We start from the raw sequence: 72089 nt of genomic DNA, 5'->3' as shown, positions 1-72089 counted from the left end.
CCAATCATTGTTACCTTCCTAAGTTACATTTCACTTTTATCCTAACTTTTCATTTACTTAGTCCTTGCCTTACAGGTTCCCTGATGGGTTATGCCATTTAATTTAAGACCAGGAAACCAGAAGATCCAGGTGGAGAAGGCCCCATATCCTGGAGCACTTTCCAATGGCTTGGTAAAGCCACAGAGCTTCCCATCCCAGTGGGAGCCAGGCATGCCAGATCTCAGGTCTTTTCTTCCACCAGGGAGACCTGGGGACTAGTGAGACCAGGTAGAACTGGCCCTACATCCGGGCCTGCATTCCAGTGCCTGGGGATTGCCTGGGAACTGCACAGAGCTTCCCATCCCGGCAGGAGCCAAGCACCCCATATTCCAGGTATTCTCTTCCACCAACAAGGCCAGGAAACCAGCAAATACAGGTAAAGAAGAGCCTGCATCCCAATGTGCCTTCCAGTGACTGGGGAAGGCTGCAGAGTTTCCCATCCTGGTGGTAGCACCCCAGATCCCATGTCTTCTCTTGTAGCAAAGGGACCAGGGGACCATGTGGGAGGCTAAGCACCCCAGATTCCTGGTCTTATTCTCCACACACAGTACCAGAACTAGGATGAGGAATAGAAGAACTACCAGATTATTGGACTTGCTAGCACCCACCGAAAGGGAACTTTGTTCCCCTAGCAACCAGACCAGTAAGGGGCTCTTTCTGTACCCACTAGAAGAAGAGATGGGAAAGAGACCATACAAAAACAGACTCAGCAACAGAAAAACAAATATGACACCACCACATTCTAGATACTCCACACCAGCAAGACTCCAACATTCCAATGCAAATGAAGCAGAAGAGAATGACCTTAGAAACAACTTCATGAAAATGATAAAGGCCCTAAAAGAGGATATAGGAAAATCCCTCAAAGAAATGTATGAAAAAACAAACCAAAAAAATGCAAGAAATGGAAGAAAAAAACAAACCTTCTTCTCACCACCACATGGAACCTTCTCAAAAATCAACCACATATTTTGCAACATATCAAACCTCAGCAGCTACAAATAATTGGAATAACTCCATGCATCTTATCAGACCACCATGTGTTAAAATTAGAATTCAACAACCACACAAATTGCAGAAACCCTACTAACTCATGGAAATTGAATAATGCACAACTGCACCATTCCTGGGTCAAAGAAGAAAAAAAATAAAAACTTTCTAGAATTCAATGAGAATGAAGATACAACATACCCAAACCTATTGGACACTATGAAAGCAGTGCTAGGGGGAAGTTCATAACACTAAGTGCCCACATGAAGAAACTGGAGAATAGTTATACTAGAGAACTAAAAGCACAGCTTAATGCTCTAGAACACAAATAAGCAAACTCCCCCAGGAGGAGTAGATGCCAGGAAATAATCAAATTGAGGGCTGAAATCAATAAAGTAGAAACTAGGAAAAGAATACAAAGAACCAATGCAACGAAGAGTTGGTTCTTTGAGAAAATCAACAAGATAGACAATCCTTTGTCAAAACTTACCAAACAACAGAGCATGAACATGCAAATTAACAAAATCAGAAATCAAAAGGGCATCATAACAACAGACTGTGAGGAAATTCAGAGAATCATCAGTTCATACTTTGAAAACCTGTTCTCCACAAAATTCAAAAATTTAAAGGAAATGGACGACTTTCTGGGTAGCTATCACTTGCCAAAATTAAATCAAGAAGAGATAAGCAATTTAAATAGACCTATAACCCCTATGGAAATAGAAGCAGTCATCAAAAGTCTCTGAACCAAAAAAAGCCAAGGTCCAGATGGCCTCAGTGCAGAATTCTACCAGAAATTCAAAGAACAGCTTACACCAATTCTTCTCAAAGTATTCCATGTAATAGAAGCAGAGGGGTCTTTGCCAAACTCTTTCTACGAGGCTTCAATAACCTTAATCCCCACGCCACACAAGGAAATAACTAAGAAAGAGAACTTCAGACCAATATCCCTCATGAACATTGATGCAAAAATACTCAATAAAATATTGGCAAATTGGATCCAAGAACACATCAAAACAATCATTCACCACAATCAAGTAGGTTTCATCCCAGGGATGCAGGGATGGTTCAACATACGAAAATCCATCAATGTAATCCACCACATAAACAAGCTGAAAAACAAAACCACATGATCATCTCACTAGATGATGAAAAAGCCTTTGACAAAATCCAACACTCCTTCATGATAAAAGTCTTGGAGAGATCTGGGATAACAGGAACATACCTAAACATAATAAAACCTATACACAGCAAACCAACAGCCAACATCAAACTAAATGGACAGAAACTCAACACAATTCCTCTAAAATCAGGAACAAGACAAGGCTGTCCACTCTCTCCATACCTTTTCAATATTGTACTTGAAGTTCTAGACATAGCCATACTACAAGAAAAGGAGATCAAGGTGATACAAATTGGAAAGAAAGAGGTCAATCTTTCACTATTTGCAGATGATATGATAGTTTACATAATTGACTTAAAGAACTCTACCAGGGAACTCTTAGAGCTGATTGACACCTTTCAGCAAAGTGGCAGGCTACAAGATCAACTCAAGAAAATCAGTAGGCTATATTGGGTGGTTGGTGGGAGGGCATGGGAGGAGGTGAGGGAAATGGAGATGGTCCTGGAATTGACATGTGAAGCCATCTTGTTTCTAATTTAAATTTAAATTAAAAAATATATAGACCAATATGGATGGTGAAGTCATAGAGTATTATTATTAGTTTTTTTTTTTTTTGGTTTTTCGAGACGGGGTTTCTCTGTATTGTTTTGGAGGCTGTCTGGGAACTCGCTCTATAGACAAATGTGGTCTCGAAAGTCACAGAGATCTGCTGCCTGCCTCTGCCACGAGAGTCTTGGGATTAAAGGCATGCACCACCAACCAATGCCCAGCTAGATTAATCCTTTCCACAGGTGCAGACAAAGAAGAGGTTTAAAATTCTATGAATAAGTAGACAATTTCGTTTGCTAATATTGTTATTCTGATACTTTTGATAGAAAGTACTCCAGTCAGAATACATTCACATTATTTATTCTAAGAAATGCATTAAAATAGAATGAATAATTATGGATCCTTAAGCTGGAAATATGAACTAATTTGGTTTGTGCATAAGGAAATATTGTATACATTCTCAATGTCACCTTCATATAAACTTCAAATTTATTACACTGACAACAAGATTCCTACATGGAAGATGAAGTTACACGCACACACACACACACACTCACACACTCTTGTGGTCATATCTTGCTTGTAAAAATAACTCCTGTCTGTGGGTCAGAGAAGGGCGATTGCTGCTAGTTAACCATAAATGTCTGGAGGTCTGTACACACAGACAGGAAGTGAGGTAGCAAGGCAGAAACAGGATATATGCAGGTAGAAATAGGAAATCGCCCTTTTGTCTGCTGAAGAGCTAAGTAGCTAAGGGGTGATGTGGCTTGCTCCTTCTCTCTGATCTCTCATTATTTCCCTCTACATCTGACTCCCACTTTTTCTTGTCTAGACCAATTAAGCACTCCATTTACACACACTCACACCCACAGATGTGTGTGAATTTACATTCACATGCACGGGGACAAATACACACACTCACACATATGCACAAATTTAACACACAAATAAACCAGTCAAATTCAAAATACTTAGTCATATTGTTCATGACAAATATAACACAACCCAAATGAATGATATTCATTCCATGAAAATGACAGTTGAAAACTAATTCCTTATATCTGTGAATGAATGTTTGTATCAGGTGGAGGTAAGAAGGACAAAGATTTTTGAAAATGGCCACAGCAAGTTTACCAATATGGATTTGTGAATCACTTTATGAAGCTAATTCACTTTACTGAGTGATGGTCATATTAAACTTTAAAACAAGTTCAAACTTCCTTATCATCACTGAGTGAGGGATTTGAAGTGACAATTCAATATATGGTGTTATACTTTATTTATAATTCGCAAGTGGCTTTGAAATTTTGATTTTACCCTTTCTACAGGTTGCTGTCAGTTTCTATTACAGCTGATGTTTAAAGGACGGTTTGAGTACAAGAGTAAAAAGTAATTGCTACAGTGAGCTTTGATGATGTCACCAACTTATCAGATGACTGGAACATGTCTTTTATTTTCACTTCTGAAGGTCAAATAAAACAGTGCAGCCTTGTTCTTTTGTATTAGAGTGTGAAATTCACATGTTATGAGCTTCTCGTTCATGTTTCCTCTTTAGATTTTTACTGTGTTTCTTTTCCCACATAGCTTTAAATCTTACACACATCATCTCTAGGAAAATTTCACACACATTCTGTGTCAGGGAAGATGGGAACTGGAGTTTACCCCTGGAAAGATCCTGGAAAGAAACTGAAGGAATATTTAGGACAAATAACCAAAATCATGGGATAGTTGAGTTTATGTCATATATACATATGTGTGTTTATGTATAAAGTATGTTTGCATATAAATACCCACCCCAAGCAGGCAGGAGATAATTTAGAAGAAAAGATTAACAATTCTTACGAGGTTAAAGCTCATGAGAAATTCAAAGAAGCTATCTCCAATCAGTATCACCTTTTTAACTCACACTGTAAAAGAGGAAAGTGCCCAAGAAGGAACTGTTGGGACAGAAGTAGTGGAATTAAGTGTTCTGTAAAGAATGTAACATCTGACTTTTGTGATCTTCCTAGTATACTTTCCTTGCTTCTTATTTGGAAATTTTTCACAGATATTATACCACACTGATATTGTCTCTCATTGTCTCAGATGACGTGGTTTGATTTATGGCAACATTTCTCTTCATGGATGGCTATGAATTCACTCTTCCTTCTGGTTCCAAAGGGAAATGCACATGATATAATCACCATCTTTGTTATTAAATTGACACAAACCCATTTAGGAGCTCAGTAGTTGGAGCAGTTGATAACATGTCCACTGTTCATGAGGACATGAGTTCAGTTCCCATGAATCCACAAAAAAATCAAGTGACAGCATACATCAAAAAACCTGACAATCATACAGACATATCCCCACAACTTACTAAGTAGTCTCCCTTGCTGAACTGATGGGCTTCAGGTTCAGTGTGACTCTGTCAGCAAAATAAGGTGTATTACAAACACTTAATGTTGACCTCTGACCTCCACATGTATATACACAATCATGCACCCTGCACACACACACACACAAGCACACCACACACACACACACACACACACAAACACACCACACACACACAAACACACCACACACACACAAACACACCACACACACACAAACACACCACACACACACACACACACACACACATACTTGAGAAAGTGCTTAGCATGTGTCTGAGGATGCCATTGTGATGTTGTTCCTGGATTTCATTTGAAGTTTTGCTTACACAGTTCTTCCCACAACATATTTAGCATCAAATCTTCAGTGATGCTGAGTGTGATATTTCTCCGTTTCTTTCAGAACATCAGACATAGGGCCTAAGTTCACAGTATTTGCCTTGCTTTCCTCAAAAACACCTAAATGCAGGATTCTTATTACTAGACAAACTTTTGGAAATCTTTCCATAATAATCAATGGGAGCTGACTCCGAACCTAGCAAAAGACTGAATAAAAGTCTGTATAGGAAGGAAAAAATGCAATTTTTAGCCTTTTCTTGTGTGTGCTTCTCTACTTATTTAGATGGCAAAACTTATTATAGGACCATGGGGTGAATAATACATGATAAAAATAAAGTCAATGATAAAGGAAAGAATTTCAGCAAGAATGTAGTATAATAAAAATAAACCAATTATGTAACCATAAGACTATGAATAAATATGTCAATTTAAATAGGAGCCAGTATAACTAATGTCTAATTTCAAAGGCCTAGTATAAATAAAACAAAATCGATACTGAAGAAATCAACATATATTATAAAAATAATTAGATTTTATTGCTAACCCTGATAGCTACGGTATATTTATGTGGAATTTTATTGTGCCATGGTTAATAAAATATTAGTGATTTCTTGAGTTTTACGAAGCATTTCATCATGTTAATATTCTATTCCTTTCATATAACTTGAAATAATTATCAAATATTTTTGATCTATATTTATTTGAATAAATCCATCAGCTTCAAAGAAGTGGAAGCCATGCCATTTTCCCTCCCACCTTTAAAATATTAACGTTATTTAACTTGTTTAATTCATTGCAGAAGCATGTTAGGCATAAAAGGGGATATAGATGGGTGTTGGGCCCCAGGCCCACAGGGTCTCTGTGAGTTGCTGATCAGTCTACAAGTGTAACTTGTTTTCCAGTCAAAGTGCTTCCTATTTTCTTGTCCTGGCTTACTATCCCAGCCTTGACTCTCTGATATCAACATCTAGCAAGAGGAAAACATGTTCTCTTCCACCTGGGGTTTTTCCACTGTGCTGTAAACGGTATATAAAGCTGCTCCCTCCTCCAAGAGAGAGACCTCTTAGCACTCGCAATAAAGATACTTTGGACTTGCTTGTGGCATGGGCGCCGCAGATGGGTGCCTATGTTCTTGATCACTGTTTTCTCATATACTTATAAGACACAGAGTGAACAATCTTCATTTCCATTTCCTTAGCTACTGGTCTTATGTTAGAAGAAACCATTCTTCTAGTCATCAGAAATACTTCAATAATCCAGTATAATTTCCTGTGTTCAGAAACTACTTTCTAAAATCTAGACTTCATCTTGTTATCAAATTTAGGTTTTGCTTTGTCAGTACAGTTTAGACATAAAAAATAAAATCTTTTACTTCTTACGTGCTTGCCTACTATCCCTAAAATTGACTAGATTATTGAGAGCAGGAGTGTAACTCTGTGAAGTAATGCTTGTTTAGTATGTGTAGAGAAGGCACATTCAGTGTTGTGTTAAAATTTTCAGTGTTCTTTAATGAATATGAAACATCAGTACCCTCGTTTCCATCAATAAACTTAAAATAATCACATTTTCATTGCAAAGACTAAGGGTCACATCTACTGTATCTGTTTCATGTTAGTTTGTATGACTGTTCAATCACTAAAATCTATATATTTCTAGTAGTTATACTGTATCCATTTTTCCTTACTTCTAAACTTCCTCATGATGCAATTTTCTATACTGTTATAACTTATCTTCTTCCTGCTTGAAGAAGGCTGCCACAACTTAATGACTACAGATTTATCCTTCAATTAGTTTTTTTTTTAAGTTTTGTTTACGTAGTGGTTCTCGGATGCATTTTTCAGAATCTCAATGATGCTTTGTGCTGCTTCACTTGTCATAGCAAGCATTTCATTGGAAATAAAGATGGGCAAGGTGCACATTAAAGATGAAATATATACATTATTGTTGAGGAAAAGCAACATCTAGCAATTTATATGGGAGTGTCCCTGACCTACTTCTCTGTATGTCCATTTCCTTGCAAAATGCAAGGAGACACTTTGACTCACCATGTGAGAAGATTGGAAGTTAAGACTTTGGTAGATAAAGACATTTGAGAATGGAATTCTTATGCATGGCTTTTGTTCTGAAATAAAAGAGATGTTTGATCTCCTTGGGCTCCTTGCATTACTTGAGGGAACATCAGTAGCTTTATATCTATGAGAAAAGGGCAGTAAGCAAACACTGGACCAAACAGTCATCACCTTAGATCAAGGACAGGTACCAATAGAATTTGGAATACAAAGTATTCATAAGGCAACAACTTTGTGGCATTTTTGTCCAATGGATTAAAACAAACTACAATAACTGTTTAACAAGCACTAGTTTTAATTTTTGGCCTATGTTGATAGTATGGCTATCATTTTTGTTAAATTTCAACATTGATTTGCTTCTCAGATATTCCTTAGATTCACTTCTCTTTCACTGTGCCAAATTTGTCTGAGAGAAATAGAATGTTCCCTTTCTTGATGCCACAGAGACACTTAGCCCCCATTGCTAGCAGGGCTGCCCATTCATTCCAGGAGTAACGAACACATCTTTTTCAATTTTTTATTACCAAATGTCTTCCAAAATGGAGACATTAGAAAATGATGGGTTTTAAAGTTTATGACTCAAGAACATGGGTTATAGCTACACATTCATCATTCACAAGCTATTTGTGCTCAGGTTTCAATGTTCAGATTAAATATAGAGGGTGTGATACTGAATTACTTCTAGTAATAGAAAAAGCAAATTGAAGATGTGGTCTCTGGGTGCAATTAAAAGTAAAAGATTGGATAACCCAATGATAATGTTCCAAAAGTATGACTTGATACAGCAAGCTTTATATATTATGTTGATTTTAGTCTACAGAAGAACCAAAGTACATGCAAAGATGCCATCAAATTCCATCCGTTCTTAGCAAAGAATATCTGAAGTGGTTAGTTATACAAATGCAAGTAATCTGTGTAAACATCTTAAATGGCCAGTAAATTCAGACACTCCTTCCCTACGCAAAAGATTATGAAATAAAGGATTTTGGCCACAGAATGAAGGGTTAGGCCTCCCATAAGGGATCATCAAAGTCATTGACCCTCCCCCTTGTATCTAGGATGGGAGAGTATTCCACCATGGGGATGAGTTCCCAACACCCATTCATGCACTAGAAATAAATACTGGTTCCACTGCCAGAAGCCCCATAGACTTCCCAGGCCACCCAGCTGACACCTACATTCAGGCGGCCTGCTTTGGTCTTATGCTAATTCCCCAGCTGTCAGAATTGGGTCCTTCTGATCCGACTTGCTGTGGTCAGCTGTTTCTGTGGATTTCCCCAGTATGGTTTTGACCCCTTTGTTCATCAGTCCTCCCTTTCTACAAATTGGTTCCAGGAGTTTGGCTCAGTAATTAGCTCTGAATCTTTGCTTCTGCTTCCATCAGCTACTAGATGAAGGCACTAGGATGGCATTTAAGGTAGTCATCAATCTTATTATAGCGGAAGAACATTTAAGGTAGCCTTTCCATTATTGCTTAGATTCTTAGTTGGGGTCATCCTTGTGAATCCCTGGAAATTTCTTAATGCCAGGTTTTTCTGATTTTGTTAATTTGCATGTTCACATTCTGCCGTTTGGTAAGTTTGGACAAAGGTTCAGAATTGCTGGTCCTTGAGGCAGATTGATTTCCCATTTTCATGAGAAATCTCCATACTGATTTCCACAGGGGTTGTATATGTTGGCACTCCCACATGCTCTACAGAACAAGCCATCATTTGTGTTTTTTTTTGTTTTGTTTAACCATTCTGACAAGAATTTCCTTTATTACATAGGGTTGTTTTGACTATCCTGAGTGTTTTGTTTTTCCATATAAAGTTGATTACTGTTCTTTCAAGGTCTGTGAATATTGTGCCTGTATTTTGATGGAGACTGCATTGTATTATAGATTGCTTTAGGCAAGACTGACATTTTTGCTAAGATGATCCTACCTATCAAAGAGCATGGGAGGTCTTTCCACTTTTCTGTATATTCTTTAATGTCTTTCTTTTAAGACACAGCGTTCTTGCTATACAGGTCTTTCACTTGTTTGGTTATAGTGACCTCCAAGATAATTTATGTTTTTGTGGCTATTGTAAAGGGTGATGTTTTCCTCATTTCTTTCTTAGTCCATTTATCATCTGTATATAGTAGGGGTACTGATTTTTTGAGTTAATCTTGTATTCTGCCACTTTACTGAAAGGTGTTCATCAGTTGTAACAGTTCTCTGGTAGTTTTTCAGGTCACTTAGGTAAACAAATCACCTTCAAATAGTGAAATCTTGACTTCTTTCTTTCCAATTTGGATCCCCTTGATCTTCTTTATATATATATATATATATATATATATATATATATATATATATATGTAATTTTAAAATTTCAATTTCAATTAGAAACAAGGTGGATTCACATGTCAATTCCAGGTCCCTCTCCCTTTCCTGTACCCTCCCACCAAACCCCCAGTATCCCCTATTTCCCTAGGGAGGGTGAGGCCCACCATGGGGGTGTCCATAGTCTGTCATTTTATCCAGGGCAAGGCATAGACCCACTCCAAAGAGTTCAGGGTGAGAGTGCATCTGTCATTGTTGGATGGGAGTCCAAAGTCCATTTGTATACCCTGGATAAATACTGATTAACTACCCAAGGCTCAATAGATTACCTAGGCATCCTCACTGACACACACATTCAGGAGGTCTTGATCAGTTCCATGTTGGATTCCCAGGCATCAGTCTGAGATTCAAGAGCTAACCCTTGTCAGGTCAGCTGTTTCTGGGGGTTAAACAAGCCCAGTCTTAATCCCTTTGGTCATCAGTCCTCCCTCTCCGTCACTGGATTTCTTGAGTTCAGCTCAGTGCTTAGCCATGGGAGTTACAGAGGAACTTTGGGTGACTGTCCAGGCAGTAAGATACCTCTGTCAATCCTAGTGTTTATATATTATCCTTCTGTTGTCTTTGATGGAATTGAAGACAGATAGTTATAATTATAGTTGAACTTAGTTATGATAAGAGATAAGCTACATATAGGACTTTGGACTCACAAGGATGAGATAGATGATATTTTCTTTAAATCTTGCTAAATGTTAATAGACAAAATGTTGTAACTGTGTTCTTACTTGATAACTGTTCTGTTATATATAATTTGACTTTGCTAAAATTAAGACCTTTCTTTTTTTTTAAACAGAAAAGAGGAGATGATGGGGGAAGTCCTGTACATTTGTCAATAAAGTATTGTTGAGCCAATAGGAATCTAGATAGGTGGGACTAGGAGTCCAGGAGGATTCTGGGAAGGAGAAACACAAGAGAGTCGACATGTAACCGCCATGGGGTAGGAAGCCCGGAACTATTCTCCGGTAAGAGAAATACTTAGATTAACAATTATGGGGTAATTACTTAAGTCAGAGCTAGCCAGTAAGAAACAAGCAAGGCCAACAGCTTCATAATTAATACAGCGTCTTGTGTGTTTATTTGGGGACTACAATGCAGCAGAGCCCAGGCGCCTGGCGGGGGATAAACCAAAGCGGCTAGCAAAGAAAAAGCTTCTCTTTAACAGCTAAGGATGTTGAGCACTTTCTCAAGTGCGTTTCAGCCATTTTAGACTCCTCTATTGAAAATTATCATTTAAGTTCTGTAGCCCACTTTTTAATTGGATCCTTTGGTGTTTTGGAGATTTGCTTCTTGAGTTCTTTGTAAATTTTGGAGATCAGCCCCCCTCTGTCAAATGTGAGGTTAGTGAATATTTTTTTCCATTCTGTGGGCTGCCTTTTTGTCTTGCTGACTGTGTCCTTTGCCTTACAGAAGATTCTCAGTTTCGAGAGATCATATTTATTAATTGTTGATCTGTCTGTTCTACTGGTGTTATGTTGAGGAAGCTGTTTCCTGTACCAATTTGTCCAAGGGTACCACCCACTTTCTCTTCTAAGAGGTTCAGTGTGGCTGGATTTATGTTGAGGTCTTTGATGCATTTGGACTAAAGTTTTGTGCATGGCAATAGACATGGATCAATCTGCCTTCTTCTACATGCCAGCATCCAGTTATGCCAGCACCATTTGTTGAAGATGCTTTCTTTTTTCCATTTTATATTTTTAGCTTCTTTGTCAAAGATCAGATGTTCAAACGTGTGTGGGTTAATGTCAGGTTTTTCAATTCGATTCCATTGTTCTACCTGTCTATTTTTGTGCCAACACCAAGCTGTTTTCAGAGCTATAACTCTATAATAGAGCTTGATGTCAAGGATGGTGAGGCCTCTGGATATTGCCTTGTTGAACAGGGTTGTTTTGGCTATTCTGGTTCTTTTGTTTTCCCATATAAAATTGATTATTGTTCTTTCAAGGTCTGTGAAGAATTGTGCTGGTATTTTAATGAGAATTGCATTGAATCTGTAGATTTCTTTTGGCAAGATTGCTACTTTTACTACATTGATCCTATCCAAGAGCATGGGAGATATTTCTATTTTCTGAGGAATTTTTTAATTTCTTTCTTTAAAGACTCAAAGTTCTTGTGATACAGGTCTTTCACTTGTTTGGTTAGCATTATCCCATGGTATTTTATGTTGTTTGTGGCAATTGTAAAGGGTGATGTTTCTCTGAATGCTTTTTCAGCCATTTTATCATCTGTATATAGTAGGGCTACTGCCTTTACGTTATTTTGGGCAGATATTTGTCTGTCTTCTTGATTTTCTGGAAGATACAACTCTTTGTTTTATTGATTCTTTGTATTATGTTCTTTGTTTTGACTTTATTGTTTTCTGCCCTCTGTTAGTTTATTTTCTGGTGTCTATTCATCCTGGGTGAGTGTACTTCTTATTGTTCTAGAGCTTTCAGTTGTTCTATCAATTCTCCTATGTGACTATTCTCCAGTTTCTTTATGTTGGCACTTAGTGCTTTGAACGTTCCCCTTAGTAATGCTTTCAAAGTGTCCCATGAATTTGGGTATGTTGTGTCTTCATTTTGACTGAAATCTAGGAAGTCTTCCATTTCTTTCTTTATTCTTTCCTTTACCAAGGAATGGTGCAATTGTGGATTACCAATTTCCATGAATTTGTAGGGTTTCTTCAATTTGTGTTGTTGTTGAATTCTAACCTTAACAGTTGGTGATTTTATAAGACACAGGGAGTTATTCCATTTTTTTCTACCTGTTGAGGTTTACTATTTTGATGAGTATGGGGTCGATTTTCAAGAAGGTTCCAGTTGGCACTGAGAAGAAAGTATATTTTTTTAGTGCTTGGATGGAATGTTGCATTGATGTTTGTTAAAAAATAATTGGGCCATAATTTCTGTTACTTCCTTTGTTTCTTTGTTAAGTTTCTGTCTTGTGTTCCTATCTAGTGGTAAGAGTGGGGTGTTGAAGTCTGTGTGAGTTGTTATGTGTTATTTGAATATTAGTAATATTTCTTTTATGAACATGGGTGTGTTTGTATTTGAGGCATAGATGTTCAGAATTGAGACTTTTTTCTTATGGCTTTTTCCTGTTTTGAATATGAAATGACCTTCTTTATCTCTTTTGATGGCTTTTAGTTTGAAGTCTAATTTGTTAGATATTACAATAGCTACATGAGCTTGTTTCTTGGGCCCATTTGATTGGAAAATCTCATCCCAACCCTTTAATCTGAGTTATCTTCTGTTTTTGAAGTTGAGGTGTGTCTCTTGCTTGCAGCAAAAGGATGTCAGTGATGTCAGTTGACTTGTGGTTGCTTGGTCAGCTGGGGGTGAGTCGACCTACCTACTGTCCCCAAGCCAGGACATCCCAGAGTGTGTAATCAGAAGTGGAGTCTGAGAACAGGGGCCCAAGCTCACCTCTCTCTTGAGGGGAAATGGGAGTAGCCCAGCAATATCAGCAGGCTGGTGTTTGCTTGGTCTGCAGAGAGCGGGGGTTGGGGGTTTGGGATATTGACCTGCCTATAATCCCCAGACAAGGAGATTCCATAGTCAATTTTGATATAACTTATTGGGAAATTTAATACAGAGTAATTTCTGTTATGGTACAGATGTCAGGTTAATATAATTGAGTTTTGTGATGGTTTTATATTATTTTTCTGTTTTCTGTTGTTAGTACTGATGAAACTTTGAATTATAATTGTGGATTTTTTTATAACCTTTTTGGTTCTATTCATTTTGATTCTCTTACTACATTGTTCCGCTAACATTTTTGGTAAGCAAATGATTAGGATTGCTATGTCTTCCGGGTGGATTTGACATTTTTGCCATTGAAGAATGCTACTCTGTAACAAGTAATTTTCTTTATCTAATTTCTTCTGTATAAGATGGTATTAATATAGACAGATGTATTAGGCTATATCTAAAGTGAATATATAAATAAAAATAAGCAAGAAAACAGGTAGCATTGAATTGAATGAGTTTGAAAATACAATATACTAAACTATGTGGATCATAAGGTGTGGTTAAGAGGAAATTTAAACTTAAACATTAGAGAAGGGGGGACATAAGCCAGTTAAGGCAATCCAGATTATACTTAGTAATCAACAAAGAGTGACACAAATAAACATAAAGGAAAGGAGAAGAAAATTATAACTAAGACTAAAATTAATATCTAAAATACATCATTTTGAAAGAATCAATGGAATACAGTAAAGTATTTGGGGAAATTGTCAAACTGATAAACCCTTCCAAGCCTGAAAATTAAAAAAAAAAGTGCACAACACAGAAGGAAGGAAGGACCATTCTGAGGCATCCATATGCATTAATTTGATAACTTATGTGAAATCGACCAAGTACAAAAAATAAAGCTGCTGTAACTCCCACAATATGAAACAGATGATTTGAATAATGTTACACCTATTAAGGACATTGGATATAAATTTAAATACCCGAAAATAGAAGTCTCCATGCCCAGATGGTTTCACTGGAGAATTCTCACACGTGTTAAAGACAAATTTGCAGTGACTGTACACATGATCTTCCTGGAAACAGAAAGAAACAATTCCTAATTTATTGTATAAAACTAGGTGTTACTCCTTGTGCAAATCTAGATAAACATGAAACTAGATTAGAAAGTTGACTTTCCTAATGTCATAAATAGAGATATTTTTATTATGGAGACATGGTGTTATGATTCTGAGACTAGGCACATAATGTACAGTGGACAATGACACTGAACTTCTGTTTCCCTTGTGTCTACTTCTTGTGTGCTGAGATTACATGATGTACTACTCCTGGATTATGTGGTGGTGGAATTGAACCCAGGGTGTTGTGCATGCTAGGGAAGAACTCTATCACTGAGCTTCCTATATCATCATTGGGTCAGTGGGAAGCATGGGAGGATGGGAAGGTGACAGAATGGAGGCATGGATATGTAAATAAGAGTGTTTCTAAAATAAAATAAAACTATTGAAATGTTGAGTGCAGAAATGTGTAAAATTGCACACAATAGTTAAGTGAGATTTAATCCCATGTTGCAAGTCAGTCTCAGTGTGCTACAGGCTAAAAATGAAAAATGCATGATCAGATTATTCCATATAGAGATAATGTTTGATAAAGCTCAACACTAATTACCGTTAAAAATGGGAGAAACAGAAGTAAAGAGTGGCTTTCACAACCTAATAAAGAGGATATATAAAGCACCTTAATTAACATGTCTAGTTGTGTTAAGGAATAATACAAGGACATATTTTTGCTGTCATACAACACAATGCTAGAAATTGTAGCCAATGAAAGTAACAGAAAATAGAAATTAAGGTTATACTGAGTGGAAATGAAGAAACTTGAATGTTTATGGATTTGTTTACTCAAATCTATAAAATGCTAATGAAATTTAAAAGATCTAAATAAATCTGTAAACATACCATACTATTGGTTCCATATACAGTAAAGTTGTTCTTCCCAAATTAAATGCAAGTTAAGAGTAACTTCTTCAAATGTTCCAGTTATGTGATGTATTGTTATTTTTGAGACTGTCTCACATGTAGGCCTGGCTGGTTGAAAATCTACTATGTGAACCAAGCTGGTCCCCACACTTATGGCTGTCTCACTGACTAAACCATTGCTTGAATATTAAGTATGCATCTCTAGACCCAGCTCCAGCAACATTTTTGTAGACAAGCCAATGTTATTTAAAATTTCATAGCAAAAAGACTCCTGGCAATAGAAGAGAGGATGCCAGAACTGGCCTACCTCTGTATTTAGATTGATGACTATCCCAACAATCATAATAGAGTCTTCATCCCAGATGCAGAGATCTATAACCAAGCACCAGGTTGAGCTCTGGGAATCCAGTGGAAGAGAGGAAGAAGGGAATCAAGAGGAGAAGGAAGGTGGAGATCACGATCATGGTGAAGAATTCTACAGAGAAGGCTGAACTAAGCTTGTGGAAACTTATGAACTCTAGATTTACAACTGTGAAGACTACAGGAGACCAGACTAGACCTTCCAGATGTGGGAGACAATTGTGAAGCTTGGACTAGCTGAGAGCCTCCTGGTAGTAGGACCACGATACAAATCTGGTACGTGAGCTACCTAGTTGGAGTCCACTACCAATGGTGGGATGCCATGCTCATTCTTAATGCCAGACTATGTTGACTCCTCATGGGAGCCCTTAGCCATGATGAGTAGACTTGGGGTGGGCTGAAGGGGGGGGGGAAGTAAGGGGGAATGGGAAGAAGCAAGGGGGGTTGGGAGAAGGTGTGGGAGGGAGAACTGTGGTTGGAATACAAATTGAAATAAAAAAATTAAGGAATTCAAAAAATTTTCATAGCAAAACACAAAGAGAATAGAATAAAACAACCAAAAATTAAGAATAGAGGAAAAATGTATTTTTCTGATTTCAGCATTTATTATCTAGCTAATCTCATCAAGACTAGACTGTGTTTGTGGAGAGGGAGACACAGAAGTCTTTGGAATAGGAAAAAGGAGCAAGAAAATAGTCAACACAGATATGAATCACTGGTGTTTGGCAGATATTAAAAAAATACTGTGAAGGAAAACTAGCTCTTCAACAGACCATGAAGGAACAATTGGCTAAACATAGAAAAATTATTTACCTTGATCTAAATCTCAAACTTTTTGAAAAAAATTTGTAGAAACAAGAACTGTGATTGGAATATAAAATGAATTGAAAATTAACATAGAAAAATAATTTTCTAAAAAAGATATTTTTAAGAAGACAAAGTATTACTAGATAGTGCATGCTAGCCTTGAACTTACTATCCTTCTTTCTCAGTCACCTGATTGAGTTTTGTGAAAGTGAGTCAAACACAGACTACAAGTTCCAGCTAGATGGAACTGTCAATATATATCAGAAAGAAAATAAATAATCTAATTAACAATGGACAACATGCATGAAAAGGCATCTAGTCAAAAGTGATCTAACATGTTCACATAACTTTTTGAGAAAATATTCAATATTATATATCATTAAGGAATTGCAAGTTCAAACAATGATATGTCACTGTACAACTCTATTAGCAAGCTATTCTACTCCCAAACATACATATTCCAAAGAATACTGTGTAGCGGGTATCCTCTTTTGCTGGAGGGAATGGAAAAAATTCCCATCCTTTATAAAAAGCTAAATGTATCTCACACAAAATACAATAATAAATCTCACTGGTGTTCATTCAAATGTTGAAAAATATGTATTCACACAGAAACCTGCACATGGGCATTTAATGTTGCATTATTCTTAATAGGAAGAAAATATAAACACACAAGCTGTAACTCAATAGATTAATGCCAAAAAACATGCTGCATCCATTAAATGGAATATTTTACCCAGTAAGAAAGTGAAATTATCTTTAAACCAAGAAGAAACACAGAATATTCTCAACTTGACAATGCAAATGAGAGAAAACAGTTCAAGAAGCCTATGCAATATCTCATGCCAAGTAGATGGAGTTATGTGGGAGGTAAAAATAGAGATGATGATAAGAGATGAACGGTTACCAAGAGTTTGGTTGAGAGGAAAGGTGGGCAAATCGGAATATTTTCTATTATTTTATCTTATTTCTATTACTTGACAGATATATATCCTTAGGTACTAAATTAATGACTAAGATATTTACATTATAATATATTACTGATGCAAATTTTTGTCTTTATGACAGTATCAGCATCATTTATCAATCTTCATGTAAGCCGTGGACCTAAGTAAACAATAAAGAATCAATATTGTTCTTCAAGTTTAATAATTGTACCACACTAATGAACAATAATGGTGATTGGTAAAATGTGACAAAGACAATATAGGCATTCTATACCATTTCTTCATTTTGTGTGAAGTGCTCTGATGATATTCAAATTAATTAAACAAAATGCAAATGGCATTAGCTAGCATTTCATCTCACTGAGGCAAAAAGGCAAATGTAGTAGAGTTACGGGGTAAATCTTCTTATATTATTTGATGTAGTTAGACCTAAAAAGAATCAATATTTTGCAAAGGAAGAGTGGACAGAGCTGGATTTCAAAGTAAAGATATTGAATATTTGTCAGGGGCTCTCTGTTAGTTGGCTAATTTATAGCAAAAGATTAAACAAAGGGAGAAAATCTCATTTCAGATATTAACTAAAAACTAATTAACTTACCTTATTTGCTCATAAACAACGACTTATCCACAAGCAGTAGATTTAAGAACAAAGGGGGAAAATAATATATCTACTGTTTGTAAAATTCATAGGAGAGAAGACTTTGATGTCAAAAGAAAATTTAGACTTGTAGTATATCCATATATGAGGCATCTAATTTCATTTAAGGTTTGAGATTTATAAAGAAAATACAAGGTTGCAAGTAAAATTTATGTCTTACTGTTTTTTGCAATGTCTCACAACTAAAGATATTTTTATTACCTCTTTTATAAACCCATGTTTTATCTTTCTCTAGCAAATGAGCTGTATTTTAAATCAATGTCTATTTTCTCTATTCTTATTTTTTAAAGTCATGTACATATATCACTCTGAACATTTAATTACCATGAAATAGATAGCCAGGGTTCCCACACTAAATTGTTATAATTTCTTCCTTGCAAATATGAAGGTAGTTATTTTATTTAACCTGTGTAACTTTATTAAGGTTCTCCTCTAGGCTTCTAAAAATACTGACAGTTTGTCCTAGGAATTATATTAACCTTATTGGATTTTATGATGATTAATGAATTGTAGTAAATTTTGTGTAAAGTTTAATACAGTCAATGAAAACATTAGGAATTTTAAATTTTGAGACCTTTGTGTATATTATCAACGCTGCCACCAAAAATAAAACTTTTTTCCTTTTCCTCACTGTCACCATTTCTTTCTTTCTTTTAGCTATGTTGCTATTACAGTTGTACACTTTACATGTACCCTATAGCTTTGTACACTGTTCTGTGTCTCTAGAAGCCAGAAGAACTTTCCTTACAGACTTAGTAATGTCTACTTCTTGAGACTGAACTAAATGTTGCTTTCCTTTTATAATGTTTCCCTGAAGCTCCTAAGGTGCTATGAGTGGTCTATGTTTCTATTTCTCATATATTTCCATTGGTCAAATCAACCTATGTGAGGTAGGGTAGAAAGACAGCAAGATAAGGTGGAAGGAAAAGATGCCCTTTGTCCTAGGCTCTGTTTGAAGTGTTTTGCTGCCTAAAACACATGAATTTCATAGCAACTAAGGAGTTCACTATAAAGTTCACTATAAAGGGGGTCTGCAGAAATTTCTCTTTTAAGATAGGGTGTTTTTAAATAATATTCTTATTATAGTAGTAGAGCACAGTAGAGTCTATAAATTTAAAACTATTCATTTATCAGTTTTAATATGCAATATTTTGAGATTCTTATATACAAGATTATGAACTGTCTTGACTTCCTTGCAATTTACAAACAGTAGATTGCTTTTAACCTCTATTGAGGTTTTATCAGCCTTCTATAAAGCAAAATCTTTGAATAATATACTATTAAAAACTTCCAAATTCATTTAGCTGTTGGTAAAAACACCCCAAATTACATTTGCTTGAGAAGTTCACATTCACTTCTAAGGCCATACTACCCTGAATGTGCCCGATCTTGTCTGCTTTTGGAAGCTAAGCTGGGTTGGGTCTGGTTAGTAATTGGATGGGAGAAATTACCATTCACTTTTAAATTTACTGTCATTCTCAGAATAAACCTTCTCTCCCCATGACTGTCCATTAGACTTGTATCAAGTCTTATGTTTAAGTCTATCTTAATTATTTGTTCTTAACAAATTGTGGCTTGCACTCATACTAACTTATCCTGAAGTTATTTGGTATAGTATAGTCAAGAATCCTAGTTTTACCTAAAGAGACCCCTGAAATGTCTGCTTAGATTTCAACAGGGGCCAGCAGCAGGACTGTATCTCCTACTTCCCCTAAAAAAGATTGCCTGTATGTTGGCAGATATTGAAACAACACTGATCAAAGATAACACTGGTTAATGATTTATTTTCAATAGTTCATGCTTCAGTATTACTGTTGGAAATGAATAATCATGGTATCACACTATGAAACAAAGTGAAAGCAAGGAAATTTCTTTTTGGTAAAAAGAATCCAAAACAGACTAGCAAGTCCACTGAAGTAAGTTGCCTTAGCTTTTCATTGTAACATAGTTAAAGATGGTGTCTTTTCCCACTGACCAAGGGTCCCATATCACCATCTTTTGATATTGGCAGATTTAAAAAATAATCAACAAAGAGAAATTGTAGGAGGGGGAAATGCAGAAGGGGTTGGATATGTAAGGTATCAAGTTCCTGGATTGGTGTTCTCGAGCCGACTTGGTGGATGGAAAGTTTCCCAAGCACAAGTTTAGCAAATGGGGGTATTCAAAGATTTCCATAAAAGATTTACAAGGTGGGGGAGATGTGTGAAACACTGGCATTTTACAGGCTAGCCACCAATGAAACAAAATATGTCTTATACTATAACAAGACCCAGAGAACCTGGGATTTTAAACATCCCTGTTCTCACATTAGAATAAATACACAGTTATTGGTTAAAATAAATTTCTATCTGCAGATCTTTCTATGTTTCCTATATGCACCAGTTGGTAAAAAATGCTAGTTTGTAAATAGAGTAAATGAAAGCATCCTACAATCATTTGTTATGTTTTGTTTTGTCTTATTGCTTTAAAGAAACACACTACTCAATTGACTTTTTTCAAAGCAGATCCTTTTGGGGATAACCACATAGATTTTCAGGGTAACTGGGTCCTGCTGTACTTTTAAATAAAGGAGCCAATATATCTAAATCAGCCAAACTCACTTTTTTAGTGACCTAGAATAATTTTGCATATTAACAAACTAAATTCTCCTTCCATGGAATTCCTATTCCCTTTTATTTTTAGTATGTGATATTTGATATTACATATATTAATTAGTCACTTTTATGTGTTTGTTTTTCTATTCTTGTGATAAAGCACCATTAAAAAGAAATTTATAAAAGAAAGCACATAATATGTATTATGACTTCAGAGGTTTAAAATATGTGATGGTAGAGCAAAAGCTTGGCAGCAGGAAAATACTGGAGCTCAAACATGTAGATGATGTCCTTTGACCACAATCTTCTCCAATCATTTCTATTCTTCCCTGCTTCCCCCTTTACTCGTCCTCTATTTTCATCTACTTTTTAACAATATAATTAACGGTGGCTGTGGGTGAAAGTTCATAGTAGGAAATGCTGAAGAAGTAGAGGCAGAAGGATTACAAGACTGGGGCAGCCTGTGCTAGACCTTATACAAAAAAAAAGGAAATAAGGATAGAAGGTTTGTCTGGGAGTAGACTTTTAAATCTCAAAGCATGCCCTATTACAGATCTCTTCCCAAAAGACTGCTTAATCCTCCCTGAAGACTTCTACCAAGTGGGAACCAAGTATTCAAGCATACAAAGTTATAGAGCCACTCTAATGCAAACCTGCACAGATGTTGAATGGAAATGAGGCGCAAAATGGAGGCCCTGTTGTTCTAGCTAGGATTTCCCATATAAAAATGTGCATTTTCCCTATAAAAAATACCTTGCTTCATATATTGGGGAGGACCACTTACTAAGAGCTCCTTCTCTGCTACAGTGATGAACTCCCTTTTCTTTTATCCCAGTTGTACTCATAGGCTGTGCATTCACCAAAGGACCAGAAAGATACCTGTGACCATGTTGTTACCCCATGTAATGTGTACTCTTTCCTGCCATCTGCCTGGGTCCCACCACTGTCTCAGCCCCCAAATAACACATGAGACATTATGCTAATTATGAAGTTGTTGGCTGTTTGCTATGGTTTCTTAATGGCTAGCTCTGACTTAATTGTTAACCCATAATTACTAATATATATTTTTATAATGTCTTATCTTGCTGCGAATGCCAGACTTGTTGTCTCTCCTCCTGGGATCACAAGGCAACTCTCTACTCTGACTGCATTTCCCAGACTCCTTCTCGATGCCTAGTACCACCTATCTTGCTTCCCTATTGATAAACAGTACTTTATTTATCAGCCAATAGAACAAACATGCACACTAAAGGATTTCTCCTGTCAGCCCCCAGAGAGAGGAAGAGAGTCTGTGGTGATATTTTGTTTATGATTTATTTAATGGCAATGCAGACAAACTGGCTAGACATAGAAGCCAAGCTCATAACTTTAATCTCAGTACTCAGGAGACAAAGGCAGATGAATCTCTCTGAGTAGAAGGCCACCACCTAGGGCTACATGAGTTTACATCAATACATGTCATTCCTTTAATCCTAGCACTAAAGATGTATAAAAGGTAAGAACAGGGTCTTCAATAGTCAGTCTCAGCCACGACGAGGAAAGGAAGCAGTCTGAGGAAAGGAAGCAGTCTGAGGCTTGGTGATAGCTCATGGAGATAGGATTAACCTTTTCAGCCTGTGGTAGAGGTAAGAGCTTAATGGCTTGGCTACTTTGACTCTCTGATCTTCAGCTTGAAGCTTGAACCCCAAAATCAGTCTCTGGGTCTGTTACTTATCTTCTTACAAGAGTCCTTTCTCACATATGACTATCAGATCACATGATTTCTCTTCTTTAAAAAACTGCTTGGAAAGCAATCATGCCATTGGTGGGGGATGACTAGAGACCCAGCTCATTATGCCCCTGTAACAGCCTAGAGACCTTTCCTCAGAGATCTCCATGCAAGCGATGACAGGGCTTTTGAAGGTGCCACTTAAAAGAATTTCTGAAAAAAAAAGTAGCAGGAAGTAAAATTCGAGGTTATTAAGAACATACTTCAACATAGGTTTAAGTGGATTTGTTAATAGAAAAAGACACTCAGGGAAAGATTAGTAGACACCCAGGTATAGGTGTGGCTTCTTCAGAGAGAGTTGTATTTAGATTTCTGTGTACTCCAAAGACACAATTCTGGTGACCCCTGAATGTATATTGTTTAAAGGGTTGCTAAGTAATGTATATTTAAAAAAAGTTTCTCTGTATTGTTTTGGAGGCTATCCTGGAACTCACTCTGTAGACCAGACTGCCTCAAACAGAAAGTTTTTATTATTTAGTTTGAGTTGCACATGGTTGCAAGGCACCACGTGAGTGGCTGGAACTCAAAATTAGGTCCTCTACAAGTGTTGTCAGTGTCCTCATTACTGACCCATCTCTCCAGGCCCTTGTGTTAATTTTATGTCAATTTGACTCAAGCTAACCATTTGAGAGAAGAAACTCTCAAATGAGAAAATATGCTCATGATAATAACTTGCAAATAACTCTGTATTAAATTTTCTTCATTAATGATTGATACAGAAAAGTATAGCTCATTTCAACCAGTGCCACCACTGAGCTGCTGGTCATGGATGGTTTAAGAAAGAAGGCTGATATGTGTTTCTCTTTTTTTTTTAAAAAAGAAAATGGTTTATTTTTTTTAGAAAAAAATCTACTTTTACATGTCAATCCCAGTTCCCTCTTCCTCCCTCCTACCCTTCCCCCAACAACAGACAAATGGATGGAACTAGAAGAAACCATCCTGAGTGAGGTAACCCAGTCACAAAAAGCCAAATATACATATAGACACTCATAAACATAGAGCAAAGAATTGCCAGGCTACAATACACACCACTAGAGAAGCTAGAAAACAAGGAGGACCCTGAGAGAGACATATATGGTCCCCTGGAGAAGGGGAAAAAGGACAAGATCTCATGAGCAAATTGGAAGCATGAAGGGAGGGGACATGGCAATAAGAGAAAGAGAAGAGAAGAGGAGGAGAGAGGAGGATATGAGGGAGCAGGAAGGTTGAGTTGGGGAAAAAATAGTGTATAGCAAGATAAGAGATACCATAATAGAGGGAGATATCATAAGTTTAATGAGAAATCTGGCACTAGGGAAATATCCGGAGATCTACAAGGATAACTCCAACTAGCAATCTAAGAAATAATGGAGAAGCTACCTTAAATGCCCCCCCAGATAATGACATTGATGACTACTTTATATGCCATGCTAGAGTCTTCATCCAGTAGCTGATGGAAGCAAAAGCAGTCACTCACAGTTAAACACTTAACTGACCTCCTAGAATCCAGTTGCAGAGAGGGAGGAGTGAGGAACAAAGGGGTCAAGACCAGGCTGATGAAATCCACAGAATCTGTTGACCTTTACAAGGGGAAGCTCATGGACCCCAGACTGTTAGCTGGGAAGCCAGCGCAGGACTGATCCAGTCCCTCTAAATGTGAGTGTCAGTGTGGAGGCCTTAGCAATCTATAGGGCCTTTGGTAGTAGATCAATATTTATCCCCATCATCTGAATGAACTTTGGGAACCCATTCCACATAGAGGGATACTCTTTCAGTCTGGACACACAGGGAGGGCCTAGGCCCTGTCCCAAATGATATGACAGACTTTCAAGACACCCCATGGAAGGCTTCACCCTCCCTGTGGATCAGTAGCCTCTCTACTATAGATACGATTCTTAGTTTCTTAGTTGGGGTCATTGTTGTGGATCCCTGGAGGTTTCCCTAATGCCAGGTTTTGCCTTAAACACATACGTATTTCTTTTCTTGCTCCCCTTCTCTGCTCTTCAACTAGCTCAACATTCCTGATCCCTCATGTTCCCCTCCCCCTCCCCTTCTCCCTTTCTCTTTCTCCTACCTCCTTCCTCCTCCACCCATGCTCCCAAATTGCTCAGGAGATTTTGTTCCTTTCCCCTTCTTGGGGGTCCACGTTTGTCTCACTTAGGGTCCTCCCCTTTCCTAACTTCTGTTTGTTTGTGAATTGAAGGCTGGTTATCCTTTTCTCTGTGTCTAATATCCACTTATGAGTGAGTACATACCATGTTTGTCTTTGTGGGTATGGGTTACCTCACTCAGGGTGGTTGCTCCTAGTTCCATCAACTTGCCTGTAAATTTCAAAATGCACTGGTTTTTCCACTTAGTAGTACTTCACTGTGTAAATGTGCCACATTTTCTTTATCCATTTTTTGGTTGAGGTGAATCTAGTTTGCTTCCAGTTTATGGCTATTACAAATCATGCTGCTATGAGCATAGTTAAACAGATGCCACTGTGGTATGAATGTGCATCGTTTGGTATATGCCTAAGATTGGAATTGCTGGATCTTGAGCCACATTGATTCCAATTTTCCTGAGACTCTTATCTATAGTGGTGAGGCTACCTTTAATGTCCTTCACTTATAATGAGATTGATGGCTACCTTATATGTCATTCTAGAGCCTTCATCCAGTAGCTGATGGAAGCAGAAGCAGACACCCATAGCTAAACACTGAGCCAAATTCCTGATATCCAGTTGCAGAGATGGAGGAGTGATGATCAAAGGGGTCATGGCCAGCCTACAATCCACACTGCCAGAGAAGCTAGTAAGTAAGGAGGACCATAAGAGAGACTATCATGGTTCCCCGGAGAAAGGGAAAGGGACAAGATCTCCTGAGAAAATTGGGAGCATGGGGAGCAGGGAGAGAGAGTTAGGAGAATGAGAAGGAGAGTAAAGAAAGGAACAGGAAGATATGAGGGAGCAGAAAGACTGAGTATGGGAAAAGAATACAGGAGAGAAATAAAAGATATACCATACAATAGGGAGCCATTATAGATTTAAAGAGAAATCTGCCTCTAGGTAAATGTCCAGAGATCTACAAATATGACCCCAACTAAGATCCCCAGCAATAGTGAAGAGGCTACTTTTAATGCTCTTCCTAGATAATGGTATTGATGACTACCTTATATGCCATCCTAGAGCCTTCATCCATTAGCTGATGGAACTCCTGGAATCTACTTGCAGAGATAGAGGTGTGATGATGATCAAAGTGGTCAAGACCAGGCTGGAGAAACCCACAGAAACAGCTGACCTGAACAAGGGGGAGCTCACAGACCCCAGACTAATAGCTGGGAAACCAGCATAGGACCGACCCAGACTCCCTGAATGTGGATATCATTTAGGAGGCCCAGGTAATCTATGGGGCCCCTGGCAGTGGATCATTATTTATCCCTAATGTACAAAAGGACTTTGGGATCCCATTCCCCTTAGAGGGATACTCTCTCAGCCTAGACAAACTGGAGAGTGCCTAGGCCCTGGCCCAAATGATATGACAGACTTTGAAATTCCCACATGTTAGGATTCACCCTCCCTGGGGGAGTAGAAAGGGGATGGGATAGGGAGTTGGTGTGCAGCAGAGGAGGAGTGGAGGGGGAAGGGAACTGGTATTGACATGTAAAATAAGATAGTTTCTAATTTAAAGGAAAAAAAGAAAGAAGGCTGAGCAAACCAATATGTAACACTTCTCCATGTTCTCTGTATCAGCCCCTACCTCTAGGTTTCTGCCTTAATTGAATTCTTTCCTAGACTTCACTTAGTGATACACCATTTTCTGACTAAGTTGCTTTTGTTTTGGTGCTTTCTAACAGCATTAGAAACTCTAACTGTGCCAGGTTCTCAGATCTTCAGAAAATGCAGCTTCCCCCCTTCCCTTCCTGCCCCCCCCCCCAAAGAAATCATATAGTAGGTCCTAAGATACACTATCTAGAATTGTTTCTGGAAAGGTAAAGCCATTGGTCACAGGGGTTGTAAGGGGAACTTACTTTTATTTTTTCCATTAATGAAATTTATAGTTTTGTTTATGAAATTTTAAGGAAGTTGTAGGTTTTCATATAAGAAAGGAGAAAGGTCTTATATGCATAGGCCATAAGTGTATCTCATTGCTATTTTAACACCCTCATTTGAAATCTCTTTATAAAAAGAATATTATTTCCAAGTAGGTGATACTCAAAGGTAATTTTGTAATTTTGCTGGAATTCTTTAGTTTCAGCTAGTGAGAGACTCCATAGGGAGGGATTCCTTTCCCTTCCCATGTTCCCTTAATGTCCCCTGTCTTTCTTTCCTGCCTCAATTTTAGGGTGCGTAATAATTTTTGTTGAATGTCCATCTCCAAATTCTCATCAACGAGGCCTCTATTGGTTCCCATTTCCTCTGATTTTGATGCTAAAAGTCCAGCCTCTAGAGCTGGCTTGAGGTCCAGCAGGGCTTTGGATTATGAAATGATGCTTTTTGTCTCCACACCTGTCCTGCCTGATTTCCTCCCGTGCTTTCTCCTCATGGCTTTTTAAATTAAAGTTCTAGTCCCCGGAGTTGTATCTCTTGCCTGAAGCTGTCATCCTGTACAGAGATAACAGCACCGTATTTACCATGACAAAGCCAAGAAAATAACAGGAGAATGAAAGGTTTGTTTGACCTATTAGTGATAGCGTCTTTTCATTATAAAATAATAAACTGTTTAACTGATAGATTGTGCCAGATATTTCCGTTTATAAACCCATCCCCACCACTTGGCATTCTATTTATTTTGCTGTGGTTTCAGGAATAAAGTGCTATTTTAATCAACACAAAAAGATTGTCCCTTGGTCAAAATGAAAATTCCATACCAACTTCAAAATATGTGTATACAGTTGGACCTGGTTTTTTAAGAGAAAGCTAAAACCAAAATTGAAAGAAAGGGATCATAAAATAGATTAATTTCATATTTGAATTCTTTTTTATCAAGTCCTAATAAGTTTAATTAAATGGCATTTGTTATGAATGGAGACATACTATATGAATTGGAACACACTATAGAAATGAACTATAATTGTAGGCACTAAGGAATTAAAACACTAAATGAATATCTATTTATAGGAAATAAATTCTACCAATTACTCTTCTTTTTGTAATTGGATGCAGACGTGTGCTGGGTATATTTAGCAGTACTTTAATTGCAAACAGACTGCCAGAAACATTTTTACATGTGGCCATTTGATATCTGCTTGTTTCTTTTGTTTAACTTTACACGTTGAATCTTTCAGAATGATCTGTAGCTACATTGTGACATGGTCAGCTTGGTGACTGTGGATATACACTATTATGAATTACAGCGATGATGTCTAAGAATATATAAATTGGGATACACATAATAGAAGCAACGGGAGATGCCGCTAACAGGGAGGAGTGCTATGAGTAAGCTCACAGGCATCCTGAACATTATTGTGTTTTCCTGCACGAAACTGAGATATACTTGGAAATGAACAGCATAAAATGTCTCAGAATCTCTCATTCCTACATGGTTTTGAAATATAATTAAGGTCAACATTGGATGACTCAATTTGAAAAAGGTAGAGAAATGGGTTTGTAAGATAGAGATGATAAACCATGTCCTTTTTTGGCTGAGACAAAAAGGTATATTATTAAATATTATGCAGGAACAAAGACAGAAACATAGCACCTAGACAAAAACCTTAGGAAAAGAAGAGCAGACATATTAGCCTGTCCTGAAAGCCTACAGAACAATAACAGAACATTTAGTGATAAATAACATTAGTGGATCTACAAGGCTTTGTGTGTGATCTGCTTTAATGAGTGTAATTTCAACTATTTCTTATACTGCATGTATTGTATTTTGGTTAACATCTGTACTGAACAGCAATGGTATTATGCTGACCCTGGTGTGTGTCTGTGTGTGTGTGTGTGTACATGTCCATGTATTTAATGTGGTATTTGTATAATGGATGGATTGTATCTATATTCTATGCACCTAAGCAAGAAAGAAAACCTTGGACATTACTTGGTGTAAAATAAGACAGAAACTCACCTCCATACAAGAATTAATGCAAGAAGTCAGAGAAATCATAGGACTTCTTTTTTATTTTTTAAAGTACTTTGGTTAGGGTCCTTTCTGCACCCCAGACTCTCTGGAAGTGGGACTGTAGACTGGCAATGCCCTGTTCCATGTCTAAAATCCATATATGAATCAGTACATACCATGCTTGTCTTTTTGTGACTGGGTTACCTCACTCAGCATGATTTCTTCTAGTGCCATCCATTTGCCTTTGAATTTCAGGATTCCAGTGTTTTTTTTTTTTCTACTGAATAGTACTCCATTGTGTAAATGTACCACATTTTCTCTATCCACTCTTCCATTGAGGAGCACCCAGGTTGTTTCCAGGTTTTTGCTATTACAAGTGATGGTGCTATGAACACAATTGAGCAGATGTCCTTATTGTATCAGAGTACATCTTTTGGGTATATAACTAAGAGTAGAATTATTGTATCTTGTGGTAGACTGATTTCCATATTCCTGAGGAATCTCCATACCAATCTCCAAAGTGACTGTATAAGTTGGCATTCCCACCAGCAGTGGTGGATTATTCCCCTTTCTTCACATCCTCTCCAGCATAAACTGTGTTTTTTATTTTACCAATTCTAATGCGACTGAGATGGTATCACAGAGTTGTTTTGATTTGCATTTTCCTGAGGGCTAAGGATGTTTAGCACTTTCTCAAGTGTCTCTTCGCCATTTTGGACTCCTCTATTGAGAATTCTCTATGTAGTTCTGTAACCCACTTTTTAATTGGACCCTTTGGTGTTCTGGAGACTTGCTCCTTGAGTTCTTTTTAAATTGTGAAGATCAGCCCTCTGTCAGATGTGGGATTTGTGAATTTATTTTCCCATTCTGTGGGCTGTCATTTTGTCTTTTCACTGTGTCCTTTGCCCTGCAGAAGCTTCTCAGTTTCAAGAGTTTCCATTTATTAATTGAGGATCTCAGTGTCTATGCTACTGGTGTTATGTTCAGGAAGCAGTCTCCTGTACCAAATCGTTCAAGGGCACTTCCCACTTTCCCTTCTAAGAGATTCAATGTGGCTGGATTGATGTTGTGGTCTTTGATCCACTTGGACTTAAGTTTTTGTGTATGGTGATAGATATGGTTCTGTCTGTTGTCTTTTACATGCCAGCATCCAGTTACTAGGCACCATTTGTTGAAGATACTTTCTGGACCCTAAGAGACATATACATTTTTCATATTTATCATCCTATCCCACTGCCCTCTCCAGCATTCTTACATGGCCTTGTCCCTGAATCGTTCCCTTCTTTTCTCCCTGTAATTTTTCTTTTGTTTTATGCCACATGTCCTCATTACACTCTTTCTTTTATTTTTAATTACCTCATCTTTGCTTAAGTTCTGCTTTTCTCCTCCCATAATTCCTTTTCTACTTTTAAAGCATTAGGCTATCTCAGTTGATTAATTGAAAACCAATAATAAACAACAACCACTACCTTCCCAAGGAGCTACTTGTACCACAATTCTATTGTTTGTGGTTTTTATACTGTGCAAGAACTAGAATAAGGCATTAATGACATTTATGACACTTTAGTTCAGCTCATGAAATTCTACCTCTTCATCAGATGATCTTATTGTAGGTGGTATGCAAAATGAAACCATGAGATATAGTACCAAGATTAGTATACTACCCTTGGGATTTGAAAGAACAAACATATTTTCACATTGTATTATATTCCACATTATTTGTGTCAGCTTAGGAAATCCACTTAACCTACTTTGGATACAGTATTTATTAGAAAACTAAATATAATGCCTATAATAAAATCCCCTGACAAATAAGACTATGAAATATATATCATAGAATGTCTATGCTCTGGTTAGGTTTATTACTAGAACATATGTCCTAAACTTATATTCTCTGCTCCCTGGCTCTATGCTACAACTTGGCATACAGGTTCATAACATGCATTGTGGCATCAACATTCCAAGATATCTGTAAATGGAGTTCTTAATTGGTCTAAGTAATAAAAGCCCAGTGTCAGATATAGAGAAGAATTCTGAGAGATCAGAGTGAAGGAGCAAACCACTGCCACACCATACCTCCTTAGCACCTTGGAAGGCAAGAGAACTACTTCCTGGCTCTCCCTGCTTATATCCTGTTTCTGCCCAGCTACCTTACTTCCTGTCTGCCTGAACAGACCTCCAGACCTCTGTAGTTAGCTAGTGGCAATCTCCATTCCCTGACATTCAGACAAGCTTTATTTGTACAAGCAAGATGTCACTGTAGATATCAATCATCATGTTAAACCATATACATTAGCAATCAGGAATCTTAATCCTGGATATGTACCACTGTGAACATTGTATATTTGTCTCCATCGCTCCTTTGTTCTTGCACAACACAATCAGCACCTCTTCAGAAGGTGAAAGCAGTACCCACAGTCTTATCTTCAGCCTAAGTCGTGTACAATTCATGGCTTCTGAATTACGTTTTTTTTGTAGCTTGTGATTGAGCTTCTGAGCCTAGAATGATAAGACCCCCCTTCTCCTTCATAAGATATTTGAGCAGATTTTCAGAAAATTAGGACTGTATAACATGTACTAAAATGGTCTTATACTATAAATGAAACATGCTATCATATCAATATAGCTTCTGAATTTAAGTTGAAGTTCTAAGGTGAGAGATCAGATTTGAGCAATAATGATGGGAAAGTGTTTGGTTAGATCAAATTGAATTTTTCCAGCATCTCTCATTTGGAGGGGCAAAGATCTCTCTCTACCATCTTACCCCAAATATGTGATGAAATTGGTGTGATATTGTAGATATTTTGAAAGTAAAAAAGAGCTTCATGTCCATCTTTGTCTTTACAACACACAAAGTATTACCTTGGATGCCTAGTTTTGCAAACCCAGTTACCTAAACCTTATTCTAAGCCAAGGGAAGGAATTGTCCTATGTGACAGCACCTAGTCCATTATCAGTTTACTACCTGAATTGTGGAACAGTCAGTACAGTGTATTGTTTAGCCGTCTTTTTCTTAGATGCATGCTTCTGGAAAGTATATAGACCTTTTGTCTGATTTCTAATGACATCATTATATGCAGCAACTATTTCCTCATTTCTTAGGACATACAATCTTTTAATGATAGGTGTTTTGCTCATTTAAAATAAATCAAATTTCTTTTTATTTTATTTTACATTGAAGATACAATGTTAACACAAATCCTAAACATCCCTATCATATAAGATTGTTAATGTTAATCATGAATACCTTTAGAGATACTATTTAAAATTCATTTGAAAAGATGAGTGGAAGAAAATAAAAAGTCACTCTACTTGCACTGAATTTTTACTCAAGTAAATTTAGATGTATTTTCCTAATTTCTCTGTATATTGTTCATATGAGTAATGGAAGATAGAACACACATCTTATACCAACTTATATAGATTTAAATGTAAAAATATATAAATTTCCTGGTACTGTGGCTACAACTGGAACTGAATCACATCATAGCATTGTCTGTCTTTTCCCTTTGCAACAAAATATGTTTCTGTACTAAGCCTTACCATTGATTATTACTAATCCCAAAATGTTCACTTTATACTCTTAAATCATATACAACCATATTTTCCCCAAGAAAAGGGAGGACAATTTAGTACCATATTTAAGGCACTTTAACTCAGAATTAAGCAAGAGGAATAGATGGAATCCAAATGTCTATTATATTTTCATCGCTGAGATTTGAGATGTAACATGCTTGAAATTTTCTCAAAGATGTCAAATAGCCAACATTTCAGAGACAAATCCCTTTTTTTTTAAATTTTCTTCCTTACATTCAATGAACGTTATGGCCTGGTACTTTCTTGAGATCATAATTTAGTTGTCAATCTTTACTACTCTAAAATAGTGGCCCTGGAGTTTTAGTTCTACTTAAGACCAGCTTCCAAATATAATAAAAAATAGCTATGAAATCAGAACCCTCTTAGTAATTCTACTGGCTCACGGCAGGACCACTTGAAAAGTCACTCAATATAAGAAAGAAATAAAATGTGCAAGGTTCAGGAGGCAGTGCAAGAAAATGAAGATGAAATGGTTAGAAATATTGTTTCTTACTATTCTATCCTTAACCCTTTTGTGTCACTTCAATGAAAACTTTTGTTTAAAGCACTAAATTGTATAAGCTAAAATACTGACACAGAGTTTCAAATATTTATATTACAGATTGATTGATTTCCAATTGACTCATGTCTATGACAGGGAGGAGTGATCTGCCCCCACAAGCATAGCTAATTGAGTGCTTTCTGAATTTTATGACATTTAAAACATTTCTTTTGTTTCTATTAGGGAAATAAACTCAATTCCTTTAACAAGAAGAAAAACAGGCAGCCTATGCCAGCCTACATCTTGGAATCACTGTAAGAAGCTGCTTTGAGGGATGGAGCCCTGGAAAGGGCAACTATCATCTCAACTGAGGTATAATTAATTAGTCTTTTCCTCTCCTTAGCCTGTCTTTGGTGAACTAGCTTCCCTGGTGTGTGTTCTCCTGGCCAGGTGATTGACAGGCCCATTTAGATTAACTCTTTAATAGAGAAGAGAATAATATATAATGTTTTAAATAGATTAAAAATGCCCTGTCGACCCAGAGCCAGAGGTAGAAGTAGATAGATTCTCTTTTTTCTTTTCTTTCTTTTTCTTGACCTGAAAGGAATAGTTTTGCTTTCTTTAATGAGCCCCCAGAAAACTGGGTCCTCCAAATTTCTATACAGTGAATTAAATTCTAAGGAGGGAATTCCCTTTCTAGTGCTACCCTATAAATAGAATATGGAGTCCAGAGTTAATGAAGAGGGAGAAGTCTACCCTCAATGGCCTGAAAAACCTATTAATTACTGCAACACAAAGACCTGTGTCACCTGTCCTTTCCAGTTTTCCTTTTGTATGAATAAAAGTCTAGAGATATAAGGAGTCATTATAGGTTTGAGGAGAGATCTGGCACCAGTGAGATCTATAGCGATCTACAAGGACGACATCAACTGGCAAACTAAGCAATAGTGGAGAGACTACCTTAAATACCCATCCCTGATAATGAGTTTGACAACTACCTTATATGCCATCCTAGAACCTTCATCCAGTGACTGATGGAAGCAGAGGCAGATACCCACAGCTAAACACTGAACTGATCCCCTGGAAACCAATGACAGAGAGGGAGGAATGAGAAGCAAAGGAGTAAAGAAAGGGCTGGTGAAACAAACAAAAACAGATGACCTGAACAAGGGGGAGCTCTTGGACCCCAGAACAAGCTGGGAGGCTATCATGGGACTGATCCAGAACCCCTGAATGTGGGTATCAGTTAAGAGGTCTGGACAATCTATGGGTCCTTGTGCAGTAGATCAGTATTTATTCCTGGCATATAAATGAACTGTAAGTGTCCATGCCACAAAAGGGATGCTCTCTCAGCCTGGATTATTAGGGGAGGGCCTAGACTTTGCTCTGCACAAATGACAGACTCTGGAGATCCCCTATGGGAAAGGGATTTGGGATACAGTGGCAGGCTGAGGGGGCACTGGTGGGGAGGCAGGGGAGGAGAGGAAGGAGGTAGAAGGAGCTTGTGCTGACATGTGAAGCAAGCTTGTTTCTAATTATAAATTGTAACAAAAATAAAACTAGAGATGCAGAGATGACAAAACACTGTTCTTGTTGCAAAAACATTACTTCCCAGTAAGCAAAAAGGGACAGTTACGTTTAGAAAATAAAAGATATAAGACAGCAAGTGGCCCAAGTGCTAGGTGGTAGAAGCAGGGTGGTTAACACGTAGGGAGATGGCAGAGAATGACTGAATGGGAGCCTCTTCTCAGGGGATATCATATGGAAAGTGTGTGACTAATTGAAATGAGGGGAGAAGGCCTCATATGAAGAGGGTATCACACGGAAACATAGTCCTTCCTATACAGCAAGACCTTAGGATCTAAGTAGGGCACAATAAAAGACTTGATGGTAATGGTGAGAAATGGAACTAAGTTAATTAGCAGAATCCACATCCCAGAGAATGTTTTCCTAAGGATAATCTGCAAGGTATGTTGCTATTAGGTAAATCAGAGTTCATGGTTTTTGTCTGCCTATCTTCATTTTGGTCTGTGTCTTTGGTTGAACATATGTTTGCCTGTCCTTAAGAACTACTAATAAACTGGATACCATTGAAAAAAATGTGTGTGGGGGGATAATTGAAATACAGCCCATGCAAAAAGACTTTAAAATAATCCCTTTTCCTATCAAGGTTTTAGGTAAGAGAGATTATAAAGAGAGGAATACTTGAAAATGGAATATAGGTTTTTGTATTTTGCATAAACTTTTAGCAAGAGAAGTAATGGATATTGACAGGTATGTGTTTTCTGCATTGTTAAACAAGGTTACCAGAGTTATTTATTTGTTTATTTATTTATTTGGAATGGTGATGAGGTAGACTCAGTGTCAAGTATTTTCATTTTTGTTTGTATAAGGAAAAAATCTGGAACTTCTTGTCATTTTACTACCTTACACTTATATGTAAACTTTAAGCAACATATTTCATATATATTATATTCACATAATTGTTTGTTAGAAAAATTGTGATTAACACTTGTGATTATCTTTTAAGCCACACAAGTGGTGAGATATAATGGAGATAGGATCCTAAGATACTGTCATTTAAATAGTGGATACATCATGTGCTGTGGGCATAAACTTGAAAGTAAAAAATTTTCTTCTTTAAGCAAATTAATGCCAACAAGACTGAAGCTATCAAAGATGGAAAGCAAATTTGTAAGCCATAAGTAGTTTGAATCATTACTGGAAGATTTTTTGACAGTTTATTAAACATTTAATTTTATATGAAATATTATCAAATAAAACAAGAAGAATTTGAACACTTTAACATGTACTTTGAAAGTTTCAGTTTAAGAATACACATATACATAAATATTCTTAAATATTTTATTCAAAATATGAGACAAAATGTGTTATGTTAAACAAAAACCAGTATACTACAAAGATACAAAGGTTTATTTGCTAGTCTTGAAAACTAAGTGATAAGTACAGAAATGACTGACAGAATGTTATCATCGAAAAAGATGAAAGAAATTCAATGTAAATTGCCTCTGACCTTATATACAGATTTAAATATTCATTGGCTTCAATTTACTACAAACAAGTCCTCAGAGGTTTCCAGAGGATTTTTAACACTCATTGTAATGCTCCCTTAATCTATTAATCTTAATGCTGGATGTTAATACTAGGTAGGGATTATATCTTAATGACATTTAGTTTACCACATTTCTATCTCTGTATTTAGCATACAAAAGGTCTTGTACAGACAGTATGATCAATGCTAAGTAACTATGCCTCATGTAAACAGTAAAGGGGACAGACAAAGCAATTACCAACTGCCTTTGTCTAAGAACAGACAAAATAAGGTATTAAATAAGGGTGAATTCTATGCAATATGTCTAGAAAATTTCTTGAAAAGGCAATCAGAAGAACATTCAAAATGAGTATAATAGCATAAAGAGGTACCCTATGATAAAATGTAATATTTTTATTGCTAATTTAACATATAACAGATAACATAATTCCTCTGATCCTTGTTGGTTGGACATTGGATATTGTAGAGCACAGGAAAGTTTCAGATATTATAATTGCATAGCCCCTTATCCCCTTTTCTCTCTTACCACATGCTCCTTCCTTGTTCTCTTCCAAAATCATTTTCTCATCTTCTTTAATTGTTCTTATAAATATTTATGAATACATAACTACAAGCTGTGCAGCCTGAATAGTGTTACATATATGTACATTATCTCAGAGCTGACCCCTGGTTGGTTGGATAACCAATCCATGTGTTCATTCTTGTGTGATACCATTTTTCTTTTTCTCAGCAATCTGCATTTGTTTTCATTTCTTTGTTAATTTCCTGTGAACAGTCCCCATCCCATGTTATGTGTATTGGTATCATGATTATTCAGATTTTGTTTAGGTAGCTATGTTGATGAGACTTTATGTGTATAACATCTCACACATTTCTAGAAATCATAATCTCACATCAAATTTCCTGACCTTCTGGCTCTTACATGCTTTCTGCTCCTTCTACAGCTATGTGTGAGTTTTAGGTGCAAGAACTGTGTGATAGTCATATCATTTGGGACTGGACACCATACAGATTTCTTCACAAAATGCATCTGATCGTGAAAGCTAAGTAGGTGAGACCTGATTCCAGATTTTCTATACTACATGTCATAGAGAATCCTGATCTGCTCCATAGATATATGGCTGTTGAGTAACAATGGTTTTACAATACCGTTTGGAAAGCAAACAAAATTTAATATGTCCCTATTGATACCAATAATCCTTGGTGTAGAAAAGGTAAAAGTTGATATCAACATCATTTCTAGAATAGTCACAGGGACTTAGCATATTTTCATCCATTATAATTTAAATAGCACCAGAGTCAGAATGAGACTATAAAGAATACAGGCTTGAATCTGCATTTAGACAGCTATGTGGCTCAGTTTTCATGCTTGCCAAACGGAGTGTGATACATTGCATGGTCCTTTTCAAATGTATCATGAATGATTGGATGATTTAAATAAATAGGGTAATTCTTGCACACACAGGAAAGGAAAGAAATAGTTACCAATGACATAGATTAGATTGACCCATATACTATCTCCTAGAGGCAATTCCATGTCACAAAATTGTTCCTTGAAAGTCTCAGACAAAGAATAATAAACTATTATTAGCATTGTATGTGAACAAAACCAATCTCAATTATGTTTTCAAACAGTGCACTCACTCTTGATAGCTATTTACCTTTTATAAAGTATACATGAGAGACCTAGCTCTACAAGGAGTCTGAGTATTAAATGGTTTCATAATATAATACACCTATAATACCTGGGAAACATTGGAATGTTCATACAATGCTGCATATATTCTTTTCTTACATGACCCCATTTCTTTAATACTGTATTTCTATATTCCCTAATCCTCCCTAGACCAGTTCAGAGTGGAAAATATTTAATTTTAATTCTCATAATGTAGAAGGAAAACATTAAAGATCATATGTGATGGGATCAAGAAGAGAGCCTTTTATTACTTCTTCCTACTAAGGTGTACCAGAGACCTGCCAAACAGGAAACTGTTAAAATGAGCAGAAAAGGAAGAAAAAATGGATGATTCTTACACGTTGACAGAAAAACAAACACACAACAAGCATACCCATGATGCCCAGTTATAATCATCTTTCTCTCTACATTACTATGGAGAGAAACCCCTTTTTGGTCTCTTTCGCCTACCTATATTCAGCATTTCTCTGAATACACACTTTATTTTCCTCAAATTTTCCATCACCAATCAAAAGCAATCAAACTCTTCCCCATGATTGAGATACCCGAGGTATTCTTGGGCAGTCCTTTTATTCTACCATCATCAGTTTCCTTATTATACCAGTCAGACATCTCTGATGTTGTTCTTGTGACATGTTTAGCCAAATCCTGTATCATGTGCTGCATATGTTATTTGTACTGATGTGATAAACCACCTGGTAGAAATACTTACTGGTGTGTTCTGTTTTTGTGTTGCTATGATAAACACCATGGCCAAAATCAAATTAAGGAGAAAGGATTTATTTCAGGTTAAATTTCTACATAGAAATCCTTAATAGTGAGAAGATGGGGCAGGAAGTTGAAGAGAAAACTTAGATGCTAAAACTAAAGCAGAAATCATCTTTGCTTTCTAATGCCCAGATCTGTCTTCTACAATTCAGGATTGCCTGCCTAAGGATGATTCTGTGTATAGTGCGATGGAACTTCCAATATCAATTATGAATGAAAACAGTTCATCATGGATTTTCCCATATGCTAATCAGATCTTGGCTGTCACCCAGCTGGCATCCCCACATAATTATAGGCTGTGTCAAGTTGACACCTGAAGGAAGGTGGAAATGTCCATCCACTGTCAACTTGAGAAACAAACTGTATCATTGTCAAACCATACCATTTCCTTTTTTCATTGTCCCCAATATTTCATGTTACTGTCACAATACAAAATATGGTACTTAGAAAGTCCAAGAATCTTTAAAATTTGCAACACTAAAAGTTCATTGTGTCTTTATAAAAACCTACAGTCTCTTAACTGTTGGATTCTTTAAAGTCAGAAACAAGTTACATATAGAAGGAAGATTTTCTTTTGGGTCCTGGTTAAGAAAGTTCACTGAAATTTTGCCTCATTTGCTTGGGCAGAACACCATGGTGGCTGGAGCCTGAGGTTATAGGGCAATGTTATCTATTACATGCCAATCTGGAAAGAGAATAAGACTGGAAGAGACTACAGAAAGGAGAAAATACCTGCTCCACTGGTCTATTTACTCCATCTAGGGTACTACTAAAGTTGCCAGAATGTGGCATCATCAATTATTCAATGTAATATCCTATGAGGGACATTTAATATCCAGTCTATAAGAGATGCTTATGTTGTTGACTCTGTCCTAGAAGGATTTTCTCAGATGTTTACAGGCTGATGTCTGCTGGACTTCAGTCATCAACTCAGATATTCCTCTATGAAGATACCTAACATGGATATTTTCTCAAATCTGTGTCCCACATTAGCACACTCACTGTATTTTTCACTCTATAGAAATTATTAAACAAATTCACTGACCTTAAAAAATTACTTTTTTCTGGTACTCAGCAGATAGTGAAATATCTGAAAATGAGAACATTTAAATTTGGTCACGGCTATCTCTGAAGTTTTGAGAAGGTATCACGGCACAATATGTATTGAACCTGCATGTGGTCCATGAATACTGAATAAGTGGATTTTCATACAAGTAGCATTCTGTCTTATTAGTCCAGCAGTACATACACTTGTAACAACACACCTATGAAGCAGAGGAAGACACCAGTCTAGAAAAGAGGCAGGTTTTAACTAAAGTAGAGAACAAAGGGGCATCTGAAATCCATCATCCATTTTTGTTACATTCTTCATTAAACCTTTGACTCATGAAACATTTCTATTTTCTATGATCCATGAATTCTTCATCCTGCCTGTTGCCTCTCTTTTCTTCACTAAGCATTGTTGTAACAGTCTAAGTGTCTCAGATATGAGCGGAGGCGTGCTCTATCATGTTTCAAATAAAGTTGCCATGTTGCTTGTGGATGTTTTGTAATTTGGTTGAATGAGGCTTCACACTTGAAGGGTCTATAGCAGAAACTATTGGAAAGATGAAGTAAAGTGAATATTTAAGAAAAAAATGGCAAGAGAATAACAATACATGCAGACAAGGAAAGATATATCGATGGTACCTCGATATCAGATTTCCCCTAGAGTTTCCTGTGGTGATTAATCTTAATTACCAACTTAACAAGACCTAGAGTCACCTGGGAGAGAAGCCCCTGGGACTACCTATAGGGAATTCTCTTTATTCAGTTGATGAAAAGACATACCTACTGTGGGTGGCATCAGTTCCTCTGCTAGAATCTTGGGACCATGTAAAAAAGACTAAATGAGCTAAGCATAAGGATTCTTTGCCTTCTGCTTTCCTATTATGGTGACAATGTGACAAGCTGCTTCAGGCTCCTACAGCCATGCCTTCCCTGCCATGAGGGACTTCACTTTCGAATCATGAGTTTAAATAAAGCCTTTATTTCTTATGTTATATTATCCTGTTATTTTATCACAGCAACAGGAAAATTCTGCATCACAGGAATTGGTCTTTCCATGAAACTATATTTTCACATTGTTTTATATTGATTTTTGGAGAAGAATTAGTTTCCGTTACGTATTAATTAGCACAGTTTTGATGGGCCACTGTAATTACCTAACATTTAGAGTATGAATTTTGTTGATTAGAATTCTAAACTGATGATTTCTTTGAACTGCATAACAATTCCAAACTATCCCCTTAGGACAATATTCTCATTATCAGTTATCAGTTAAAGTTGCTCCAAAGAACTCACCAAAGTAGGATGGGAGGAAAAAATCCTGCATAAAGAGGCAGAAAAAGACATATGGACATAATTGTAGTTAATGTGCTTTGCATCATGACCAAAGAGTAATTTTCTTGTATCTCTTAGTAAAAATGAAGTGAGCTAATTTAATTTATATGCCCATGAGCAAAATTGAGAAGCAAAACATTGCAAACAGATACTGTCAGTCATGGCACCTTGTCTCTTTCATGGAATAAACCTGTGCCCTGCCATGATTCTTCCCAGTGGCTCTTTGGCCATGTTACTTAAAATTAGAGAGATACGATTAATTTGCCTCGGCCATGCTCTGAAGACACACACTGCATAGGTGCTTTGATCTGATCACACAGGGAGACCTCCTTATGGTCTGACCTTACTGTGTTGGAATCAGAGCAAAGGCTTTCATGATTATATGTGTCATCATTAATTGAGCACAAACGCCAGTGTTCATTAAAAACAAAGGAAAATGTGACATTGCAGCCATGCTTAACTTTCTCATTAGCTAGTCTCATTAACCAAATAACAATGAGTGTTATCCTGCAAACTTGTGTAGCTTCACGGAAAGGAACATACTGCATTTTTTTCGGGCATGATCATATTCTTTAAAAGGTGAACATTTAAATATAGGACTGAAAAATACCACAAAATCATCTGGCACTATTAAGTAGCCATTGGGATGTAATTAGTTTGGGAGTATGCCTTTTACAGGAAAGACACCTGCAATAAACTGTCTGAATCAAGTTGGTAATTTGTCCATTTTCCACTCAGTGGTGATTATGGGCTGGTTTTCCTGGCATGTCATACTCTCATACACATGGTCCTTCCATCCCCCATTTACTCTCAATGCTTTTGTGACAGACGTCAAAGCTTGTCTCTTCCAAAGAAGCCTATCTCTGCCATGTACCCTCATCCCTAATCACAATGGCAGAGAGGAGCTGTTTTGAAGCATTGCCCTGCAAACCTGCAATTTGGAAAGTTTGAGGGACTCATTCTTTTTGATGATAGCAAAGAGAGATACCAATTCCTAAGTATAGAGAATACCAAAGCTATTGGGTGAAATCTATCTTTGTCCTGAACAACTTAGGGTGAGATTTGGTGAGCTCTGTGAAAAATCTTTATGCTGTATGCTCCTGTTTGGGTTACAGAAGTAAACACAAACAATGAATATAGTTCCCAACTCACCTTGAAGCCACAATGATTGAAAGGTCTTCTGAGGTAAGTGAGAATGGTAATTAAATTTTAAAAATCTGTTGCTTTGGTAGGAAAGGGATTTACTTAGGAAAGAGTAGAGAGCTACATTGTATCCAAATGCCTAGGTATGGAATGTATTTTTTCTTTTTTTATTATTTTAATTTTAAATAGTTTGCTTTACATGTCAATCCCAGTTCCCTCACACATTCCCCCATCCCCCAGCCTCTCACAATATTGCCACTTACTTCCAGATAGGGGATATCTAGAGTCTGTCATTTCTCTCAGAGCAGGGTACAGGCACTCCTCTAGGATTCCAGAATGAGAGAGCATCCCTCTTTGTGTTATGGACACACGAAGTCTGTGTGTATGCCAGGGATAAACAATGATCCACTGCCCAGGGCCCCATAGGTTGCCCAGGCCTCCTCACTGACTCTCACACTCAGGGGTCTGGATCAGTCCCATTATGGCCTCCCAGCTGATGGTCTGGGGTCCAAGAGCTCTCCCCTGTTCAGATCAACTGTCTCTGGTGGTTTTGCCAGCCCATTCTTTGCCAATTTGCTCATCGCTCCTCTCTTTCTGTCACTGAGTTCCCTGTCCCCTATTCTACCCCCCACTCAATCTTCCTGTTCCCGCATGACCTACTCTCTCTTCCTCTTCTCCCCATCTCTTCTTCCCAGCTCCCACTCCCTCCTACCCCTTGCCATTTTCCCAATCTGTTCAAAAGATCTTGCATCATTCCCCTTCTCTGGAGTACCATGCATATCTCTCTTAGGTTCTTTCCTATTTCCCAGACTCTGTGTCAGTGGAAGTGCAGACTGGCACTATTCTGATCCATGTCTAACATCTATATATGAGTGAGTACATACCATGTTTGTCTTTTTGTGACTGGGTTACCTCACTCAGGATGGTTTCTTCTACTGCCATCCATTTACCTGCAAATTTCAAGGTTCCATTGTTTTCTTCTCTTCTGCTGACTAATACTCCACTGTGTAAATGTACCACATTTTCTCTATTCACTTTTCAGTTGAGGGGCATCTAGGTTGCTTCCAGCTTCTGGCTATTATAAATAATGCTGTGAACATAGTGGAGCAGATGTCCTTGTTGTATGAATTTGCATCTTTTGGATATCTGCCTAAGAGTGGAATTTCTGGGTCTTGTGGTAGATTGATTCCCATTTTCCTGAGGAATCTCCATACTGATTTCCAAAGTGGCTCTATGAGTTGGCACTCCCACCAGCAGTAGAGGAGTGTTCCCCTCTCTACACATCCTCTCCAGCATAAATTGTCTTTGGTGTTTTTGATTTTAGCCATTCTGACAGGAGTAAGATGGTATCTCAATGTTGTTTTGATTTGCATTTCCCTGATGGCTAAGGATGTTGAGCACTTTCTCAAATGTTTCTTGGACATTTTAGCCTCCTCTATTGAGAATTCTCTATTAAGTTCTGTACCCCACTTTTTAATTGGATCCTTTGGTGTTTTGGAGACTTGCTTCTTGAGTTCTTTGTAAATTGTGGAGATCAGCCCTCTGTCAGATGTGGGGTTAGTGAACATCTTTCCCCATTCTATGGACTGCCTTTTTGTTTTGTTGACTGTGTCCTTTGTCTTACAGAAGCTTCTTCGTTTCAGGAGGTCCCATTTTTTAATTGTTAATCTCTGTCTGTGCCACTGGTGTTATGTTCAGGAAGTAGTCTCCTGTACCAACTCGTTGAAGAGTATCTCCCACTTTCTCTTCTAAGATTTTCAGTGTGGTTGGATTTATGTTGAGATCTTTGACCCATTTGGACTTATGTTTTGTACAAGGTGATAGACCCGGATCTATCTGCAGTCGTCTGCATGCCTATGTATGGAATATTGGAAAAGAAAAACTCTCTGGCAACCCACTCAGCCTGGTGAATAGAGATAACCAGTGTGAGGGGGCACATCTCTCCCTGGAATCTCAGGATGAGAGTTAGGGGTTAATAAAATGAAGCACACATTACACGGGGCTGAGAAGTTTCACTATATGTTTAGTTTCTCAGGCTGCAGAATTTGGTTTGGGAATATATCTCTAATTTTGTCTTCAACAGGGAGAAAAATTAGGCATAGGAAAAAATACACTGATGAACTGATGCCTGATTTGTGCACATTGACTCAAGTGAGTGAATATTGAGTGATGTTGGTAGAAAAGAAATGATATGGAATGGAAATGACAGAAGAGGAGCAGGACATGGAGGAAGAAGAAATGAAGCAAAGGCAGAGAAGAAGAAATCAAGGGAGAGTGGAGACAGAACAAGGACAAGTAAAAATCAAAGTATCCAGGTAACATAAAATGGAGATGACTCACTGTATATGCTCTCAAAATAAACTCTTAAAAATAGCCTTATCCCCACTAATTGGTTGAGGATACCTCACTGGTTACCCTGAAAAACTGCACCACATGAGCAAAGCCCAACACTACAAGGTGAAACTGCAGTTTTAATCTGACTTAGCTTTTATCTCTACTGTGGTCTTGCTGAGGGGGTACCTGGCAATTGGCTGTATGGGTACGTGAATACTGTTTCCCATTTCAGTGAATCTTCTACAGTGAAACTGAAGAGAAAGATCACATTGGGTTTTGTTAAAGACTCACTTATAAATGAGGCCTATGACAAGATAATATAGAAAAGAGCTACATATGTGAGAACAGAAGGAGAAAACACGTGATGAGACCTAGAAACATGCTGTACACAGAGGCCTAAGAGTCAGAGTCCATTGCTTCAGAAACAAATAAGAAGTAGGATACATGGAGTACCCACAGATAGACCTCGATTTTACCACATGATTTGGCTATAAAATTCATTCTTAGAGACTTCTTCTCTGTAAAAAGAAAAGTTGACTCTGTTCAGGTGGGATATTGTTACTGAAATGAGTAAAATATATACCTCTAATGCACTTTCCATATTTATAATATAACAGTCATTTAATTATCCTTAAAGTGATTTTTTAAATGTGACATTGAATTGAGATAATCTAATGTGTGAATTTGGGTATTATGTTAGCAATACAATGATATAATAATCATTTGTTTTATTTCATACAAAATTGTTGCAAGGGCTGCCATTCAGTAAGAATGATGGAGATGCTTAGATTTGATTAGGAACAGAGAAAAATGTTAGTAGTGAAGTTCCACAGACATGTGAATGCTGATGCTCACAAATACTAGATTTATTCCCATGAGTTGTTCTTTAAAAAATGGCAAGGACTGATTTTCAAAGTATACAGCAAACTCAAGAAACTAGTCACCAAAACACAAAAGTAGAGAACTAAATAAAGAATCTTCAATAGAGGAATCCAAAATGGCTGAAAGACACTAAACAAAGTGGTCAACGTGCTTAGCCATTAGGGAAATGCAAATCATAACAATTCTGAGATACCATCTAGCACCTGTCAGAATGGCTAAAATCAAAAACACCAATGACAGTTTATGCTAGAGAAGATGTGCAGAAAGGGGAACACTCCTCCACTGCTGATGGGAGTGCCAACTTGTACAGCCACTTTGGAATGGTGGTTCCTCATGAAATTTGGAATCACTCTACCTCAAGATCCAGCATTCTTAGGCATATACCCAAAGGATAATATTTATACAAGGACATCTGTTCAACTATGTTCATAGCAGCATTATTTGTAGTAGCCAGAACCTGGAAGCAACCTAGATGCCCCTCAACTAAAGAATGGATGGATATAGAAAATGTTGTACATTTACACAATGGTGTACTACTCAGTTTCTATGACTATGATTCCCCAGGAGATTAGTGGGAGAGTTGAGACAGAATCTCTCTGTACTTATACATTTCCTTTTTCTTTGATCTGTAAAATAGTGCTTTCACAAATATTTTGAGGAGAGGAAGAAGGTCCGCATTAGGGCAGACCTTTTGACTTCAGTCGCTTGTCTCTTTCTGGGGTTTTATTAGCAACAGAAAACCCTTTAAGAAGAGAAGACTGGAAAGAGCCCAACACGAAGAAAATACAATGGTTAGTGAGAAAATAGGAGTATTTATAAGTTTTGAACCCAAGAGGACAGAATATTGAATACTTCAGTATATCCTTCAAACAAAGCAACATTTGGAACAGGCAATAAATTCTAGTCTAGTAATTTACAAGAAAAGGAGGGAATTCCCTATGGGAGAAGTAACGTGAAAACCAAGGAGAAACACACATTTTCCTGAAAACACTAATAATTCTGGAAGAAGAGTATGGTGTTCATGCTGGTTTGTATGTTAAGAGATAAAGTTGAAGCATAGCTAGCCATCCAAGTTTGAGGACCCTTGCACTCCAGAATATGATACATACAGTATAATCTGCAGGAAAGCAGACAGCAATCACAGATTTTCAAGCATGATCCAGTCATGATTAGACTGATTTGTAAATACACACCAGTCATGATGCAGTGGGTGGACCAAAATAAAAACACGAGGAAGAATAAAATAGAGTTAAGATTTCTTCTTGAGAACAGAGTACCTTATTTATCAGATGAAATATTGATTTATTTCCCTAAGCCCTGTCATGTAGCTCTTAACACTACTTGTATTACTTAATATATGGACATTGGTTTGAAAATGAAAGGCTTTTAGCTAGCTTGTTATCTCTTATAATGAGATAAAAGTTTAATTAATAAGAATAAATAATCGCTAGAATACTTGAAAAATACAAGAGCATTGGCGAACACAGTAGATAAATCTATAAACAGAATATAGAAACTAAAATGGTTAATAGCTACAGAAGGTTCATGAACAGACTGATTCACATTTCCAGTTTAGGGCTGATCTGTTGGGAGCTGGGTCACCATGATAATTTAGCAAAAGGCAACATTGTATATGCATTAATCTGCTAGGAAATGTGTGGTCAAAGACAAGTAAGAACAACCAAATCAGACCACATTCATGAATTTGAAGTTCCATTAATAAAGGAGACAGCTAAGTTTCTGAAACAGAGTGATTATTTAAGGCTCTGTGAAATATCTTGTACAGTAGGAGCATATATTTATGTTCAACCAGTGATAGGGGTTATTGCCATTAACCACTTTCCTCAGACTGCTTGTTTCTCTGAATTCTGCTGCCTCCTGGCAGTTTGGTAAGCTTGGATTTCTTATGACTTATAGCAGTGCTTAATTCACAATATGCTCTTCTCCGTTTATATGGAGAATCAAAGGCCTTTATCTGCCTTCCAAACACCATCCAACTGTATATTGATATATGTCTTATATCTTTCATGTACGATATGGAAAGCTGACTTGCTCTTCTTAATCCTTTCCCACTCTATCCACGTTAAGCTCTTGATAACACTTGATTGAGCTTCCTAGACAATTTCAAACATGTTGACTTTCTCCCAAGGCAATGGCTTGAAGGAAGAGAGACAAGAGAAAGACAAGAGGAGGAAGAACAGAATGAATAGAAGGGAGGGAGGGGAAATTGAAAAGAGATGACGACTTCATAATGAAAATATGTAATGATGTTAATATCTGCATACCATTCTTGTCTTTACTACCCCAAATCTTTCACATCTCTCTTTGATTCCCCTCTGTTTTTTGCTTTGAATCCACAGATCTTCCTTACTAAAATGACCTAAGTATCCAATCTTAAATATTAAGATGGAAACTGCAGTGTTCTATCTTAATTTTTATTTTCTTGCTGAGTTAAAACTTTCCGTTTAACATAAGATACAATGACATTACTTTTCATCTCATTTGCATTCCTGTGTTGTCTATGTGATGTGCCTATGGAGGCTAAAGGTCAATGGAGAAATATTTCTCAATTCCTTATCACTATAATTTTGGTGGCAAGTTCACTCAGTCAGTCTCAGAGCTCAACAATATGGCTAGTTTCCTTAAAAATCTTGTGTCAGGTGTTCTGTTTCTCTGCCTCTTCATGCTAGAATAACAGGCAGCTTGTGAAAAACAACTGACAATTATGCGCATTTTGGAGATCTGGGCTTTAGTACTCTTTCTTGCAAGACAAGAGCTCCATCCACTCCTTAAGTCATTTGAAATATTTCTACATGAATGTCCTAAATAGTTTCTTGATATTGTTCAAAATCTTGCTTTGTAAGTTTGCCATCTATGAGTGCCCCATTTATGTAATGGATACTATGATGACTTTGTCTGCTTCCCGACTAGAACATATCTGTCACATGAGCAGAAAAGGGCATCTTTGCAGGTATATTTACAGTGTGTTCATACTTTAGGCTAAACATTGTGTATCATCTTAATTAAATATTAATTAAATCACCCTTAAAATATTCTGAAAACGAATGAATAAAGAACTAGGCTTAAAGTCATAAGTGTCTTTTGGCTTTATTATTTACCAGATATGTAGCTTGAACTAAGTAAACAATTTTCCCTGATTCTTGTTAACTTTAAGTGGAGAAGGCATATGATGCATCTACTTTGTGAAAAAATACTATCAAATAATTAAAGAGAAGCCACAAGAACATCTGTGCATCAGGGTGGGGGTTGAGGAGTGAGGGCTGCAACATAGAAACTGCAGCAAAGTCATCCCTCCTGGTCATAGTTCTGGCTCCCCAGAACACATTTGGGATGCATTGTGGGGCATAAGTTAGTTTTTATGGACCAGTGGAAGGAAGTGAGAGGAAGCAATAAATGAGATGTGAAAATGCAATGCAACATCCACAAGGCCTCAAATCACCCCAACTTTACCTTCAATATTTCCAAAGGGGTTCCTTTTGGTACTTCACCTCGTTCTGTTACTGGAATCAGGCAGCAAGGAATCAGAGAATTAATGGCAACTCCCCAAGGTTGCAACATTGTGACTCATGTTAATCAGAATCCCAGCTGTTGGACAGAAAGTGAGGTCTGCCCAGTTCATCTCCATATCTGCTGGGTCTCCTAGGTCATGTGTTTATGTGATTTCATCAGTCCATCATTCACTCTTATGAAATGTCCAGATGTCCTATATTTCACAAGTGTTCGAAATGAGCAATCAAAAATACTGGCATTAAATCTTTTATGATCAATGACACAAGTGACCGGGGGACACAGAAGGAAATGATGGATGCTGAAAAGAGGGAATTGAAGAGAAAAGTGTCAATTAATCTCAAACCTGAGACCATGCAGCCTATCAGCAAGTGGATGGGTTTGTTTGTTAGGGAGCCTGATATGAATCCACCAGTCCAAATGGCTATGACCATTGTCTCCTTCTAAAGTTTGTACAGGGTTCAGAGGAAGACATGTAGAAGGAACAGGTTACATAAAAGCTGTACTGATTTAAAATAATTTTACTATAAATATATGCAAAAATGCCAACTTACTTAGGTATTGCTAATAAACAGTTATAATACCACAGATGAGGTTAATACAGTTAATACAGTTCACAATAAAAAGCAAAACTCTTTCCTGGAAAGTGCTTAAAGTTTCTGCTTGCCATGTGAGTCCTCAGACAACTGAACCTTTAAAACCTAAGTGATCATTCTCACTATAATTACCAGTGGTATACTCCTACGTAATCTCCTGGGTGATGGAAGGTAATCATAGGTCTCTCTCCATTCCTTCTAAATAATCAAAATAGTTCTACCCATTGCTCACATTTATAAGCAGAAGTGAAAATACAATCCCTGACATTCTAAGAAAATAATTTATTAACTGGCAAGTCAGATTATCTACAATATGCCAGCATTAAGTTTTCTGTTATTTTTAAAACAAGATTAGTTTTGGGTTAAATGGATTACATATTACATTTTGCTTCATCTATCATGCAAAGTATCCAACATAGATTTGTCTCTTCAATTTAAGTTACAGAATCATACTTTTAAGCTGGGTATATTACTATCTACAGAATAGGTCACATTTCCCATTTGTCTCCATTATGTTTTGGTGTGAATAGTCTAGACTGTACTCCAGGACTCATGCATTAAAAGGTCATTCCCAACTTGGCAGTGTCACTTGTAGAGGCTAAGGACACCCAAGTATGAGGTCATAGAGGGTTATGTTTTATCTTGCCCCTTCCTGTAATTTCCTTTCTTTTTCCTGTTTATTGTGATGTGACAACGTTCCTTTGTCATCTGTTCCTCCTACCAGGATATTTTGCTCAAGCCTAGGGAAAATAAAGTACAAACACATCTCTGTGAGTCTTTGACTCATAGAAAGCCCTTCCTTCCACAGGAATGCTTTTTTCAGGGACTTTGTCACAGTGATGGGAAGCATAACATAGCCCTTAAAGTTAGATGAGGCCACCGACACCCAAATATAGTAGAATACAAATATATATACTAGGGACAGCTCTCTAGGATATTAATAAAGAAGACAACATACACTCTTTTTTCTGTCTTCTACATTCTATGACCCATATTTTGGACTTGATGGATGGAGAGTTGTCAACTGAATGGGATTATGAGGATCAATCATTCACTTGAAGTGTTCAAGAACACAGTTATGACTCTCAGAGTTATCATAATCACAAAGCTTTTACACAAACACATTGACTTTCATTAATAGTAAGTATTCAAGCAAATGCAATTTTTATCTCACCACAAAACACTTCTCAAATCTCCACAGGTCCTATATTTCTCATATAAAACCATGATATTCAACTTTATCACACATTCCTAATATTCTTTATTCACATGAAAGACAAGAGTCCATCTTATCATGAGATCAAAATCTAGATTTCATCCTCTCCATATTTGATTTTCAAGTAAATGTTACTTCCTGAGCATTAGTTTTCTGATATATAAAATAAAGACTAAAAAATTACAGTGGTGATGTGAAGATTAAATACAATTTGGTATATAGAGTAATCTTAGGATAAATTAATTGGTGACTAGAAATCAATACTAGGTTTGGGGCTGATGGGGAGCTCAGATAAACATATACAACAATTTATCAGACTTCATATGTCCATTCCAAATATGGACAAATTATATAAGAAACAAGACTGAAAATTTGACTGAAGAATTCTAAAAAGGTTTCTAGGAAATCCTTCATATTTCAAGAGTAAGTGTTGGAAGGCTTTATTGAGTTTTAACGCAAAACTATAATCTTCCTAATTGTACAAAAGGGATGTAAATTTCTCTTTCAGACTATGATGTTCCCATAGGGGCCTGCCGGAAAGCATGTGTGTTATAAAGGCATTCAATACATATGTTGTTGATGGCCTCAAATGTCCTTAACAAACATGCAAGTCCCTCTTACTGCACCTTGTGGAATTTAACATATGGTAATAAACATCTCTGAACTGTCCAGAGTACAATTTTACATGAAACTCCGATAAAACATTGTGCTGCACAAAGTTGCATCATATGGAATTAGAATTTTATTTTACTTTATATTTGTTTCTGACTCTCATTTTCATATGACAATCCTCCTCTAAATCTCTGTCACCTCCCAAAAAAGTCTTGTCAGTCATTCCTACTGGCATAGCAAATTTTGAAAAAGACTAACAGGCTTTATGAGACTTCTGATAAACACTTGGATGAGAAAATTCATTGTGAAAATCATTTTGAAATTCTGTTAGAAACTGAAAATTCTCGTAGACACTCCTTGAAAGAATGGTCTTACTTTATACAGATTTGGGGATGTCAGCAATTACCACTAACTTGAACAAGACAAATTAATCACTTCTACAGTGGCAAACACTTTAAACTGCAGGTAAAAAAGATTAATAATTTTATATAACTTACATGTCAGGAGCTGAGATAGGTGTTTTTTTCTCCAAGTGCAATATTGTCTCTTCTGCAATTTACAGTATTTATGAAATATACCTGATTTTCCTACTGTTGCAAGGATGTTTCTTCAAGATCCACAGTTAACTATTGAGCAGGATCTCACAACTAGTAACCAATGCCAGTAGAGTTCAAAGATGGCTGTTTGAATTCAGCAAGTTTGTCTTGTGATGAGCATGCTGCAGTATCAACTGGCAGTTCACAAGGCAGAGGAAAACAAAGTTTTGTGCTAACCATGTGAAATATTGTCATTAACGTAAGTGAAAAGGTGTTGGGTCTAATGGACCAGCTGTGTTGTACATAATGGTTCATTAAACGTTTTCTGTGTCTTTTTCACAGTTGATTCCCCAAATAATCTTCCAGTGATGTTATTATTTTCATCACCTTCAAGAGGAAGAAAGTGTGAGGACATCCTGCAAATATCAGGCACATCTGTTTCCAAATCTGCCAACTTCATGAAAGTCTTGGAGTATGTATGGCCTATAATAGATAATTACCTTATTGGATACTATGTGATAAACACTTGGGATCTCTTACCTTCTTATATATTTTCTGTCATGTGGAAAACATAAACCCAACACGGTCCCTGGTCCTCTTAGAAGGAATGAGACATGTAAACCTTGTAGTCTAGCTAAACTGAATAGAGTACTGACAAGACTGCAGAAAACTGAGCAAAAGAAAGGGCTGTGTTTTAAGTTTTCAGGTGTGTGTGTATGTGTGTGTGTGTGTATGTGTGTGTGTGTGTATGTGTGTGTGTGTGTGTGTTTAACTTTGAGCTTGAATTCCCTAGATTTGCCAGAATTGTTGTGTTTTGTGGGGAGATGATAAAACACCAAAAATCACCCTTTTCAAGAGGAACTACCTTGCTGGGAATAGAGATGGATTGTTTTTTTTTTCTAAAGGAGACTGAATGGGAATCAGAATTCAGGCTCCACCATCAATTCTTTTAAAATAATGCAATCAGTTTTACCCACAAATGTATTTAATCCTCTTGTGAAACTAAGAATTGCTTTATTGTTAAATTACCTAATTAACTGCCTCCTTTTTACTTCTTAAAAGAAATAAAAAGGGCATACTTACACACACACTACAGTGTGTAATCAATAATTAAAAAATAATAATCCTTATCTCTTGTAATAATCAAAAAAGACTTGATGAAGCACAGCAGTATTTTCAAAGTCCCCTGTGAGCTTTTGTTGTGTTTAAAAGGTCACACACAAGCACACACACACGCACACACACACAAATAGAGACACATACAGAGAGAGAGAGAGAGAGAGAGAGAGAGAGAGAGAGAGAAAGAGAGAGAGAGAGAGAGAATGGCATCATTAGTTTTTTCCCTCTACACAGAGATTGAATGATTAAGACTGCTCTTATGTACTTTTTCTGGTCTGGACACTTTTCTTCATGCCTGTAAAGATTTGCACATATTTGATATTTTCATTCCTTCCTTGTTTCGTAGCTTTGTGTAAAACTTGTCAACACCAATAATTCAGTCTTGCATGTAACTGCGTTGGGCCACCAGAGTTTTGGTTGCAGTACTTGTGGAAAGGCAGATATGACAAGTGTAAGTGCTCAGAAAAGATCAATGTATGCTTCCCTTAATAGCTCAAACATGGGAAAGAGGAGCTATGTAAATTTCTTTAGATTGGACAACTGATTGATTTCTTTTTTCTTTTTATTAATTTTTAAATTTATTTTACACACCAACCACAGTTTCCACTCCCTCCTCTCCTCCCAATCCCCCACCTCTTTTCCACACTCACCCTCATACACTCCTCAGAGAGAGCCAGCCCTCACATGGGAGTCAGCAAAACATGGTATATCAAGTTGAGGCAGGACCAAGCTCCTCCTCCCTGCATCAAGGCTGAGCAAGGCATCCCACCATAAGGAATAGGTTCCAAAAAGTCATCTCATGCACCAGGGACAGATCTTGATCCCACTGCTAGTGGCTACACAACTGTCACCTATTCCCCATTGTCCAACCTCAGACCATGGATATCAATACAAGTCCCAACTGTAGTATAACCATGAACCCAGACGTGGTCCTTGACACAGTCTCAGACCTGAATGTGACCATGGCCTTTGTGCTAACACCAGCTACCCAGATCATTATGGCTTTGGTGGCAGCATTCCCAGGTGGCTGACCAGACCCTGGGCATCTGCAGAGAACCTAGCAGTAACAGAAGCCATGAACTAAACACCAGACCCCTACATCTGCAGGGCCATGGACCCAGATGGTAGCACAGACTACCTGGATCATATTGCCCTAGGATCCCAACATGTCCCCTGGCAGCAGCCCAGGCCCCTGGCATTGGTGTGGCCTTAGATGATATCAGTAGCTACAAACACCAACACTAACCCTGGCAGTGGTAGGACCAAAAAGAAAAAGCATAGCTCTAGGCAGCAGCCCTGGTCCCAGCAACACTATGGCATCAGGTAACAATGTTGGCCCTCAAATAGCCTGGACCTAGTGGAAGCACAGTCCTTAGATACCACTATGGTCATAGGTTGTGACCTATACCTTGGGCATCTCTGTTGCCTTTGGTGGCAACATGGGCGAACAGATATCATCACAGAGCCAAGCTGTGTTAGGACCATAGACTGACACATTGTCCTCAACAGAAGCCTTGGCCTGTTTGTCACCATAACCCCAAGTGGCAGCATAGACCACTCAGATTGCTCTGGTGCCCTCTGGCATTGTAGTTTCCTGTGGCAGCATGGCTTGAGAGACTATCATGGCCCCAGGTGGCAGCACAGTCTTCAGGTCTCAGTACTGTCCTCTGTGTCCACATGGGCCACAAACATCAACACCGGTGACCTTTGCTGCTTCAGGGCCTCAGACCAAGAGTTGGCATTTGCCAATCACACCGGTCACGGCCAGACATCACCTTGACTCAGGTGATAATAAGGATATTCATGTCAAGTTGTTCACCATCCCCACTCTAGCCTCCTCAGATCTGCCTCTCTCCCCAGCCTATGTGTCTCTATCTCTGTCTCTGTGTCCCTGTCTCTCTGTCTCTGTCTCTGTCTCTGTCTCTGTCTCTCTCTCTTTCTCTCTATCTATCTATCTATCTATCTGTCTGTCTGTCTGTCTGTCTGTCTGTCTGTCTGTCTATCTATCTATCTATCTATCTATCTATCTTTCTCTCTCTCTCTCATCCACCAGACCTGTACTCCCTTACTATAATGGTTCCCAACTGCTCAGTCTGTGAGCCCAGGATGAGAAACCTCAAGTAGTGCTTGGATGAGTCCTCCTCACTCTTCCAAAATGCATGGTTTAAAGCAATATGTTCTACTTTTTATTTTCTTATTTAAAAATACTTACTACATTTTTTTAATTAAATGGGTTTGAGCTGCTATTGGCAAACGGACTTCTACTATGTAACAAATAACTGAATTTTGTTTAAAAAAATACCCATAGACTTGTCAGCTGGAGTAATGAAGTATCAGTGGTCTCGATAATCTGATTTAATGAGTCTTAGTAATTTCATCCCATCACTTCCTTGGGGAAAAAGAAAATGTAGTGTTTTCAGGGGCTAAGATAACCTTTGCCATGCCATCATAAACAATGAATTTTAAACAATAGTTCATTGAAGTTCATACACTAGGACATATTGATGTTACCAACACAGTCACATCAATCACCTGTGAAACTGCACAGCAACATGTGTTCCTTAATGGGAAGCAGCAAGAGACATTAAATACAGAACAAAAGAAAATCCACAAATCACACAGGCCCATAGGTCTATAGAATTCAGACAGTGGTGCTGCCACGCCACTCAAAGCTGTTGAAATTTTTCTAATTGAAAAATTTATAACCTTGGAAAATGATTGTCAATTTTGTTAACAGCCATGGCGGTTATTACTCATGGGGACTTGATCACTTATGAAAAGACAGAAGTCATTACGAAGAACTTCTGAGGAAGGTAAGCATGGTTTCCCTTTCCACAGAAGTCTCCATTTCCATCACTGGAATGGCTTAATTAAATTCACAGACCTGTTTTATTACATTGAGATTTTCACCTTACAGTTTTGCCTAAAGGACAAAACAAAGAATCCATGAAAGATTAAGGAGGTATCTCAGTTTTCAACAATGAAATCTGTTTGGAAGTTTTTCTCCTTGAGAAACTACAATAACCTTCTGAAACTACTGTAAGAGAAATTTGGAAGGCCTTGCATGGGTCATTGGGAGGCCAAAATTCATTTTGAAAATAGGCCTTTTAACATGTGTCTTACTCTGCGTGGGGGACTGCAGCTCCCGAGATGTCCACAGTGTACTACCCTCTCCTTGTTTCTTAGTTGAAGGATATCTTCCTTTATTCCCTTTGGGCCTTCTTTGCAGTAAGGCAGAGCTTCCCCTTGGCTTTCCTAAAAGACACAGATGATGCCACACCTCCTTTCTGTTTTTCTACTACACTTCCAGTCGCATATGCAATTCCTCTTAATCAGGTGCCCCCTCCTCTTACCTCGCTTGGCCTAGTCAGCAGCACACCCTGTGCCACTGATCACAGAAAGGTGTGCTCAATTACAGTAACTCTCTGTGCTTTACTTCTCAAACTACATTTCCTTCCAAACTGATTCTGTCATTGCTTCCATATGTTTGAAGCTTTTTACAGGCCTTGATTTGTATTTGAGTTTTGAACTTCATGCTGTTTGTAATTGTTTATTATCTCTCTTTGTGGTAGGTAATTTCAAGAATTCATCCTGGTCATTCCCTCATACCTACTCTACCATACTATTTTCATGAATAATAGTTCAACTCTTTGCTTTAACACCAGACATAAGACATAGATACATTATCTATTTATTTATTTATTAAATTTATTTCCATTTTTGAAAAGATGAAAGAATTAAACAACATGTATTGTCTATACTATCGGTCCTATATCCTAAGATTCAACCAACCATATACCAGGAATCCCAGATAAACCTTTCTTTACTGAATACATACAGACATCTTTTCCTTTGTAAGTATTCTCTAATTAACAGAACAACATTAGTTTATGTAGTATTAGGAATTTAAAATAAATATCTAGACCTTGTTGAAAGCATATGGGAAGATGTGTCCAGGTAATAAGCAATTTCGATGCCAACTGATAAGAGGGAATTGCATACACTTTGATATTGCAATCCATTGGGAGAGAGTGGAGGAATCCTCGAACCAATGCCCCAGAACTCTGAAAGATGACTATATTTAGAACACATTTCCTGTTGATCATTCATGTTCTAATAGCAGTGTATTTCCTTTTCTATGTTTACATATAAACTCTTTAGCCAGATCATATAACCTGTCCTCCAGTTTAGATTAAAAATTGTCAAATCATGCTTTTTCATTTATTTTCTTTAACAATTATAGAATAAACCTGTCAACAAGAATGTAGGTTACCAAGAGATGTTACTGCATTTCCCTGTGGTCTAAACTTGACACTAAAATTTGGCAATGTCTTCTTTATGATGCCAGATGATTTTTGACATAAGGCTTATTACATGTTCAATGCTGTTATGGATGTACAAATTGAGGGGGCTTATGAAAAATCAATTTTCACAAACAGATCCTACACAGTAGAAAAACTTTCTTATTACATGAGCTATTTTAAATGCATATGCATGTACAGACTTGTGATGTTTTCTGTTTTTTTTTCCTAACCCCACTTTTCAAAGCACTCAACCGTTACTTTCTAAGACAGCTAAACTCCTGGTTTCTTGGGTCTATTCAGGTATCATATTTGTAACCATTAATATGCAGACAGGAGATGATTAAATACAGGCATGATAAAATGTGACACCCTATAATAAATGAGAATGAAAAAATGAATTTGTAACCATAAATCATGTATTAAAATTTATGTCATGGGCTTACATAGATGAAGACAATGTAGAAATAAGGAAATATGAGATAGACCTATTTTTAAAATTATAATAAAAGACATTTAAATTTTATGATTTTTTCCACCCTTTATCTTAGGTTAAACATTTGACTTCTTGTCCCCGAAGCTAGGATACTTGAACTTTGTGGTTCAGAATAAGACATAGGTTACCAGTTTCATTATAATGCAAATTTAACTTTAACATTTGAAAGTATGAGTGCTCTTATACATCCAAGACAATGAAGAAATAAAATGTCTATTTTAAAAAACACAAAACTATGGAAATATATTCTTCCCTCATTCCTTAACTGAAAAAAATATACTTTGAAGGCTCTTCTGTGTAATGTGTTATAACTATACAATTTTTAAACTAAAAATGAGTGCAGCCTCACAAATTCAATAATATGAGATGACTAATAACAGAAATTCAACATAAGATCAGTAATCTAGTGTATCATTGTCAAATAATAGGTCTTGGATTTCAATAATATGGTCATAATTTTTACTTCAAATGGGTATTGTTCTATTGAGTATACACAAGTGCAGATTTTATATGTGGGAATGTATTTACATTGTGTATTTGTATTCTGTTCATTATGCAACAAAACACTGTGATAGAGCTGTTGAGTGGACCCAGTGATGCAGCCCTAAGCATTGATAGGTCTACTGTCATGTAACTACAGGCCTCATTGACTTTATCTTACTGAAACAGACATAGGCTTAAATGATGTACATGTAAATGCTTACTCTTCAGTATAATACAGTCTGATACACTGTGTATGAAAACTAATATATGCTGAGCATCTAACCAAATATCAACTATGTACAATGACTTGTTTGAAAAGTAAATTTGAGAGTCAAACACATACTGTTAAACACACAGAATAAACTCCAATGTACTCTTAGAGTAAAAAGTTTACAAATTAAGCAAAAGATGAGATGTGGACAATCAATTGTAACTTCAGTTTTACTCTGAGTTGCTTCTGATAAATTTGTATGTGGCTGCTTTTGTTGTCTCCATGGGTAAATAATTGTCATTTGATATTGACAACAACCTAATTCTTGTCCATAAATATATATGTATTCTAAAGCTCCAAGTGCTAGAGACAGGGTAGGTTACAATACCATGGAGTTAAGAGCTCCAAACTAACTACTGGTGATCTAAAATTTCAGTAGACTTTTGTAAGTCTTAGTCAATGGAAATTTTATGATTTGCTTCACTGACTTTAAAAAGTACATTCAGGCATCCAATATCTCTTTTGCTTCCTAATTTTTCAACAACGATGTGTCTTGACCTTAATTTGTCATCAGTATATGTGCTAGTTAATTTTCTCACACTCCTACAGAATATCTAATAAAAGAAAATTTAAGGAAGTAAGGTTTTATTTTGGATTAGAGTATGATTGGTTATAGTCTTTTGTTCTAGGAAGGGCTTGGCAGCAAATGTGAGATGGAGCTGGTATTAAAAACTATGAAGAGAGGAATATTGTCATCATGCTGTCTGTGTGTATGTGTGTGTGTGTATGTGTGTGTGCGTGTATACAGTGCCTATACATATGCTTTGTTTGCATATGTGTTTATGAGAAGATGGGTATGAATGCATATTTTTATATGTGGAGGGTAAAGATTCACACTAGGTGCCCTCAATTCTGTAATTGCTCTAAACCTTAATTTTTGGAATAGGAATTCTTGCTGACTTTGAAGCTCAGGCATGGTCTAGGCTGGCTGCCATTGAGTATCTGACAGCCTCCATTCTCTTCCCAGCTCTGATTTTCCACATGCCCCCCCCACTACAATGGGATATGCATTGGGTGCTGAGACATGAACTCAGGTCTCAATTATTGTGAAAATATTTACTAACTAGGTCATTCCCCTAGTCTTATTGATTTCTTCTATATGTTCAGTCTGGGACTGTTGCCCATGGAATGGCACTACCAAAAATTAAGGAAGATCTTCCTGGCTCAATTAACCTAATGCTCAAATTCCTTTAGAGACATACCCAGAAGTTTCTCATTTATGTGATTCTATGCCCTGTCAAGTGTGTGCAAATAGTTTATGCAGTGTGAGGCCCTTATGGTATGATTAGTACCATTATGAATTAGATCTTCCTGTAAGTCCCTTTCTCCTTTTCCTCTTCCTCTTGCTTTCTAGATCATCTCCCCCACATACATACTTCTCTGAATGCATAATAAGTAAACCACTGTAGATAAAATGAGATAATGAGTGTGTACAAATCTGAAAGAATGCCTTCAAAAGAGGTCAATCATGTCAGCACCAGTACTTCAGACTGTCTGCCTGAGCACTTGGAAAAAAATGAATCTGTCTTGCCACCCAATTTTACAGATATCACTTGGATTCTTCCAGCTGATTAAGATATTGCTTAATGAAAATTTATATTGAGTTTGCAAATAAATATGGCTACTTCCAATCCAACCTCCCTATGCACATTTAGAAGGTCATGCGCTCTACTGAATAAAAGGTCTGTATTTTTTATTCTTCTTCAGCTCTATAAAAACAATTCACTGATAACAAACATCCAAAGTTCTGCATGCAATTCTAGGTTTCTTTAAGAAAGGTAACTTAAGGACAACATTAAGTGTTAGAAATTTTTATATCACTCTATTTAGAAGTCAGGAAGAAAATTAATTTAGATTTTCTATAAAATGTCTTGTGTTTTTCATACATATACAGTGCATAAGTTGAATGATGGATTTGAAATAATAGTGTTAAAATGGAATGTGGAAATTGCAATCAAACCAATCTGAATTCAAATTCCAATCTTGTTCATTTACCACCTGTGTGGCCTTCCTGATAATTCCTATCATCTTTAGTTTTTATAAAATAAATTTAAATTTTCTCTTTCAAAGAAATATTGGGTAGTAAATGTGATGTTGCAGATGACCTTGTTGTCTGACTGGTTATAGGTGCACCACATGAAATTAATGAGTTATGTTTTAGCTGCTTCCTTAAGAGTCAAGTCTTCCAATCTTCAAGCAGACTTGATTTTAGTGCTATGTTTCAACATGAGCATGAGTGTGCATGTTTCAACACATATATTAGTTTTGCTATTTGTGTGTGTGTGTGTGTGTGTGTGTGTGTGTAAGACAGCCTATATTAGCTGAAAGGGTAGGAGAACCCAGAATATTCAGAAAAATAACCTCATGCCCCAGACTTGAATTGAAACTTGGACAGGTTCACACAAAATTAAAAGAATGAAACAAAATAAAGAATATAGCCTTCTGGTTCTCTCCTGTTCACACTTATATTTCCAAACATGATGTGAAAGGTGGGTATTATTTGAGTAAAACAATGTTTTTCAGCCACTCCAAAAACTGGTTGACAATAAGTACCCCCTAGAGGCAAGTGTCTCCCCAGCAGCATTGTTCACTGTAATATATGTTCGAAGCTCAGGAGTGATTTGTAAGATTGGTGCCTTCAGGGAAAAAAGTGATATTGATGCCAGGTAACTAATGTAAAATGGGGAAAAATACTCTCAAACTGTTGAAATGAAATGATGAACGTATCACCACTTTTCATTTTTCCTGTGAGGGAAAGATTCATTCTGAAGCAGAGAAGTGATCCCTGATGTTATGTAGCAAACATCTAAGAGGGAAAAAAAAAGAGTAGGTTTTCATAGAAAGAGCTTAATAGCTTTTTATAAGAATTTATCAACATATTCTAAACATTTTCAGTTAGGTTAAGTTCTGTCAAACAAAATAGTTCATTAAGGAAGCAGCTGTGCCAAGTCTCATTTTATGGAAATTAGAAAGCTAAGTCCAGAAGAATTTACTCTCCATCTTTCATCATGCTACTCAGACAATGGTGATGTCCCTATTCCTAGGTTACTAAAGAGAAGCAAAGGTCAAATTATTTAGATGGTATCTCATACTAATGCTTCATGTCAACAGCACAAATTGACCTTAAATCCCATTAAAGTACTGTTCCTTTTAGATTGCAAGGGTAGTGGGAGAGCTGTAATGCTGATTCTAATGATACAAGGGCCAAACAAACAGGAACAACCACACACACGTTTGCCCTCAAGGTCAGCAGGAATGTATCATTTATGTGTCCATATCTCCCCTTGAGAGGCAGTGCTGCAGAACATATACTAATAGAGTCTAAGTTCAACTGCTCACATTCTCAATCCTTCTACACATACTCTCTTTAGATGGGTTTTCTTTTTTAGTTAAATTTGCCCTGTGACATTTTCACATATGTATCCAAATCCTTCTACCTATACATTCTTAAATGGCTTTTTGTTTTTAAATTTTCTCACCCGTGGGAGCAACTGAAGATAATGACTCTCCTCTCCTATAAACTTTAACAGAATGTTCGGTGTCTCATGGGCCGTCTTTCACTCATAGCTGGATATTGACAAGGCCAATCTTTGTATAGGTCTAGTACAAGTGTCTTCATTCTTTAAATGTTAAGAGAATATTTAACGGCCTATACTAAATGCAAGCATAGCATGAGATGATAATATGTATTAAACAAAGGTCTGTAATTCAGATTATCTAACAATATATGTATTCAAGAGAATATGTGTCATATGTGTTGGAAAATTATCCCGTTATATCACTATTATTAAATAGGAATGTGAACTGAGATTCTTAATTCTTTTTTTTCTTTTAATTTTAAATGGCTTGTTTTACATGTCAATCCCAGTTCCCTCTCCCTCCCCTCCTCCCGCACTCCCCTTTCCCCCACCCTCCCCCCTATTGCCAATTCTTTTCACATAGGGGATATCTAGAGTCTGTCATTTCACTCCAGGTAGGGTCCAGGCACTTCCCTAAGAGTCCAGACTGAGAGAGCATCCCTCTTTGTGCTATGGGCACACGATGACTGTTTGTATTCCAGGGATAGACACTTATCCACTGATCAGGGCCCTATAGGTTGCCCAGGCCTTCTCGCTGACACTCACATTTGGGGGGTCCAGATGAGTCCCATGCTGGCCTCCCCGCTGTCGGTCTGGGGTCCAAGAGCTCTCCCCTGTTCAGATCAGCTGTCTCTGCTGGTTTTGCCAGCCAATTCTTTGCCAATTTGCTCATCACTCCTCTCTCTCTGTCACTGGGTTCCTTGGGTTCAGTTCAGTGCTTAATTGTGTGTTTGCCTCTGATTCCATTAATCACTGGATGAAGGCTACCGGATGGTTATAGACATCAAGTTCATTACCAGGATTGGGCATTCGAGGTGGTCTCTCCACTATTGCTTAGCTTGCCAATTGGTGTTATCCCTTTAGATCACTAGAGGTCACTCTGGTGCCTGATCTGTCTTCTAACCTATGATTCCCTCTTCCCCCTATTCTACCCCCACCCACTTAGCTTTCTGTTCCCCCATGACCTACTCTCTCTTCCTCTTCTCCCCCTCCCTTCTTCCCAGCTCCCACTCCTCCCCACCCCTCGCCGTGTTCCCCATCCATTCAGTGGATCTTGTCGCAATCCTCTTCTCTTGGGTACTATGCATATATGCATATCTTTTAGGTTCTTTCCTGTTTCCCAGACTCTCTATCAGTGGAAGTGTAGACTGGCACTATCCTGATCCATGTCTAAAATCCATATATGAGTGAGTACATACCATGTTTGTCTTTTTGCGGCTGGGTTACCTCACTCAGGATGGTTTCTTCCAGTGCTATCCATTTACCTGCGAATTTCAAGATTCCATTGTTTTTTTTTTTCTGCTGAGTAATACTCCATTGTGTAAATATACCACATTTTCTCTATCCACCCTTCAGTTGAGGGGCACCTAGGTTGCTTCCAGGTTCTGGCTATTACAAACAATGCTGCTATGAACATAGACGAGCAGATGCCCTTGTTGTATGAATTTGCCTCATTTGGATATATGCCTAAGAGTGGAATTGCTGGGTCTTGTGGTAGATTAATTCCCATTTACCTGAGGAATCTCCATACTGATTTCCAAAGAGGCTGTATGAGTTGGCACTCCCACCAGCAGTGGAGTAGTGTTCCCGTCTCTCCACATCCTCTCCAGCATAAATTGTCTTCGGTGTTTTTGATTTTAGCCATTCTGATAGGAGTAAGATAGTATCTCAGTGTTGTTTTGATTTGAATTTCCCTGATGGCTAAGGATGTTGAGCACTTTCTTAAGTGTCTCTTGGCCATGTTAGCGTCCTCTATTGAGAATTCTCTATTTAGTTCTGTACCCCACCTTTTAATTGGATCCTTTGGTGCTTTGGAGACTTGTTTCTTGAGTTCTTTGTAAATTTTGGAGATTAGCCCTCTGTCAGATGTAGGGTTAGTATACTCCTAGAGCTGATAAATATCTTCCACAATGTGGCAGGATACAAGGTAATCTCAAAAAAATCAGTGTCCCTATTATATACAGATGATGAAGTGACTGAAATAGAAATCAGAGAAACAGCACCCTGTATAATAGCAAAAAAACAGCATCAAATATCTGGGGATAATGTTAACCAAGGAAGTGAAAGACCTGTATATCAAGAATTTTGTGTCTTTAAAGAAAGAAATCAAAGACAATACCAGAAAATGGAAAGATCTCCCAAGCTCTTGGATTGGTAGGATCAACATAATAAAAATGGCAATCTTGCCAAAAGCAGTCTACAGATTCAATGCAATCCCTATCAAAATTCCATCACAATTCTTCAAGGACCTGGAAAGAACATTAATCAACTTTATATGGAAAATCACAAGGCCCAGGATAGCCAAAACAACCCTTTACAGTAAAGGAACTTCAGGAGGCATACCTGACTTCAAGCTCTATTATAGAGCTATAGACCAGAAAACAGCTTGGTATTGGCACAAAAATAGGCAGGAAGACCAATGGAACCGAATTGGAAACCCTAATTTTAACCCAGACACCTATGAACACTTGATTTTTGACAAAGTAGCTAAAACTGTACAATGGAAAAAAGAAAGCATCTTCAGCAAATGGTGCTGGCATAACTGGGTACTGGTATGCAGAAGACTGCAGATAGATCCATGTTTATCGCCTTGTACAAAACTTAAGTCCAAATGGATCAAAGATCTCAACATAAATCCAGCCACACTGAAACTTTTATAATAGAAAGTGGGAGATACTCTTCAATGAGTTGGTACAGGTGACCACTTCCTAAACATAACACCAGTGGCACAGAAACTGAGATCGACAATTAACAAATGGGACCTGCTGAAACTAAAAAGCTTCTGTAAGGCAAAGGACACAGTCAACAAGACAAAAAGGCAGTCCACAGAATGAGATTCTTAATTCTTTCTATCATTGTTACTATATGGTTGTGTCCTAGTCATTGGTTGTACATCAGCATAACTTCTCATTTCATTCAGCCTGTATATCTCATTCTGCAGACATGCTGCATCTCTGTTAATACCACATTCTAGTTCTTAAAGCATAGTACACTGGGGCTAGTTATTTACCACCTTGTGGTTTATTTCCTTAGAGTGGACATGTAGAGCTAATTTAGACATTTATGTCCAAGTGATGGGATGAATGGCCTCCACTAGGATTGTTTTATGATAAAAAAACATGACAATATTTAGGCAAGTAAGGTGAGGAGAGGTTTCTATACTTAGAAAGTAGAATGAACTCCCACGTATCTCCAATATATTCTGCTTTTCTCTTCCTGAGTCCAACACAGTACATAGAAATTAATACTCTTCCCTAATGAACTTTAGGGAGGAGTCAAATAACTGTCATTTTTCATACCCAAGATTAAATGAAAAATTAATTACATAAAGTAGAAATTACATGAAGACAATTTGTGCTATATATCCTATGTCAGTTTGAAGATATGTTTTCAGATTAGTGATTAGATTTATCACACATCACACACACACAAATAAATGCATACATACCTACATATGCATAATATATTTACAATCATGTAAATATATACATATATGAGTATATACATATACACACAATGCATATGTGTACACAATATTATACATACATATATACACACATGTATACACATATGTGTGTATATATGTATGTATATATATTTGACCTAGAACAAAAAATAGAGTGATGGTGGTGTCAATGCTGATGCAGTTAGCTTGTATAGTACAATACAGGTGTCTGCAATGAGAAGGTAACCCTTGCTTAATTCTCCTTTATAAACTGTGAAGTCATTTCTCAAGTTTCTGCAAACATCAGGATGGTTTATTTTCAGTCCAGCCCATAAATTAAGCACAACTCCCAGGCAATCCTTGGCTGCCTCCTTGCTCACAGATGCTGGGAGCATGCAGTTCTCTCATGCTTCATTATCCTCAGCTTCCTAAGTCACTTTCAAGGTCTTCTGGCAAATAATTGTGCATCTTTTGTAATTCCTTGCTGTGCCTTTTCACACTCTTGTAGGTATCTCTTTTATTCTTTTATTCTTTATTTTTCATCAATTAACACTTGAAGAATTGATGGATTAAATTGTACAAATTATGAGCAAGTTGATTGGCATTGTTAACATTAACCATGAGTAAAACCTTACCACTTTCATATTCACATTATGTAGAGGATTTCTCTCATGTGTGGTTAAACAAATACTGATTTCTTTTTAACTTAAAAACAAATTTATGGCTAAATGGTGGCTCTTGGCAGTTTGGGTGCTTTATTGAGATATGGGCTATAATTTTTATTTTCTTGATCTTTCCTCATATTTGAATTTCATAATAACAGTATTACTGTTAAAGTTCATGTGTAAAGCTAAAATGCCTTAAAGAATGAAATGACATCACCTCGATGTTTCCCTATTTTAAGAAATTCAGGTGATTTTCCAAATACCCCAAGAGATTACTCCTTATATGTCATCAGCAAATATTGTATCCTGTAGTCTCTCTGTTACTTCTGGGAAAACTAAAGAAGTTAAAACTTCTACAGAGTCATTTTCTGGAACCCTATACATTTGTACTCTCTAGTAAGAAGATAATAATGATTGGCAAGTATAACACTGGTGATGTCTGGTTTTTATTGTTGTTGCAATTGATAGTTCTGTTTTCTAAAGAATGAATTAGGTTTGGCAAATGCTTGATACATACAAAATGGTCAAGTTTGCATTGTAACCAAAACAGTTAAATTTAAATAAGGATTTCACTGTGGTGTCTGAATTCAGTGAAATTATGTTTAAAAGAAAAGTCACATTGGCTGGGTGTTGATGGTGCATGCCTTTAATCCCAGCACTCAGGAGGCAGAGGCAGGTGGATCTCTGAGTTTGAGGCCAGTCTGTTCTACAAAGGTACACAGCAAACCTTGTCTGGAAAACACAAACAAACAAACAAAAGATACTCTGTTGGCCTCTGGTCTTCACATGCATGTATCCACACTTCTACATATGCACTGACATGAATATAACATAATCATGGTTATACATGTTAACCAGCTTTCACATAACTGCACATGTGCATGTATGTAGAAACAGAAACTGTATTTTAATGTTTGTACCAATGTTTATATAAACAGATTTCTGGTAATCACTGGAGTGGCATAATGAAGGATAGATTTGTGTACTGTGTTTATGCAAATAAGGACGATTCTGATGTAACTTTACTTTTATTGACAGGACATCATCTTAACAGTAATGAAAATTTGGCCAATCTGTCACTGCAGAGAGTGTAATGCTTCACAACATAATATAGCACAAGGCCATAGAACGATGATCTTGGTTCTAACTGATTTCCCTAATTTTAAAAATATCAATTATTTTCCCTCAGATAAAAGGTCCAAGAAAAGTATTTGTTTTTGTATTATGGAATGGACAGCAAAGAACTAGGGAATCATGTAGGACCCTTTGCAGAGTAAGCTACTTTCCAGCCCTGGAAGTAAATTTGGGACCTACTAATGCCTTGGGAATCTTAGGAGAGGAAGAAGGAAATGGTTTTGGAAACTGAATGATTCCAACTTTCTAATGCCTTCCTTCAAAATTCTACCTAGAGTGTATGAGGATGCTAGCCATTTGGTTCCATCTTTGTCCTGTAGATGCTGCAGAAGTCCCAGTTGTAAAGCATCCCCAAAGCCTCATTTTTTACACTATCATCTTCAGTTAGAAGCAGTTAATATTTATTTAATACACAAGTATGATGTTTAATCTCCATTATCAAGACAAATACATTTAGAGTGATTATGGAGCAGTCTATGGGAAATGTTTCACTGAGGTTGAAGATTCAGCCATAATAAGGGTGGACCAACTCTTTGGATGGAGTCCTGTACTGAATAAAATGGGTAATATGAGCTAAGAACCAATGTTCACAGAATGTGGAGACCATGTAACAAATATCTTATATTCTTACTATGACTTCCTCAAAATTCTTGCCTCACTCACTGTGCCTGATTGTTTCCTTTCTTATATCATGACCCCAAATAAATTCTTCCTGAAGTGACTTTCCTCAGCTATTATGTTACAACAAGGAAAAGAATAATGGCTATACCAAGTTTACTCCAATCTCAGATTAACACACTTTCTAATGCTTCACAAGGTCCACAATCAGTATCTAAACAGCAAATCTGAAGCATGTACCTTCTGGATTTGTCATATCACTTCAAATTCTCATTATGTCACATACACACACACATACATACATACATACATACATGCTTATACACATACCTGTATATTAACACATATACACAAACATACATACACAAATATGTAATACATACTCACTTATATACATGCGTGCACACACAGACATGTACAACCACACAATTTTTAACTATTCACATATAGATCTAGTTTCCAAACAAATTTCAAGTTTCTTGATGAGAAAGAACATTTCCATTCATGTTGTAAGTCCCCAAATGCCTAATAACATTTCAATAAGTAAACAAGCTCAATAAATAATTCAGTTCTAACACATTTTAAACTGCACTGTAAAAGATCTGTAGTCTACCTTATTGCATGAGTGTGTTCAGTTTGTCAAAAAATTATGATATATTCTTATGAAGTGTGTCCATGATGTACACTTATTGAACATCAATGAATAAATTTAAGGATAGATTCTGGAATTATTTCTATAATGAAAATAAGAGTATAACATCACACAATAAAATAACTTCAGACTAGGAAATAAAAAATTTCATGTCTGCAATGGCTTGTAAAGAAATAAACACTTAGGGTTCTTTAAATAACACTATGAAGTAATTTGTGCAATTGGGAGTAATATACATTCCGTAAAATTATTGTGTTGGTTTTTATGTAAATATCTGTGAACATGTGTACTTTAACCAATACAATGTGGAATCAAATATTTTTATTACCAGGAGAAAACACTTACACATAAGCTGGGAAAGCAGAAGCATGGCAGGTTTCCAAGAGAGAGAGAGAGAGAGGTTTTCCTTTTTCTTTTCCTCAAATATCTCACCTGTGCCCAACCCCTGTCCCTGCCCCTTTGGACATGGACAGTATTGTGGGATCACCCCTACAAACATGTTCAGTAAGACTGGTGTATATGTTTCAATTTGTCTATTTAGATTTGTATGCTGCCAAATACTGTCTTGGAAAACCCCAGATAATTTACCGAGGAAACTATACCTTTAGGAATCTTAATTCTTCTGTAAATCTTGCCCCATGTTTTAGCTGATATCAATCTTTCCTCCACCCCTCTTGTTTAGACTAAAATAAAAGAGCATTTAATGCCAAATTTATCAGACAAACATACACAGAGTCTCACATAGTCAACAAAATGTGTTACAAAAATAATAATATGTACTATATGTTGCCCTATATTAACCCTCTTCCTGCCTGTTTTGATACCCATCATTTTGTTCTTCAAAGGCCCTCTAGTTTATAGAGGAATGCTGATTTAGACTGAAAGGCTATTTCATGTATCAAAGAATCAATGACTAACAAGCATATTTCTTGAAATGTCAGATAGTAAGTCTTCTAGACAATAAGTGCTGTTTGTCAGGGTGTGTGTTATAACTACGTATACTGAACGTACCTATTCAGTTCTGCCATTGATGTACAAAAGCAGCCATAAGTAATACGAAACAATTGAGAATGCTTGGATTCTATTAAAACTTTACATATAAAACAGCTATTTTCCCCATACCACAGTCCTTACGCAGAGATCATGAAATAAATATGATATTTCATAACTTGAAACACTTTGACTTAAGAACCTATTTTTAGCCTGGCGTTGGTGGCACATGCCATTAATCCCAGCACTCAGGAGGCAGAGGCAGGTAGATCTCTGTGAGTTCAATTCCAGCCTGGTCTACAAAGCCAGTGCCAGGATAGACTCCAAAGCTACACAGAGAAACACTGTCTTGAAAAACAAAACACAACAAAACAAAACAAAAAATAATCTATTTTCAAAATTCTGACCTTAGGACCTTTCTCTACTCTTAACAAATACTGAGACTTACCTCCAAGTGTGCTTTAACATAGTTCTTATATCTCATGGTATAGCCTAATAAAATTAAGACTACACTGAATTTTGCAAAAATTATACATTATGTGTTAATGTACTTGAATTGAAATTCACATAAATGTCAATGACATAATTTTTAAGAAAAAAGTTAACAAAAAAATACTTCCCAACAAGTGAAGCTTGCTTACACTGTTCAGTAAATATTTTAACTTTTGGCTTAGCAGGTAAGCGATAGGTATTGTTTATATTTTGTATTCAAAATATTTTAGACATAGTATATAACAGAAACTTAAGTTTATAGACCTTTCAAAAACTATTGTCTTATCAGCTAATTGCAGATGCTCATAAGTGATAGCTTTTAAATGAAACTATTTTGTTCAAAAATTTTTGTATAATCGATTTTGCTCATTTACTTTCTACTCCCTCAACTCCTGTCAGATCCTCATTTCCTCCTCACTTACCCATATTCATGATATATCTCCATCTCACAAAAGGCAAAAACAAAAAAATCTTAAAAATTATCAAAGTGGATAAAGATATATATTATTCTGTATACTAACTCTCAGGAAATATTACCCAGATGTCACCTCAATGATGCTGGTTTCTTCTTAATTCCTGCTTAATTGCTCAACTGTGGCTGATCATCAATTGTCCCAGTATAGTGGTTTGAAAGAGATTGGTGACCATAGACTTGTATGTTTGAATGCTTAATCATCAGTTGGTACACTGAGAAAGATTAAGAGGTGTGGCTTTATTGGAGGAAGCATGTCACTGGGAGTGAACTTTGAGGTTTCAAAAGCCCTCAACAGATCTAGTGTTGCTCCCTTCCTATAAACCAGGTCGTAGCTCTGAGCTACTTCTCTAGTACCATATCTGCCTGCATGCCACCATGCTCCCTGTCATGGTGATAATGAACTAACCCTCTGAAACTGTAACCAAGGCCCCAATTAAATGCTTTCTTTAATAAATAAAAAAATCAAAGAACTCAAGAAGCAAGTGTCCAAAACACCAAAGGATCCAATTAAAAACTGGTACAGAACTAAATAGAGAATTCTCAATAGAGGAGTCTAAAATGGCTGAGAGACTCTTTAAAAAATGCTCAACAACCCTAGCCATCATGGAAATAGAAATCAAAACAACTCTGAGATACCATCTTGCTCCTGTCAGAATGGCTAAAACAAAACACCAATGACAGCTTATGCTGGAGAGGATGAGGAGAAAGGGGAACACTCCTCCACTACTGGTGGGAGTGCCAACATGTACAATCCCTGTGGAAATCAGTACGGCGTTTCCTCAGGAAAATGGGAATCAGTATACTACAAGACCCAACAATTCCACTCTTAGGCAAATATCCAAAATGTGCACATTCATACAACAAGGATGTCTGTTCCACTATATTCATAGCAGCATTATTTGTAATAGTCCGAACATGCAAGTAATGGATATGCCCCTCAACTGAAGAATGGATATAAAAAATGTGTTGCATTTACACAATGGAGTACTATTCAGTGGAAAAAAAACAATGGAATCTTGAAATTTGCAGGCAAATGGATGGCACTAGAAGATACCACCCTGAATGAGGTAACCCAGTCACAAAAAAAAAGACAAACAAGGTACGTTCTCACTCATATATGGATTTTAGACATGGATCAGAGGAGTGATAGCCTACAATCTCACTGCCAGGGAGTCTGGGAAACAGAACCTCCATCCAGTGACTGATGGAAGCAGAGGCAAACATCAACAGCTAAACACTGAACTAAACTCCTGGAATCCAATACCAGAGAGGGATGAATGATGAGCAAAGAGGTCAAGACTGGGCTAGTTTAACCCACAGAAACAGCTGGCCTGAACAAGGGGGGAGCTCTTGAACCCCAGACTGATAGCTGGGAGGCCAGCATGGGATTGACCCAGACCCCTTGAATGTGGGTGTCAATGAGGAGGCCTAGGCAATACATAGGGCCTTGGGTAGTAGATCAGCATTTATCCCTGGCATACAAGTGGATTTTGGGAGCCCATTCCCCAATTAGGGATACTCTCAGTCTTGACTCTTGGGGGGAGGGCCTAAGCCCTGCCCTGAAGGAAATGACACACTCTGAAGATCCTCCAAGGAGGGCTAACCCTCCCTGGAGAATGGAATGATGATATGGTGTGGGCTGGGGGACCTGGTGTGTGGGGGTGGGGGAGCAGGGGAGGGACAGTGTTCTGGGAATGGCTAGTGAAGCAAGCTTGCTTCTAATTTATATGAAGAAAAAGAAAAATAATCAAATATATATATCATTATTTGAAAAATTAAAAACAAAGCCTGTGCTACACACACTAGGCTTCAGACTTTAGGACTTGGACTTTTCCATGTCAAGTACATTTCAATACTTGCATGACTCACAATGATAGCAGTAACTTAATACCCTGTTTCTGTTATCAGTAACTTTATCCCCAGTGCTGCTTTCCCCAAGCCAGTGTATTTTGCTTTCATGGTATGTCCTTTTTTCTTCCTGTTTCATCTGTCAATTAACTGGCAATAAAATAGAAATATAAATCAATCATTAAATAAAATATTTCTATAAAATTAATTAATTAAAATAATAAATGTTGATGTTCATCAAAAT

This window comes from Mesocricetus auratus, unplaced genomic scaffold, assembly GCF_017639785.1.
Source record: "Mesocricetus auratus isolate SY011 unplaced genomic scaffold, BCM_Maur_2.0 Super-Scaffold_100714, whole genome shotgun sequence".
In the NCBI taxonomy this organism is placed as follows: Eukaryota; Metazoa; Chordata; class Mammalia; order Rodentia; family Cricetidae; genus Mesocricetus; species Mesocricetus auratus.
Note: the sequence above shows the minus strand (reverse complement) of the source record.